General features: G+C 44.6%; 3 protein-coding genes across 3 annotated transcripts; all 3 read right to left on the bottom strand.

Moving 5' to 3' along the window:
* Positions 1-15,113: 15,113 nt before the first annotated feature.
* LOC142194317 (uncharacterized) lies at positions 15,114-16,830 on the bottom strand. The gene is made up of 2 exons (XM_075263407.1): positions 16,816-16,830; positions 15,114-16,192 (listed from the first exon to the last, which is right to left on the bottom strand). Exons 1-2 carry the CDS (start codon positions 16,828-16,830, stop codon positions 15,335-15,337), a joined length of 873 nt encoding a protein of 290 aa, XP_075119508.1. The 3' UTR covers positions 15,114-15,334.
* Positions 16,831-19,185: 2,355 nt separating this feature from the next.
* On the bottom strand, positions 19,186-20,009 carry LOC142194232 (gastrula zinc finger protein XlCGF66.1-like). Its single transcript, XM_075263284.1, has 4 exons — positions 19,870-20,009; positions 19,560-19,739; positions 19,367-19,490; positions 19,186-19,283 (listed from the first exon to the last, which is right to left on the bottom strand). The coding sequence occupies exons 1-4, from the start codon at positions 19,945-19,947 to the stop codon at positions 19,186-19,188; spliced, it is 480 nt and encodes a 159-aa protein (XP_075119385.1). The 5' UTR covers positions 19,948-20,009.
* A 20,438-nt stretch (positions 20,010-40,447) lies between these two features.
* On the bottom strand, positions 40,448-67,233 carry LOC142194127 (uncharacterized). Its single transcript, XM_075263176.1, has 5 exons — positions 66,491-67,233; positions 58,503-58,577; positions 45,390-45,539; positions 44,351-44,435; positions 40,448-42,636 (listed from the first exon to the last, which is right to left on the bottom strand). Exons 1-5 carry the CDS (start codon positions 67,144-67,146, stop codon positions 40,750-40,752), a joined length of 2,853 nt encoding a protein of 950 aa, XP_075119277.1. The 5' UTR covers positions 67,147-67,233; the 3' UTR covers positions 40,448-40,749.
* Between the last annotated feature and the right edge of the window lie 4,856 nt (positions 67,234-72,089).

Below are 72,089 nucleotides of genomic sequence, written 5' to 3'. Positions count from 1 at the left end.
CACCACTCTAAGGAAAAAGCCGGTAGCTTTCAAGAAAAATTAATATTATGTGATGTATCTCTATGTAAGTGCCACTTTCCTCTCCTTAGAGCTATGACTGGGTGTGCCCGCTTCTTTCACCCCCTACCAAAACCTCTACAGTGACCTAGACCATTGGTGGCGTCTCCTGCCTTGCTTTATTACTATTCACTATCACTGACCTCCGTCTCAGCACAGTGAATACTAATGAAGTAGGCCGCGCTGCCGTCGTTTGCTGCCTGTGCCACTGACTTCACTTCTTCACACGGTCTGAAGCGTCTCAGGCAGCGGCAGCTCAGTGGGGAATATACTTATAAGGTTATGTTATTCAATAATAGTAACATCAGTTTTCTTCTTGTCAGATGACTGTACCAGCAGCTCAGAGGGACATCTGATATCTACAGATCATAAAGCAGAGGATCATGGTATCACACAAGATCCACATAAGGAACATGTCATTACCCCAGATATACCCTCAGACCTTCAGGAGAAAGATCTTTCTTCTAATTCATCACAGTCTGTTAAGCAAAATAAAAGATGCAGAAGAGGTGTTACATATCAGAGAACTCACACAGGAGAGAAGCCATATTCATGCCCAGAATGTGGAAAATGTTTTACTTGGAAATCAGACCTTGTTAGGCATCAAATAACTCACACAGGGAAGAAACCATATTCATGCCCAGAATGTGGGAATTGCTTTTGCAGCAAATCAAATCTTGTTGAACATCAGAGAATTCACACAGGAAAGAAGCCATATTCATGTCGAGAATGTGGTGCATGTTTTACTCAGAAATCCAGTCTTTCTGCACATCAGAGAATTCACACAGGAGAAAAGCCTTTTGTATGCTCAGAATGTGGGAAATGTTTTACTCAGAAATCAAATTTTGTTGCACATCAAAGAACTCACACAGATGAGAAGCCATATTCATGCCCAGAATGTAAGAAATGTTTTACTCAGAAATCAGTTCTCGTTAAACATCAACGAACTCACACAGGGGAGAAGCCTTATTCATGCCCAGAATGTGGGAAACGTTTTACTTACAAATCAAGTCTCGTTAAACATCAAATGACTCACACAGGAAATAAGCCATATTCATGTCCAGAATGTGGGAAATGTTTTCCTCATAAATCTAGACTCGTTAAACATCAAATATCTCACACAGGAAAGAGGCCATATTCATGCCCAGAATGTTTTAGACGGTTTACTCAGGAATCAAATCTTCTTAAACATCAAAGATCTCACTCAGGGCAGAATGAATTTTCATGCCCAAAATGTGGGAAATGTTTTACTCAGAAATCACATCTTGTTGAACATCAAATAAGTCACACGCTCCAACTGTCGCCCTCCTGAATACCGATTTGAAAATTTTCACGAAACTCCTGGCTATAAATGCCTGACTTCCTCTTCTTGTCCACATGGTCCAGGTGGGTTTTGTTCTCTGTCGTCAGGGAAGCAACATCAGAAGCACAGTGGACCTGATTGGTAACCTCAATCATTACTCTACCCCTACCCTCCTCCTCATTGTAGATGCCGAGAATCCCTTTGCTTGTGCCTTTGATTGTGTCGACTGGTACTTCATATTTGCCACGCTGAAGGCCTTCGCTTTTTTGGGAGCCTTTCTCATGATGATCTGGGCCTTTTACTCTTTCCCGATGGTGGTAGCGAAAAACACCCCCACTTGTCATCCGGTTCCCTCCCCATTCATTATGTGATTCACCAAGGTTGACCACCTTTTTTCCTTTTCTGTATTGAACTGCTGGTGGCCAGGATACAGCACTCTTCTGTTATTAAGGTCTCCCATTTCACAGGCATTGTCCTCCTCACCCTGACCTCCCCTCATACTATCCTGCTGTGAGTCATAGATGATTATAGCTACCTCTCCGGCTATAAGATAAACTCCTCTAAAAATAAGGCGCTGCCTATTAATATTCCCCAGGTTCTCCTAATTGTCCTCCGATGTAACTACCCAATGGCAATTGGCTTCCCTCTGCTATTTGAGAATCCAGATCACTCGCTCCTACAGCTCTCTTTATTGTGCTAACTACCCTAGTGTTTTCCATGAGCTCCGGGCTTTCTTACATAAGTGGAGGCCTTTGCATATTTTCGTACTGGGATGCATTGCAATGGCTAAGATGACGCTCCTCCAGAAGTTGTTTTATTATTTTGCTACCCTGCTGGTAGCTTGTCCCTGCAATGAACTACACGGCTTACAGTGAGCAATTTTCCAATTCATATGGAACGCCACCGCATTCGCAGGTTGGTTATATTGGCTGGAAGGGGGCAAGGAAGTCTGGCTGTCCCTCACATAATTCACTACTAATGGGCAACCCATCTGTGGAATATTCTTTTCCAGGTGATGAAATTGAGAAATTGTGGCATTCTCCTGTGCATCCCAACTCTCTTGTGGTAGGCCTTCCCCCTCGCCCTCTTCCCCCTCTCCTCCTGGGACCCATTTGTTTCATGAAGGCATTGTGGGCTACCTGGGGAGGATGAGGTGTATTATGGCCAGCAAAAGGACTTAATAATATGAACTTCAGCCTCCGAGTGGTTACATTACCAACAGACTGTCCATTTTTTGTTTTTGCCCAATTTGGCTCCCTGAAGGTATGCTGGCTGACATCCTTTGAGAGACTCTGTCGTGCGGGCACCTCCAGGGCTGGCCTTATCTCTAGTATTTATTGCTTCCTCTCATCTTCTGGGGAGCGGAGCCCCGTTTCACATAAATATATGGAGAAGTGGTCTAGGGCATTGAATAGGCAGCTCTCGCCCTCCCAATGGCAAATCATCTGGTCTCGTGCGGCTAAGTCCTCCACCTGTGTTACATTCCGCGAGACCCAATACAAATTATTGATGCACTGGTATCATAACCCTGCCTTACTTCATTCTTTCAACCCAAGTATTTCTCCCCACTGTTGGCGATGTGGGGCGGGGTTGGCACCTGGTATCACATTTTCTCCCTTTCTGGTTGGAGGTTAAGTCCCTTACGGACGCTTTGTTTATTTGTGGGGTTCCACTAGATCCTCTTACTTACCTCCTAAATCTTCCACCTATACATCTTGGCAAACAGTCTTCTAAATTGTTTCTTTATTTATGCACTGCTTATTGCCCTCCGCTGGAAGAAGGTCTCTCCTCCTTCCTGCCTGGACCTCATTGCCTAGGTAAAAGACGTGCGCAGTTTGGAGAATCTGACGGCCTCACTTAACCACACTGTTGAGGCTTTCCAGGCTATATGGTCACCCTGGGACGTGTATTGTACTTTGACCCCCCCCCCCCTTTTTCTTCTTCCCCCCTCTTTCATATTCATGTTTTTGGTTTTTGTGCTCTGTATGCTTTGCTGTTTTGTATATTTCAAAACATTTTTCAATAAAAATTACAGTTTAAAAAAAAAAAAGTTCAGGCCTGAGGAAAGGTGTCCTCGGCCCGAAACATTGCGTATTGATCATGTACTGAAGCTCTATGATTTTGTGAAGTTACAGTGCGGCTTTTTGTCATACATGGAGTCTGATATGTTGTAATAAAATACACAAGATCAAATAAATTATTTGCAGCGCCGTCCATCCTTTTGTTGTTGATTTTCAGTTCTTTTTGAGACCTTTTCCTTGTATGCTAAATATCAGGATCATTTTAAGCTCCAGATGTGGAGGTAACAATTATATTTTAGGAGTTTGTTCTGTTAAGATATAGGAAAGTTTTAATTTTACTTTATTTTGGATTATTTAACATTAGCAGTTAGCCGCGACTTCGTCTGCGGTTTGGCGGTGGCGCCGAGCCGCTTATATTTCTTGTCCCCCTATCTCTGCCCCCAGTATCTTGTCCCCCCCATCTGTGCCTCCAGCTTCATGTCCCCTCCATCTCTGCCCCCAGTCCACTTCATCTGGCCCCAGTTTCTTCCCCCATCTCTGCCCCCAGTCTCATGTCCCCCCATCTCTGCCCCCATTATCTTGTCCCCCCCATCTCTGCCCCCAGTCTCATGTTGCCCCATCTCTGCCCCCATTATCTTGTCCCACCCATCTCTGCCCCCAGTATCTTGTCCCCCCATGTCTGCCCCCATTATCTTGTCCCCCCCATCTCTGCCTCCAGTTTCTGCCCCCCATCTCTGTCCCCAGCTTTATGTCCCCCCCCCCTACATCGGCCCCCTGTGTAGTATGACTCACCTTTGTCTATGTCCTCCGCTGCTGTCTGTGCTGGCTGAGTGCACACACTTCTCGTGCTGCTGCCTGTGGCGTATATGTAGCAGAGCAGGCCCGGCGTCATAGCAACCTGACGCCGGAGCTCGCTGTGCTTCATATAGGACACAGGCAGCAGCAGGCGGAGACCTGTGTGCACTCAGCCAGCACACACAGCAGCGGAGGACAAAGACAAAGGTGAGTCATACTACACAGGGGGCCGATGTAGGGGGGGAACTGAAGCTGGGGAGACCGACCGGGGGACACCCCCTCCCCCCAGGACACCCCCCCGCTGCACTGACCTGTATGTGTTGAGTGGGGTGCAGCAGCCTTCTCCTTAGCCTCCGCAATGTGTGTAGGCAGCCTGGTATAGCTGGCCGCCATGTTGTTCAGTGTGTCCCTGCTGAATCGGCACGCCCACATTCAGCCCCCAAACTATGGTGCCACAGCCCTGGCTTTATAACCTGCCCACAGCCTGCCATGCACCAATAGGAGGAGCGTGGACAGACCAGCGCTGGCAGAATGCCAGCTTCCATAGCCGAGCCCGCAGGGGTCTTTGAAGGGTGACGGTGGCGATTTGGGGTGAGTGACCCACATTTAAAGTAGCCTATTGCACCTTCCTGGGAAATATGAGGGTGTGTGTGAAATCCGTTCAGCCGTTTGGCTGTGATTGAGGAACAAACATCCAAACACACAAACCCACAAACTCACAAACATTCACCTTTATAATATTAATAGGATTTTTCTGTAGGGGCAGATTCAGTGATTGGTGTCACTTTATTGGTAAAAATACGAACTTTTTAATGCTTAAAAAGTTGCAACATCTTAGAATTTCTGCTGTAATAGTAGAAGTTCAGCGGCCCATTCCACTGCATACAGGGGGTTCCTGGGGATGTCATTGGTATGGGAAATCAATTTGGCCCTGAAATACTCTTAAACCCCTTGCCAACATCTGCCATAATAGTACGGAATGAGATTCAGGACCAACGTTACCAGTGTTACTCACCTCTCCTGTGCTCCGGCGTGAACCCATGCAGTCTTTGGCCTCTGTAGTGACGTCACAGACATCATGTGGGTCAGACTGGCATTGAGACACATAATGATGCCTGTGTAAACCACGTCTGTGATGTCATTGAAGAGGAGGACGGCGGAGCCCAGGAGAGTTGAGTGCCACTGGTTTTTATGTTTGTCAACTCCCCTGGGACTCTGATCTACAGTGGCATAACTACCGCCGTAGCAGTAGAGGAAGCTTCCACAGGGCCTGGGACATTAGGGGCCTGGTGACAGCCGCTACCGCTGCTAACATTATATTCAGGGGTCTTTTCGGACCCCCGAGAATAATGATCGGCGGCCCGTGAGAGGTAAGAAACATAAAACCACTGTTACTTACCTCTCCACGATCCGGGCAGGCTTCGGCCTAGTCCCAGGTCATGTGACATCTGATGTCATTGAAGAAGGACTACTTTGGATGCCAGGAAAAAGACCCCAGAGTATAATAATTGTTTATGGGTGTCCACAGTGGGACATAATACTGTGTGCAGTGGCCAATATGGGACATAATACTGTGTGCAGGGACCAATATGGGGTACAATACTGTGTGCAGGGGCCACTATGGGATATAATACTGTGTACAGGGGCCACTGAGGGACATAATACTGTGTACAGGGGCCACTATGGGGTATAATACTGTGTACAAGGGCCACTACATGGCATAATAGAGCGCGCCTCTTCGGTATCGGGGTTGGGGGGGGGATTTCAAAAGTTCGCCACGGGGCCCCGCCATTCCTAGTTATGCCACTGCTGATCTATATAATAATAGTTTGTGGATGATGTCCCCCAAAAACTTTGAGTTCTGCTGAACCGAAAATTTTTTCAATACTTATACGTACACTGTTGGGGCCACAATGGGACATGATACTGTACAGAGGCTGCTATGGAACATTATGCTGTATGTGGAGGGACCAGTATGGGACATTATAGTGTGTGTAAAGAAGGCGGTATGCCATGAGGGGGCCTCCCAAGTAAAATATTTGCTGTTAGGCCCAATCTTTGCTAGTTACACCCCTGGCAATGGCCGTTTTGTGCTAAAAAAAACACTTCTTCTGGCCTCTATCCACATAAACGCCTGAGAAGATTATATGTAAATTAGCTCCAATTCTCCATTTGGGCAGTAACTTATGTTTGTCTATGAGAAAACAAAAGGTTCCCGCCCACATAGAGAATCAGAGCTGGTTTACATATGATCTTCCGGGTGTTCTAGTCATTGAATGAGCGAATAGTATTCGAAACTCTAGTTTCGAATACTTTGCTCCATAGGAATGAATGGAAGCGGCTGAACACCAAGGGGTTAAGTTCCGACCGCGCGCCGGCTGCTTCCATTCATTCCTATGGAGCAAGGTATTCGCTCATCTCTAGTAACAACTTTGAGACGATTTAACTTACGTAAATGATTTTGAGATTGTTTTCTCGTGACACGATGTACTTCATGTTAGTGAGAAATATTGATAAATATTTTTATATTTATTTATTTAAAAAAATAGGAAATTTGGGGGGGAAAAAAATCACAATTTTCTAAATGTGAAATTCGCTGCTTTTCAAGCAGATAGTCATATCACACAAATACATGAATAAATATTATCCACCATATCTCTGATTTATATCGGATCATTTTTTAATCGTCCTTTAATGTATTTTGGACATTATATATCTTACAAGTGTAACAGCGATTTTCCAGATTTATAAGACAATTTCCCAAACTAATTTTTTAGGGACCACTTCACTTCTGAAGAAACCCCCATAAATCACCTCATTTTCAAAACTGCGCTCCTCATATAATTCAAAATAGCATTTTTTTTAACCCTTTAAGCACTTCACAGAAATAAAAACAATATGGAGGTGAAATTTAGACATTTCATATTTTTTTTTCAATAACACATTTATAACACAAAGAGTCAAAGGGCAAAACACATCTTGTAGTACAATTTCTCCCGAGCACAGAAACACCCCAAATGTGCTGTAATCTTAGGTTTGGGCACATGGCAGCGCACAGAAGGAAAGGAGCAACACTGGGGGTATGAAAAACAGATTTGCTGGAATAGTTTTTGGGTTCCATGTCTCATTTGCAGAGCCCCTAAAGTACCAGTACGAAGGAAACCCCTCAAAATTGACCCCATTTTGGAAATTTCACCCCTCACAGAATTTATCAAGACATATGGTGAGCATTTTGACCCAGCAGCCTCTTCACAGATTTTATTAACATTGGGATGTGTAAATTGAAAAAATAATAGAAAGGCACTTTAGTACCAAATTTTTCATTTTCACAAGGGGTTAACCCCCCTCCCCCCCTTCATGGTGGGGCTTGAAATGGAAAGAGCGATATTTGGATTATGGAGGGTAGATTTTGCTGGAATAGTTTTCAGGTACCATGTTGCATTTGCAGAGCCCCTAAAGTACCAGGACAATGGAAACCTTCAAAAGTGACCCCGTTTTGGAAACTACACCCCTCACAGAACATATCAAGGGATATGTTTCACAGATTTTATTAACATTGTGAAACTACTTTTTTTTCCAATAAACCGTCAATTTAGTTCCAAAAAAAATTATTTTTATAAGAGGATAAAGGAGAAAAATCTCCCCAAAGTTTGTTCCACAATTTCTCCTGAACACGGCAATACCTCATTTGTGGTTATAAACTGCTGTATGGAAACATGGTGGGGCTCAGAATGGAAAGAGCGCTATTTGGCCTTTGGAGGGCAGATTTGACTGGATTAGTGTAAGGATTGGAGTCAGGGTCAGGCAGTGCAAAGTGACAGAGCTGGGAAAGCAACACTGTGCAACTAATGACAAAAGGGGTCGTAGGCCCTGCGGCTATAACTATGCTGTAGATCTGAGATGAAACAGACCAATGCACTTCCTAATTGAAGTGCGCCTGCCACGACTCCTACGCTTCTGTCCAGGCGGCTAGGGTCAGGGAAGAGGAGGCCCTGAAAGAGCTAGGGGCTGGAGTAACGCAGGTGACACCTAAGCAGAAAGCACAGTGTAAAAATGCAATGCAAAACCAAAGACAAAATAGCATGGAACAAGGGAGGACAAGTCCCAGCAAAAACACAGAAGAGAAGGCGAGGTCGGACGAGCAAGAGGTCAAGCCAGGAGATATGAATAAAGTACAAAATCAGAAGACAAGGAATAGTCAAAGAGACGACCGAGTCGAGGAGTTGACATGATTATTTAGTGCAAATTCAGCCATGGGCAAATATTCACTCCATTTATCTTGGCAATCAGACACAAACCACCTCAAATACTGTTCCAAAGATTGATTCAATCTCTCTGTTTGACCGTTAATCTCTGGGTGGAAGGCTGAGGAGAAAGAAAGAGAGACTCCCAACCTGTTACAAAAGGCTTTCCAAAACCTGGAGACAAACTGTACGCCCCTGTCCGACACCACATTTGAAGGAATACCATGTAGACGTAAAATGTGACGGATAAACAACCAGGCCAACAATTTAGCTGAAGGCAATTTTTTCAAGGCAATAAAGTGGGACATCTTGGAAAAACGATCTACTACAACCCAAATTACCGATTTCCCTTTAGAGGACCGGAGATTGGTAATAAAATCCATGGAGATGTGTGACCAGGGTCTATTGGGTAGCGGGAGTGGATGTAAAAGACCCACTGGAAGTTGATGGGGCACCTTAGATCTGGCACAGGTCTCGCAAGAATGAACAAAAATTTTTACATCTCGTTGCCAAGATGGCCACCAATACGTACGTGATAACAGATTCCCAGTATCAGCAATGCCTGGATGACCTGCCAGAACAGAGGAGTGGATCTCCTCTAAGAGCTCCAAGCGGAGGTGGCTAGGGACAAACAATTTACCTGGTGGTAGCGCACTAGGGGCAGCATCCTGAGTGTTGAGAATACGGGTTTCAAGATCCGAGGTCAAAACTGCCACTACCACCCCAGGAGCAAGTACATTTTCAGGTTCCCCATCAGAACTACCACTAAGATCAAAACTTCTGGACAAGGCATCTGCCTTAGTATTCTTTGAGCCGGGATGGTAAGTAATTACAAAGTGGAACCTAGTGAAAAATAGAGCCCACCTGGCTTGACGGGGATTTAATCTTTTCGCCTTGTCTAAAGAGGTCAAGCCAGGAGATACGAATAAAGTACAAAATCAGAAGACAAGGAATAGTCAAATACAAGTCGGGTATACAAAAACCAATAAACAGACTGAAAGACACACAGACTGGATATCTGACAGAGCAGGAGACCAGGAAACACTAAGTGAATGGCTGGCAAGGATCCATGCCTGGGTGAGGTTTAAATAGCAGCAGAGAAAACACCTGATGGCTAATGGCATGGAGACTGAGAGCAAGGAAAAGATTTAACCCTTAATCACCTAAGCACAACCAATAGAACTCCTAACACGTCTCCCGGGGAGACGCTGCGCAGCAAGGAGACCGCGGCGACTCCGTATCCTGACAATTAGATGTTGGGTGCCATGTCGCATTAGCAGAGCCCCTAAAGTACCAATACAGTGGAAACCCCTCAAAAGTGACCCCATTTTGAAAACTATAGCTGTAACATCTCTGCCTGTTCGGGCCTCTGCGCCACCCTCTGCTCGCTTGCTGCGGTGCAGGAGGCGTGTGCAGTTTGATAATCTGCTTAAAGTTTTTAGTTGCACTGTGTGAACTCAGCTCTAGTTCTGTGATTGCATTTGCACCACACCCGTCTTCTGCCAATGGTGCCTCTGTCCATTAAGTGTTTGATTTTGTCTTGCCTGTGATTGACAGCTTTCCTTCCTATCAGGTTCAGGGCGGGTTCTTCCTCCTCTATTTAGTCTTGGCTCACAGTCACACTGGTGCCGGTTATTGCCTCTTGCTTGCTGGTATCTCTTGCTGTTTAATTACTTGTATTCTGATCCTTGACCTCTGGCTTCCCTACTGATTATTCTTTTGGACTCTGATTTGGCACTGCATCGCTCTACTGTTACCGAACCCTGGCTAGCTGACCTCCCTTTGTTGTTGTTCGTCTTGTCTGCGTTTTGTGTTTCAAGTATTCAGGGAGGGACTGTCCTCGTGGTTGTCGCCCATTACCTAGGATAGGGTCTGGCAATAGGAAGGGAAAGTGGGGGGGCTACAGCTTAGGGCTCACTGTCCCTTGTGCCCCTTCCTCCAGGGTTCACCAGCAGCTTCTGGGGAATTATCATCTGGCTATTCCCTAACAGAATAACCGGCCCGAAAAAACCTACATCCCTTGCTTCCCTACAGATAAGCATGGATCCTATTCAGTGCCTTGCAGCAAAGTTGGAGGGATTGACAGGCCTGGTAGCTGAGCTAGCAAAACAGGTTCAGACCCTAACTGAGGCTTCTGCATCATCCCCAGCTGTTTCTTCCCTTCCTAGGGTTAAGATGCTACTCCCGGATCGTTTCTCAGGGGACCGTGAAAAATTTGAGACGTTCAGGGAGTCTTGTCGCTTGTATTTTTGGATTAATCCACATGTGACTCAGGCCCAAATGGTGGGAGTGGTTATATCTCTTTTACAGGGGGACCCACAAGCTTTGGCCCTTAAACTCCCTCCTGAGGCTGAGGAGTGGGTTGATGTGGAAAAATTTTTTAAGTCCCTGGGCTCTATTTATGCTGAGCCAGACCACATTGCGCTTGCGGAATCTCAACTCCTCACCATGCGGCAGGGCAAACGCTCTGCAGAGGAGTATTGCTCTGAGTTCCGTAAGTACAGTGTAACGGCAGGTTGGTGTGAGTCAGTGCTAAAAGCTCACTTTAAACAAGGGCTATGTGATCGTGTTAAGGAGCTCTGGGTTGGTCACCCAGATCCCCCGACTCTTGAGAAGGCCATGACTTTGGCCGTAAGATCCGAGAAAATTTAAAAGAGAGAGTAGGACCTGTTGCCTCCAAGTTTTCTGTCTCTTCCTCTCTCTCTCCTGAAAAACTCACCTTTCCTCCCATCACTTCTGGTGAGGAACCCATGCAACTGGGAACTGTGGACGCCAAGACACGACGAGAACATCGTCTCAGGAATAACCTGTGTCTGTACTGTGGTTCCTCTGGTCATGTCATCCGTGACTGCTCTATCAGACCCCTGACACCAGCGAAAAAACTTCAGTGCCTGAGTGGTAATCAGAAGAACCACTCAGGCAACCAGGTATTTGGGGGGAATTACAATAGGATGTTGTTATCTGTGTCTCTGTCCTCTGGGGACAGATCTGTTTCTGGCAAGGCCCTAGTTGACTCTGGGTCTGCAGCAAATTTTATTAAATATTCAGTTGTTGAATCTTTGGGCATTGAGCTTTTGCCACTGGACTCGCCTATGTCTGTTACTGGAGCGGATTCTACTCCACTGGCCAGGGGTAAAGTCAGTTTTAAAACCCCCTTGATCTCTTTGCAAGTGGGCTCTCAACATTCAGAGGTCATAAGCCTTTTTGTTATGGAGAATCTCTCTGCTGATGTTATTTTGGGGTTCCCCTGGCTGAAGCTCCATAACCCTATTTTTGATTGGGGTAAAAAGGAGTTGGTGGAGTGGGGAGATCAGTGCTCATCCCACTGTATTGCTTTACATTCTGTAGATTGTGTCAGTGAGGAGAAGGTCTCAGCTACTAAAAGTTGGGAACGCCCCTCCGGTATTAAAACCTGGTGGTATCAGAAACGCCAGGTGAATAAAAAATGTTTGCCTGGTTCTCAAGCATCTGTGGTTCAAGCAGAACCAAAATACAAGGCAGGGAAAACTCAGAATCCCTCTAGAACTGGTTTGTCTGGTGAGGGTCCGGTGCCCCCTCATAAAAGGGGGGGGACTGTAACATCTCTGCCTGTTCGGGCCTCTGCGCCACCCTCTGCTCGCGTGCTGCGGTGCAGGAGGCGTGTGCAGTTTGATAATCTGCTGAAAGTTTTTACTTGCACTGTGTGAACACGGCTCTAGTTCTGTGATTGCATTTGCACCACACCTGTCTTCTGCCAATGTTGTCTCTGTCCATTAAGTGTATGATTTTGTCTTGCCTGTGATTGACAGCTTTGCTTCCTATCAGGTTCAGGGCGGGTTCTTCCTCCCCTATTTAGTCTTGGCTCACAGTCACACTGGTGCCGGTTATTGCCTCTTGCTTGCTGGTATCTCTTGCTGTTTAATTACTTGTATTCTGATCCTTGACCTCTGGCTTCCCTACTGATTATTCTTTTGGACTCTGATTTGGCACTGCATCGCTCTACTGTTACCGAACCCTGGCTAGCTGACCTCCCTTTGTTGTGGTTTGTCTTGTCTGCGTTTTGTGTTTCACGTATTCAGGGAGGGACTGTCTTTGTGGTTGTCACCCATTACCTAGGATAGGGTCTGGCAATAGGAAGGGAAAGAGGGGGGCTTCAGCTTAGGGCTCACTGTCCCTTGTGCCCCTTCCTCCAGGGTTCACCAGCAGCTTCTGGGGAATTATCATCTGGCTATTCCCTAACTATAGCCCTCACAGAACAAATCAAGGGATATAATGAGCAGTTTGACCCTACAGCTGTTTCACAGATTTTATTAACACTGGGACATTAAAATGAAAATTTTTTTTGTTTTTTTTTTCAATAAACCGTCAATTTAGTCCAAATTTTTTTTTATTTTTACAAGAGGATAAGGGAGAAAAAGCTCCCCAAAGTTTGTTACACAATTTCTCCTGAACGCAGCAATACCCCATATGTGGTCATAATCTGCTGTATGGGAACATGGTGGGACTTGGAATGGAAAGAGGGCAGATTTTGCAGAAATAGTTTTCAGGTGCCACGTCGCATTTGCAGAGCCCTAAAGTATCAATACAATGGAAACCCCTCAAAACTGACCCCATTTAGAAACTACACCCGTCAAGGAATGAATCAAGGGGTATTATCATTTTGAGCCTAAGAGTGTTTAATGTACAATGTAAAAATTAAAATTTTTAAAGAAATATACCATTTTTCTACCCAATATGCTGCACACGGTTTGTGTCATCAGAGACCTGCACTCTTAAAACTATTTGGTGGGCTATTCCGGGTAGATAGAAGTTATATATGTGGGTGTAAACTGCTGTTTGGGCACACAGCAGAGCTCAGAAGGGAAGGAGTTTGGCGCTTTTTAGCTTTTGGTGTACAGATTTAGAGGGGTTTCCTGACGCCATGTTGTTTTTGCAGAGCCCTAGAGAAGCCAGTAAATTGGAATTCCCCAAGAAGTGACCACATTTTGTAGGGGAAATTTTAGATTCTCTACAAATGTCCAATAACCAACAATCTAAATCAGCTGTCCAAAAGCACATACTGCTTCTTCACATCTCTGCCCTGTTGTGTGTCCAAATGGCAGTTTAGGCCCACATGTATGACACTGGTGTACCCAGGATAATGTTCTTACTATCATTTGTGGGTATAAACTGCTGTTTGGGCACAGGAGGGAAGCAGCACTAAATTTAGTTTTTGGAGCACAGTTTGGTTTCTGGACATTATGCCACTTTTGAAGAGCCCCTGAATTGACAGTAAGATAGAACCTGCACACACCTAACCCTACTTTGGACACCACACCCCTCAAGGGATGCATCAAGTGTGGTAGTGAGCATTTTTAAACTTTGAATGTGACATTAATTTCATTTCCAGAAATGAATGCACATCTGACAATAAAAAGAGAAAATTGTAAGTTTTCCAGAGATATGTCATTTCAGTGCCTGATATGTTGTACCCAGCTTATGTCAGCAGAGACACAAAATCCAAAAACTGTTAAGTGGATATCCCAGCCATTTGGAACATTCATCTCTGATACAAGCCGGGTATAACATATTACACACTGAAATGACGTATTCCTGAAAAAATTGTCATTTTCATCTTCCAACATGAGCTGCGTATTCATTTCTGGAAAATTAATTAAAGTAACACTTGGGGGTTAAATATGCTCACTGTACAGCTAAAACCCGCTTCCGATGGTGTCCGAGGCATTCAGTATCAGTAACAAACACTTAAAGGGGCTCCATCAGCAAAATCAGACTGCTAGAGCCCGATATATGTGTGCATAGCCTTTAAAAAGGCTATTCAGGCACCGTAAAAGTTATATTACACTACCCCCCAGTTTTAAAATAATAACCTAAAAAAGAATGTGTTCTACTTACCGAACGTGCACCCTGGGCGGGCATTCAGGGTGTGTCTTCATCTTCATCCCCGTCTCTTCTTCCGCCAATGTCTTCCGGTCCCGTCTTCCTCCAGCGCTCACGAACGGACAGTGAAAGCCTGGGCGCTTGCGCAGTAGCAGATGCCGCGTGCTACTACGCATGCGCCCAGGCCGTTTTTTAACATCAGTGTCCGCGAGCGAGCACTGGAAGAAGAAGGGACTGGAGGACATCGGAGGAAGAAGAGGCGGGGATGAAGATGAAGACAAACCCTGAATGCCCGCCCAGCGTGCACGATCCGTAAGTAGAGCACATTCTTTTTTAGGTTATTATTTTAAAACGGGGGGGGGGGGGGGGTAGTTTAATATAACTTTTACGGTGCCTGAATAGCCTTTTTAAAGGCTATTCACGCAAATATGGGGCTCTATCAGCATGATTTTGCTGATAGAGCCCCTTTAAGGTGCTGCGGCCACTATTGATCACGGTATCTTAAGGGTTAAACAGCGATGATCAGTGCTATCACTGTCCCTACTGTTGCAACAGGAGTCTGGTTCGCAGATACAGCTGGGCTCCCACTGTGATCGTACAAGTTCTGATTCTGAGCCCGCTCAATCACCATCACGTATGTGTATGTGGAGATGTATTAACTATTCACATTCTCACTCATACCTGTACATGAGAAGAAATGAAAGGGTTAAAGTAAAATAAATAAATCTAAAAAACAGTGAATGTAAATTCCTTCTTTATACATAGACGGATCAATGACTTCAGGTTGGCAATCCACTTAAAATCTGCTCCTCCACAGCAGTATGAATTCTCTGATGTCTAACAAGAACTGATTTCTGAGCAAAACATTTCCTACATACTGGGCATGAATATGGCTTCTCTCCAGTGTGAGTTCTTTGATGTTTAACAAGTTCTGTTTTAAAGATAAAACATTTACCACATTCTGGACATGAATACGGCTTCTCTCCTGTGTGAATTATTTGATGCCTAGCAAGGTCTGATTTATAAGTAAAACATTTTCCACATTATAGGCACGACTATGGCTTCTCCCCTGTGTGAATTATTTGATGCTTAACAAGTTCTGTTTTAGAGATAAAACATTTCCCACATTGTGGGCATGAATATGTTTTCTCTCCTGTGTGAATCTTTTGATGTTCAACAAGATGTGATTTCCGAGCAAAACATTTCCCACACTCTGAACATGAATATGGCTTCTCCCCTGTGTGAATTCTTTGATGTCTGACAAGATCTGATTTCTGACTAAAACATTTCCCACATTCTGGGCATGAATATGTCTTCTCCCCAGTGTGAGTTCTTTGATGTTTAACAAGTTCTGTTTTAGAGATAAAACATTTCCCACATTCTGGGCATAAATTTGGCTTCTCTCCTGTGTGAATTCTTTGATGATTAACAAGGTTTGATTTATAGGTAAAATTTTTCTTACATTCTGGACATGAATATGGCTTCTCTCCTGTGTGAATTATTTGATGCCTAACAAGGTCTGATTTATAAGTAAAACATTTCCCACATTGTGGGCATGAAAATGGTTTATCTCCTGTGTGAATCTTTTGATGTTCAACAAGATGTGATTTCCGAGCAAAACATTTCCCACACTCTGAGCATGAATTTCGCTTCTCTCCTGTGTGAATTCTTTGATGATTAACAAGGTTTGATTTATAGGTAAAACTTTTCATACATTCTAGACATGAATATGGCTTCTCCCCTGTGTGAATTCTTTGATGCTCAACAAGGTCTGATTTAAAAGTAAAACATTTTCCACATTCTGGGCATGAATATAGCTTCTCCCCTGTGTGAGTTCTCTGATGTATAACATCCCTTCTGAAGTTTTCATTTTGCTTAACAGGTTGTGATGAATTAGGAGAAAGATCTTTCTCCTGAGGGGATGGGAGTATATCTGGGGTAATGACATGCTCTTCATATGGATCTTGTGTGATAACATGATCCTCTGCTTTATAATCTGTAGATATCAGATGTCCCTCTGAGCTCCTGGTACAGTCATCTGACAAGAAGAAAACTGATGTTACTATTATTGTATAACATAACCTTATAAGTATATTCCCCACTGAGCTGCCGCTGCCTGAGACGCTTCAGACCTTGTGAAGAAGTGATGTCAGTGGCACAGGCAGCAAACGACGGCAGCGCAGCCTACTTCATTAGTATTCACTGTGCTGGGAAGAATATGCAAATCTGACTTCCATGATGTAATTAGGTTGCCAGTGCCTCAAGTATGCACACCTAATCCTCTCACCTCTGCAAGATCAGTCCTCACTGCGCCAAGCTGATGAGATGCAAATACATAGAAACAGCTGTCCTTGGCTGAGAAGATGTATCTGGTATAATCCCAACATCATTGCAAACAAAGGCCTCTGAGAAGGTCGGCATGATGTTAAAGGGAGCGCCATCTACAGGTTTGTTTGACTGAGACCCTGTCTTCTTAATTCATCATGGAAGATAGACTTGAACATTCTCAGTCAGCGCCCTCTATTGGTCTGCATACTTGAGACACTGGCATCCTAATTACATCATGGAAGTCAGATTTGCATATTCTTCCCATGAGACGGAGATCAGTGATAGTGAATAGTAATGAAGCGGGGCAGGAGACGCCAGCACTACTCTGGTCACTGTAGAGGTAAACACAATCCCTGGCTGCTTAAATATGGCCACTTATGTGGAATAATACTGTAAGTTGCCATAAATCTTACTGTATTACACCCCATACACACAATACAATCCAAACCACATCTGCTGGATTTCCCAGCCTAAACTCACCGCGGATTTGCTGTCCCATACAGTATGTAGTAGGGTCTGTGGAGTCACAAGGAAGCAGGGACTCCTAGCGTCTTAGATCACTAAAATACGGGGAGTCCTGGTGTGTGGACAGAGTTCAGGCTGGGAAATGTGACTGATGTACAGACCAGATCTTCTAGTCCGGATTCCATAGTGTGATTGGGGTCTAAGGTGAGGTTTACACAGTGACATTTGGAGAAGCTGCTTCAGGAATTCAGAAGAATGGAGGATTATATAGATAATCTGTTTTCCCTTAGTCCAAACAGCAGCACAACACGTGGGGTATTCCTGTCCCCGTGTGCTGTTAGGACAGGTGAAAATTTTAATTAAACTAACAGATTCCCCTATAAGAGGCCGGAGAAACCTCCCCCCCCCCTACAAGTATTGGACTAAGGGAAAACGGATTATCTACATAATCCTCCATTCCCCCTACGTCCAACAGCAGCACAAGATTGGGGAACTAGCGAGTATAATCCCCTAGGGAGGGACCTCTTGGCATGTAGATGATAAGACCGAATGGCCAAATGCAACTGCCTCTGAACTGCGTCAGTCCAATCTATAATGTCTTGCAAACGTTAAGTGGGAAATCAAGTGGCTACTGAGCAAATTTGGTGAAAGGAGAGAGAACGTCTATCGGAACGTTGATACTGCCCTAGTGGAATGGGCACGTACAAACTCAGGGACTGGTGTTAACCAACAGATTCTACGGTCTCCTGAAAGAAGAAGTTCAGTCCAGATAAATTCGGAGGGCCCTTACCAGGTCTAAAGTATATAACCTCGGGGAAACCCCACACCCCGGTGAGATGAGGGAAGACGTCCTGATTGAGGGACCACTCGCCTGATGTCATGAGGCCTCTGCTCAGCCGATCCGACAGGACATTCAGGCGTCCCTTTATATGAACTGCTGTCAAATGAGATAAGTTCCTTTCTGCCCAGGAGAAGATCTGGTTCGTTACTTGGAGAAGGGAGGGAGATCTGGGTCCCCCACCTGTCCACACACAGGGCAGAAAAAAAAAACACAGGGGGGAGGTCTCTCCAGCCTCTTATAGGGGAATCTGTTAGTTTAATTAAAATTTCCACCTGTCTTAACAGCACACAGGGGCAGGAATAACCCAATCTTGTGCTGCTGTTGGACGTAGGCGGAATAATTTTTCCGCTTTACCAAATCAGCCCCCGAATCTCCATCAGATTCCTTACTGGCCAGGACGGATTTTCCACCTCCCATTTATTTCCATAGAGCTCTGAGGTGGAATCTGCCTGAAGATCGAGCAGGAGGATTATTTTTCCGCTACCTGAAATAATCTGCTATATAATTCTGGTAAATTCTTTCCCTTCACGAGGACTGACATCCGGTGAGGAAGAAATTTGCCTCGTTCACATCGATGTCAAGTCCATATTCCTGCTGTCCGTTCTATTCTATACTACATTTATTACCCCCTATAGCGGTATCACATTTATATTCAGGTATTATTAGTATTTTACCTGAATCGGGGAACAACAAATAGTCTAAACAATGTCTGAATAGAATCAGTGACCCTTCTGTGCTTTATATAGTGGTGACTCCTCACCTGGGCGGGTCCCTGTAGGAATGTCCTCCTCACACTCCTCATCACCACTCACATAGGGCTCTTCCTTTATTATCACACGTATAACATTCATGTCGCTCACATCTTTATCCTGATGGAAAATCTGGGAAACAAATAATGTAAAAGTCACCGGACAAATGGGGAAGTCACAGAGAGTGTTCTAGATCATTAATCTGCATGAAGATGAAAGATGTCCTGACAGTAGCTGCAGGTCTGTGAGAAGCCGGATAAACATATTAGATGGCGGCTCAATGACACCGCCCATGTATATAACCATATAATACTGCTGGATACAACAAGACTGACCACAAGGACTTCACAGCCCGTCTACACATTAGAGTTGAGCAAGTACTCAGAGTTGAATGGAAGCACCTGGTGCTTCCGGTTTGACGGCAGCCGGCCACTTAACCCGTCGCGTGCCGGCTGCGTGCATTGATTTCAATGCGTGCGTGCTGTTCGTATCGGCTGATCCGAACAGTACTCGCTCAACTCTACTACACATCATAGGGAATATCTCCATCTACCTGATCATCATCCTGTGGAAGAAGAGGACTGGGACATCTCTCCGGTGTTGTCCTCTTACTGGATCTACCTGTAGGAAACACAGACAGGGACTGAATTCATTCTGTACATACAAATAATGGAAGTCCATGTGTATATAGTCATGTCTATTACCTGCTGATGTGAGGGGCTGCTGGTCCTCCATCATCACCTCCTTGTACAGATCCTTCTGTCCTTCTAAATACTCCCACTCCTCCATGGAGAAATAGACAGCGACATCCTGACACCTTATAGGAACCTGACAACACAATGATACAGTCATCACCCCGACCCCTCCAGTTACTGTATAATGTCCCAGCACTGTCACCTCTCCAGTCAGCAGCTCCAGCATCTTGTGGGTGAGTTCTAGGATCTTCTGTCCATTGATCTCCTCCTGTATCAGGGGGTGAGGTGGAGGCCCCGGGATTGGGCTTATGGTTCCTCCATATCCATCATACACAGGAGCCTGACAGCGCCCACTAGAGGGCTTCTTCACTACTGTGTAATCCTGGTTATGGGGAGACACATTAATAAATCTCACTACATACATGTCCAGAGTCCATCACCTCTCCAGTCATATCATCTGTTATTACTATAGATAAGAATGATGTCATGATGACATCATCAGAATCTCTCACCTCTCCAGTAAGCTGGTAGATGATCTCTAGGGTGAGATTTAATAGACTTTCCGCCATCTTGTTCCTGTCTCTTTCCATCCTTGATGGATCAATCAGGAATATTCTCTTATATAGAAGATACTGAGAGGATTCTATATTGTAGGAACCTGAATGGAGAGAAGATGAGACAATGTAATCACTACACGGAATCCCATGGAATAAATAGAAGAGTTGAGTCCCATTATTATCACCACCTCCTACTTCTGACGTCGGCAGCGTGTAGCTCAGGAAGGGAGTGACTTGTTGTGGGCCGGCTTGGTGGGTATATAAGGTGTGTGATAGGCTGAACAGAATCTCATTGGGAGTATTTGACCAGCCTCAAGCGTACTGGCTGAGGGGTGTTCAGTGCTGCCCGGGGTGTTGCAACACAAATTGGATCTGGAAGAACCAAAACCTGATGCCGAACAGCCCAGGAGGCTCCAGCAGCTCTAGTAGAATGAGCCGTGCTACCCACTAGGACATTATAGTGTGTGGGGGCCACTGAATGTATGAGAAGGGCTGAGAGCGAGCACTTACCTCCTTGGGTACAGCAGCCGTCTGCTCACAGGACCTGAGATGATGTCACCTGTGTGGGAGGAGTCACAGAATCACATGACCAAATATTAGAGGTCACTGCAGAGCTATCTGTGTGTGACATGTATGAAGCAAAGCTGTGTGTGTGTGACGTGTATGTAGCAGAGCTGTGTGTGTGATGTGTATGTAGCAGTGCTGTGTGTGTGATGTGTATGTAGCAGAGCTGTGTGTGTGATGTGTATGTAGCAGAGCTGTGTGTGTGTGTGTGTATGTAGCAGAGCTGAGTGTGTGATGTGTATGTAGCAGAGCTGTGTGTGTGTGTGTATGTAGCAGAGCTGTGTTTGACGTGTATGTAGCAGAGCTGTGTGTGTGTGACGTGTATGTAGCAGAGCTGTGTGTGTGATGTGTATGTAGCAGAGCTGTGTGTGTGATGTGTATGTAGCAGAGCTGTGTGTGTGATGTGTATGTAGCAGAGCTGTGTGTGTGACGTGTATGTAGCAGAGCTGTGTGTGTGATGTGTATGTATCACAGCTGTGTGTGTGTGATGTAGCAGAGCTGTGTGTGTGACGTGTATGTAGCAGAGCTGTGTGTGTGATGTGTATGTAGCAGAGCTGTGTGTGTGATGTGTATGTAGCAGAGCTGTGTGTGTGATGTGTAGGTAGCAAAGTATACAAATTATTGATGCACTGGTATCATACCCCTGCCTTACTTCATTCTCTCAACCCAAGTATTTCTCCCCACTGTTGGCGTTGTGGGGCGGGGGTTGGCACCTTGTATCACATTTTCTGGGAATGCCCGGGGATTCTCCCTTTCTGGTTGGAGGTTAAGTCCCTTACGGACGCTTTGTTTATTTGTGGGGTTCCGCTAGATCCTCTTACATACCTCCTGAATCTTCCACCTATACATCTTGGCAAACAGTCTTCTAAATTGTTTCGGTACTTATTTGTTATCCTACTACATTCTAGCCTCATCGCGGTACGGAGGCTCTGTGGTGACTATGACGACTGAGGAGGCTCTGTGGTGACTATGACGACTGATTTTCGGTCATTAGAGGTGACCATAGCGACCAATCAGCTTGCTGCTTTCACTTTCCCTCATGAGTATTATCTGTAATCTGGTTGCCTTGGGCAACAGGTGGGAATATGTGTAAGTCTTGCACTGACTCACACGCGTTCACTCCCTGCGGAGGGGGGGGGGGGGTTGGGGTACTTATTCGTGCCCAGAATGGAATGAAATGAAGATATGGGATTTACCTGGTACGGAGGAGGCCGCAGTACAGCTTTTCCAGAGGAAAGGGTCATTGTCGTTAGAGAGGAGATGCGGCAACGGTTATCAAATGAACTTGAGATTTAACACCTCCGGCGCCCGGTGGATTTGCGCGAAGACCAAGTGCCGTACAAGTTACGGGTTGAGGTCGGGTAATTGGTTCGAGGGATCCCGCCTTACTTTCGTCACGATCCTCCGTTTCACTTACTGCTGGTGTAAGGAGCTGACGTCAGTTGCCTGGTGCGAGGAACAACTACTGTTGATTGGAACAACTACGTGAGGCAGGCATGTGCGGTGGAACTAGCGAGCCGTTCCGTAAACCAGGTAGGCGGCGCAAATAAGGTAGTCGAGGTCGACGAGAGCGTCTTCACAAAGAGGAAAAACAACGATGGCAGAGTACTACCTCAGCAATGGGTGTTTGGTGGAATATGCAGGGAGACGAAAGAGTGTTTCCTGGAATTGGTGCCGGACAGAAGTGCCTCTACCCTGACATCAGTCATTAGGAAACACGTGGCCCCGGACTCCATACTACATTCCGACTGCTGGAAGGGATACGACACCGAGGCCCTCCGGCAAGCCGGCTACCGACATACCACTCTCAACCATTTGCGGAATTTCGTCGATCCTGAGACGGGTACGCACACGCAGACCGTCTAAAGGATGTGGTGTTTGGCGAAGTGGAGAAATAAGAGGCACCGGGGCACAGCCAGGCACCACCTACAATCATACCTGGTGGAATTCATGTGGCGACAGGTCCACGCCGGAGAAGACATGCTGAACTGTTTACTGGTGACAATCGCTACGCACTGGCCGCCGCAGCTAACACCCGTCACGCACGGATAACGAATAAACACAACGAAGTATTGGAATGTAGTAGGATAACGAATAAAATGTAGTAGGATAACAAATAAAATGTAGTAGGATAACGAATAAAATGTAGTAGGATAACGAATAAATACCATTGTTTCTTTATTTATGCACTGCAGCTAAGGCGCTTATTGCGTATCTCTCCTCCTTCCTGCCTAGACCTCATTGCCTAGGTAAAAGACGTGCGCAGTTTGGAGAATCTGACGGCCTCACTTAACCACACCATTGAGGCTTTCCAGGCTATATGGTCACCCTGGGACGTGTATTGTACATTGACCCCCCCCCCCCCCCCTTTTTCAGCTTCCCCCCTCTTTCATATTCATGTTTTTGGTTTTTGTGCTCTGTATGCTTTGCTGTTTTGTATATTTCAAAACATTTTTCAATAAAAATTACAGTTTAAAAAAAAATATGAACTTCAGGCCTGAGGAAAGGTGTCCTCGGCCCGAAACATTGCTTATTGATCATGTACTGAAGCTCTATGATTTTGTGAAGTTACAGTGCGGCTTCTTGTCATACATGGAGCCTGATATGTTGTAATAAAATACACAAGATCAAAGAAATCATTTGCAGCGCTGTCCATCCTTTTCCTAAGAACATGACAGATATGAATGACACAACCTGAGACCAACCCTCTGGAAGATCACATGGCAAAGTCATGTGTCCTACTTGCCTGATATGGAAAAGCTTATAAAAGATAAGAAATAAAAAAACACACAAATCACAAAAAACAAGTTAAACAAGGTATCAACAATAACTGGTGCCTGTGGGGCGAGAACAAAAGATGGCAGGTGGGTGGTAGCGATGAACATACGGGAGACACGTAAACCATAGCAGAGTCAAATACTCAATTCAGGAACAAGAACAAAGACAAACAAACAGCATGTCAATACAGAAAAGAAAGAAACAAAATGGGGGGAAATAGAAAATCAAATTACACAGAGGGGAAGACAGTCTGGAATTCAGTAGAATATTAAGAGCCGCGTCTGCTGGTGGGCTCTACAGCGTTGTTTCAATTCTGTGAGCAAATTTTCTATGCTCGGGGCGTTGGGGATTGCCACAATCTAAGGATAACGGTTCTCGCCGCTACTAATAGGAAACCCAGTAGCTTGTGGTTATAAAGGCCCCTTCACACGAGGTAAACGCGCGTGTATTTTGACGTGTATTTTGACGTGTTTTTTTACACGTGTAAAAGAAAATGCCATTGAAGTCAATGGGAGTCGGATTTTTACACGTGTATTTTGCCAAAATACACGCGCGTTTACTCCGTGTGAAGGGGCCCTAATTCTTAAACTTACAGGGGAAGATAGAGAGGAGCAGGGTCATCTTCCAAAACAATGCCAGTGACCATCTGAATAATATGAGAGGCGTCCGACCAAAAGGTGGCTTAGGAGTGTAGATCCCCTCCAGATGTGCACCATTGTGTCCCAGGCGGTGTTACAGCGGAAGGGTAAACCTCATGAAGGACAGAAGGGAACCTGTACCATCGGGAGAGGATCTTATAGTTTGTTTCCTGTGCCTTGCAAGATATAGAGAACTTATGGCACGCCTGGAGAGCCAAAGTTCATGTGTCTGCCAAGAACAAGACCCCAATTCCCTTTCCTACCCGTGAAATCTGGTAGTCGGAATCCTCCATGAGCATGCCATAGCTAATCGAGATAGTATGATTTGGAGCATTAGGTGAAAAGCACAGACGCTCAAAAGGCAGTAATGCCCTGTGAAGATTATGTGACGTCCTAAAAGTAATATAAAAATGGGAAAGCTGGGTATTCTGCAAGTGAGAGGCAATGGAGTCAGGGTCTAGGCCCGTAGCGAGTAACTCACAGTGGGGAAGGAGACCAATATAACCCGATGGAATTTTAGGGTAGGTTGACCCACAGTGGAAATTCCGGGTTGCCCAAGACTAGGGTCATAGGACCATCATTAAGGAGTCAAGAATTCGAGCTGTGACTGCGGCCATGAAGTAACTAGAGCAACCAGGGACCACCAAACTCTCCCCCTTTCCCGTGTGGGCCTAACAATAGTACTTCTCACGATTTGCAGACCGGCCGTATTTGAGCCTTTATCGAGACCAAACCAAAACCCCCGTCCCCTCTACTAAACCCCTTGTGTGTGATCTTCACATAAATACGGACCAAGTTACCTTTGAATGGGTGGGGTCGGCCACAGCTTTATTAAATATATATTATATGACATAAGCAGTAACCCCTGTTCCCCTCCTCCTCAGCGAACGTTGTGGTGTGTGCCCCCCGGTGGGGCACGTCGCTGGTACTCTACATCTCTGAGAAAGAGGGCCAAGGTCCTGCTACTATGCCACCGGATCTCGGTATAAGCCTACAACGAGGTCCGACCCCCCCTAGCAGGAACAGCGCCCTTTCTATGCCACTTTGAATCCCCGAAAGAAAAAAGTCCAACCCAGCTCTGGCCGGGATTCAAAAGGCAGTTCCCCGCCCAGCGCTGCCCTGGATAATCCTGTGGGCGGCCACGCCCCCCTCCCCGGGCCACCAATGAATGGGAAAATGCCCCCTTGAGGGGAAGAGCATAGGTCACACGGCCGCTCAATATCCGGCTGGCTTATACAGCCAGCCGGCTTACAGGAGCTTTGATGTCCAGATAAACCTAGTGAAAATTTTCGGGAATGTGGCTAGGAAATGCTTAGGTAATATTATGGGGACAGATTGAAAGAGGTAGAGAAGGCGGGGGAGTACATTCATCTTCAGTAGGTTGGTGCGACCTAGCCAGGAAAAACCTTTGGTATCCCAGTGAGCAAGATCTGTCTGGAGAGTGCGCAGAATCCGGAGGAAGTTCAGCGAGTACGTACCAGATAAGATAGTAGGAAGCTGCACACCCAGGTCCCAGGTATTTGATCACATTTGAGGACCATGTAAAGGGAAAGGCGGATCGGAGATTACTGAGTACAGACATAGGTAATGAAACCCTGGGGGCGGGGCTTTTGGAAGATTAATTTTATAATTACTACAGGACATCATCTGCACATGCTCAGATTATTAAATGCAGATCATGGACACGGAGACCGTGGATATCTGGGTTATCCCTAATTGTCACAGCATGTAGCATTGGGGATAGGGGACAGCCTTGCCGGGTACTGCTATGAATAGTGAAAGGGGAAGAGAGTATACCATCAACTCAGAGCGAATATGGGTGAGCATTGTGGGGCAATACTTATCTGTATAAGGGTGTCCTCCAGGAACCTCCAGTCAACTCTATCAAAAGTTTTCACCGCATCCAGAGAAAGCAGCATCATAAGAGTCCGAGAACACTGAGTGTGATGGATCGCGGAGAAGGCCATTACTGTATTATCTCGGGCTTCCATATAAGGGACAATTCCCACCTGATCAAGATTTATAGGATCCTCCATGTGTTGACTCAATCGGTTGGCTATCAATTTGGCATAGAGCTTCGCATCAGGTGTTGATTAGGGAAATCGGCCATTAACTAGGGCAGAGCAGGTGATCCTTACCCGCCTTGGGAATAACCGTGATGTGTGGATAGAGGAAGGACGGGGGAGGGGAGGAAGGAGTGGGATGACTTGGAGTTTTCATCGGTTGCCTTTTCGGGTACACAAAAGTGTCTGATGGCCTTTTATTCCCATTTTGTTGTTGATTTTCAGTTCTTTTTGAGATCTTTTCCTTGTATGCTAAATATCAGGATCATTTTAAGCTCCAGATGTGGAGGTAACAATTATATTTTAGGAGTTTGTTCTGTTAAGATATAGGAAAGTTTTTAATTTTACTTTATTTTGGATTATTTAACATTTTTCTGTAGGGGCAGATTCAGTGATTGGTGAGACTTTATTGGTAAAAATACGTACTTTTTATGCTTAAAAAGTTGCAACATCTTAGAATTTCTGCTGTAATAGTAGAAGTTCAGCGGCCCATTCCACTGCATACAGGGGATTCCTGGGGATGTCATTGGTATGGGAAATCAATTTGGCCCTGAAATACTCTTAAACCCCTTGCCAACATCTGCCGTAATAGTACGGAATGAGATTCAGGACCGCCGTAGCAGTAGAGGAAGCTGCCACAGGGCCCGGGACATTAGGGGCCTGGTGACAGCCGCTACCGCTGCTAACATTATATTCGGGGGTCTTTTCGGACCCCCGAGAATAATGATCGGCGGCCCGTGAGAGGTAAGAAACATAAAACCACTGTTACTTACCTCTCCACGATCCGGGCAGGCTTCGGCCTAGTCGTCTGACGTCTCATGACCCCGGCCTGCGTCCCAGGTCATGTGATATCTGATGTCATTGAAGAAGGACTACTTTGGATGCCGGGAAAAAGACCCCAGAGTATAATAATTGTTTATGAGTGTCCACAGTGGGACATAATACTGTGTGCAGTGGCCAATATGGGACATAATACTGTGTGCAGGGGTCACTATGGGGGATAATACTGTGTGCAGGGGCCACTATGGGACATAATACTGTGTGCAGGGGTCACTATGGGGGATAATACTGTGTGCAGGGGCCACTATGGGACATAATACTGTGTGCAGGGGCCACTGAAGGACATAATACTGTGTGCAGGGGCCACTATGGGGTATAATACTGTGTACAGGGGCCACGATGGGATATAATACTGTGTGCAAAGGGCCACTACGTGGCATAATAGAGCGCGCCTCTTCGGTGTCGGGGGGAGGGGGTATTTCAAAAGTTCGCCACGGGGCCCCGCCATTCCTAGTTATGCCACTGCTGATCTATATAATAATAGTTTGTGGATGATGTCTCCCAAAAACTTTGAGTTCTGCTGAACCGAAATTTTTTTCAATACTTATACGAACACTGTTGGGGCCACAATGGGACATGATACTGTACAGAGGCTGCTATGGAACATTATGCTGTATGTGGAGAGACCAGTATGGGACATTATAGTGTGTGTAAAGAAGGCGGTATGCCATGAGGGGGCCTCCCAAGTAAAATATTTGCTGTTAGGCCCAGTCTTTGCTAGTTACACCCCTGGCAATGGCCGTTTTGTGCTAAAAAAAAACACTTCTTCTGGCCTCTATCCACATAAACGCCTGAGAAGATTATATGTAAATTAGCTCCAATTCTCCATTTGGGCAGTAATTTATGTTTGTCTATGAGAAAACAAAAGGTTCCCGCCCACATAGAGAATCAGAGCTGGTTTACACATGATCTTCCGGGTGTTCTAGTCATTGAATGAGCGAATAGTATTCGAAACTCTAGTTGCTCCATAGGAATGAATGGAAGCGGCCGAACACCAAGGGGTTAAGTGCCGACCGCGCGCCGGCCACTTCCATTCATTCCTATGGAGCAAGGTATTCGCTCATCTCTAGTAATAACTTTGAGACGATTTAACTTACATAAATGATTTTGAGATTGTTTTCTCGTGACACGATGTACTTCATGTTAGTGAGAAATATTGATAAATATTTTTATATTTATTTGGAAAAAAAAAAATCACAATTTATAAGAAAATTTCCCAAACTAATATTTAGGGACCACTTCACTTCTGAAGAAACCCCCATAAATCACCTCATTTTCAAAATTGCGCTCCTCATATAATTCAAAGCAGCATTTTGGAAGTTTTTTTTAACCCTTTAAGCACTTCACAGAAATAAAAACAATATGGAGGTGAAATTTAGACATTTCATTTTTTTTTTCAATAACACATTTATTTAGCCCTAAAATTAACACAAACACAAAGTGTCAAAGGGCAAAACGCATCTTGTAGTACAATTTCTCCCGAGCACAGAAACACCCCACATGTGCTGTAATCTTAGGTTTGGGCACATGGCAGCGCACGGAAGGAGCAACTCTGGGGGTATGAAAAACAGATTTGCTGGAATAGTTTTTGGGTTCCATGTCTCATTTGCAGAGCCCATAAAGTACCAGTACAAAGGAAACCCCTCAAAATTGACCCCATTTTGGAAATTTCACCCCTCACAGAATTTATCAAGACATGGTGAGCATTTTGACCCAGCAGCCTTTTCACAGATTTTATTAACATTGGGATGTGTAAATTGAAAAATTAATATAAAGTCACTTTATTAAAAAGCCCCCCCCCCCCGTTTGTTACACAATCTCTCTTGATCACGGCAAAACCCCTTCCCCATATGTCCAACACAGCAGCACAACAGATGGGGTATTCCTGCCCCTGAGTGCAATCAGGACAGATGGAAGTTTTGCTCAATCAAAGAACCTCCCCTATGAGAGGTCACCAGATCTCCCCCCCTCATGTTTTTTTCTGTCCTGTGTGACCGGACAGGTGGTGAGGAGGCCTGTGACCTCCTGTAGGGGTAGGAAGAAGGTGTCTGTTAACCCCTTCTTCTTTCCCTTTCTTTCCTTCTGAGAGAAAGATTTAGGTTTTGTCTTCCCTGCTCTGCAGGGTGTCTGATGGTTCAGCTGTGCACAGCTCATTCACTGCCCAGTAAGATAAGCTGAGTCCTAGCTTTACTCTGTGTTTAGTGCAAACTAAAAGCACTGATACTTTTTGCTAGGGGCACTCTGTTATGTCTTTGCAATGGCCTGTATGTGCCTGGCTGTGTTACAGTCAGGCATGGAATTTGTGTGGGAGCCTTTGCTTCCCTTCATGCTTAGTGCATAGTGTGAGCACTCATTTCTATTACTGTGGCCTGTATGTGCCTGTCGGTGTTACAGTCACAGGCATGGAAATGGTGTGGGAGCTTCCAGCTTTTCCTTCATGCTTAGTGCATAGTCTGAGCACTTATGTCTATTGCTGTGGCCAGTATGTGCCTGTCGGGGTTGCAGTCAGGCATGGAATTTGTGTGTCAGCTTCTGCTCCCTTTATGCTTAGTGCATAGTCTGTGCATGTCTATTGCGATGGCCTGTGCGACTGCTATGGCTTTACCGCACCTATCTGGCCGGGCTTCCCGCTGCCCTAAAGCGCAGCTAATGGGAACTGCAGCCTATGAAATGGCAGTAAGTTTTCCAGCAACTCCCACAGCTCTGGTGAGGTAAGCTAAGGTGCACCAAGACTACTTTTGTGAGTGAACAAGTCCCTTTTACAAAAAAAAAAAAGGGGGAGTTTTTTTCGTGTTGCTGTCTGTAAGGAAACAGACTTTTATGTTACGTGCATCGGGTCTAGAGTTCTATACTGTTTGTACTCTACCCGAAGGCTAGATCTGACTTGTGCCATCTGCCTGTGGGCTGCCTGACTAACGCCTACTGTGTCGGTTTGACTATGTTAGAGTCAAATCCTCCATCTTTGTATTTTGTCAGTCATCTTGTAACCTTTCACACATAAACTGTGTAAGTAAGTCGCAGCTGGCTATTTGTATATCTTATCTTCATGGTATATGGAGGTCACTGAGACTCATTTAGCACCAACATGACATCTTATCTCTGTTTCCATGATATATGCATATAGACATAGTGTAAGCTGTTAGTTCACACATAAGTGTTTTTGAAACTTTCTTTGTTTAAGGACAAAGTACAAAGTCCATTAAGCTGTAATGAGATGCAAAATACATGAGGCCTCAGCCAATAGTCATGTGCCAGGTTTATCTTATAACCAATCATTTTATGCCAACCATGTTAGAATAGTCCAACCTGCTCTTGTCTGTATTGTATTTAAACCACCTTTGTGCACCATTAAATTAGAATCCACCTTGATACACCAAACACCATGTGTCTTCGTGATTCTCCAGGTCAAAGATCGGCTGTAGCCAATCTTGGCCTGTTAATTAATTTTCCTTTACAGACAGCATATCTCTGGGGTATTATGATTCCCCCGACAGAACCTGACGCCCATCGTGGGGCATCGATAATCGTTTAATGTGCAGCCGATAGTGTACTGATCCACTCACCAACCGATTTGGAGACGGGCCCGGAGGACCTCAGATGAATAAAACGGCGCTGTAACGGTAAGTCCTTTTCTTGCCAAATAACTAATCTGAGTCCCTACGTGTCCCGGATCCTGTGTGTCGGTGAGTGAAGATTAGTGCTGCATATGTTATAACAATCGATGCCATATTATATAGTGTGCAAGAACCTGAATAGTATGTTGTCTGTAGTGGGGTGGGAAATGTTATACCTCATTCTTTGTCTACTGTCCATGCTGTCATTTGGTTGCTACATCTGTTATAGAGTGTAAAAAGCGGTGCAGAAGAGAGAGTTATTCTTCATCCTTAATCCCTAGAGTTGCGAGAGTGGCAGTACTGAGTGATTGAAAAGTCCTTGTTTTGGACACTAAGGACTGAGTAGAATCTGAGTAAGTACATGCAATGATTCAGGGGTGTTCGATAGAGGGACACAGACAAAGTGGAGTCTGTGGAAACCAAATGAGGGTTTTGCCCTGAGCACTACGCCAGAACATGCACATTAGAGATTAGTTCAATGAAAACAGAGTGACTGTTTGGGAGGTCCCACTAGGTGAGTCAAAAGTGACCCTCTATTGTCTTAATTGCCCTAGAGGAGTGGGATGCTCACGGCTGAGTGGCCATCAGCTATTATGGGGGAGGGACCCTCTGAGGTAGGGTATACCCCCATATGAAATAATAGGAATGGGAGAGAGAGAAGAAGATGCCGCTCAAGAAAAAAAACAAAAAAAAAAAACAGCAGGAGTTACCAATGGAGAATAGGCAGGACAGATACAGGGATAGAGGGTAACCAGGAAGTGTTTTAATTGTGGAAACCAGGGACACTTGGCTAGAGATTGCTGGTGTCCTAACCGAAGGACAAAGGCTTTGAGTGTAAGGAAATGTATAGTGAGCATCCATTGACAGTCCAGCTAAAGGGTTAATGTGCTTGGCACTTAGCATTGTGTTGTTAGTTTGTTGGTTAGTGGAAAGTGGAAACATGATATGTTTTGTAGTGAGGATACTGCAGGTTAAGTGTAGGTATGTGTATACACATATGTGTGTATATAGGCTTGGGGGTGGACATTAAGTTATTTCTAGAATGTCTATAGTGTCCTTTTATTCAGGAAAGGTTTCCCATTTTGAGAATGCTCCTCTCATGGTAATGTTTTTAAAATTGGATAAATGGCATAAATATGAGATCAACATTATTATGTTTATTTTATAGTAATATGCAAATTGGTAAGAAGATGAAGGCAACTATTTACATGTTTTGGTTTGTTTTCTCCTCAATATTTAGCTGTGCGGGAATTATAACTAACTCTGTGCCTATTTGTAGGAATAAGATTTGGCCGTCCCAAGAGAATAAGTGATATCACGGTACAAAATATATGAAAATTTTTATTTTAGTTCAGACAAGTTCTTTTTGATTTAATTGACATTTGTTTTGTTCTGTCTGGAGCTCCAGAGTGACGTTGCATGTTTGTATGGAAGGTTCAGAGAAGTGAATGGGCCCACATATGTGTGTCAGTTATATGTACATGTTACATGTGTCTGCTATGTGTACATGTTCTGTTTGTTCATGTCTGTATTGTTACATTTTCAGTCTCCACAGCAAGCAGATATTGACTGCTGATAACACAGAGGGTGGTGACAAGTAGATATGAAAGGGAGGCATAAAAGTTCTTTCCATTGTTGAATATATATGTGTGTTCTGGTGTAAATGAGATGTACTTGATATACCATGTACATGTATTATGTACTCAGTGTGTATTGGTGCGTATGTGTATCAAATGTATCACATGGGCTTTACACTTGTAACATAAATATTTGTTATGGGTTTATACTATAAATCCATGAATGTTAACAATCGGGATTTATTGTGTGAAAAAGTTATTCAGATGTTCTTTCTGATATGGGATTAGGCCCCATAGGGGTAGGCAATACATGTGAACTATCTTGCCACAAGGGGCACAGAACGCCCCTAATATGTACACGCAGGTAAAGATAAATTGCAGTTCTACAAAGTTAAAGTGGTGTTTTTGGGTCATTGTTTGCTACAAGGTGTTAGATAGCTGTGTAAGTAGATCAGAAGTCACTCACATATCTGCTCTGTAATTTAAGGCTTCCGCCTTCTCTGCTGATATATGTTGAGTATTTACTTACCTTAATGAATTTTTGGAGTGTTTAGAAGTTTTAGAGAACTGAATTTACTTGGGATTGTATAAATAAGTCTGCTGGGATATGTAGTACTACAGCTATGACAAGTGTGGGGAGAGTCAGCGCAGCTGCTTCCATGATAAGACACGGTTTACAAGGGGTGATAAATCTTGCATTGGAAACAAAGATGACAATGGCTGGATATCTCAGGCTGCAGTGTGTCTTATCTATGTCTTCTAATGTAAGCTTTGCATTCTGTGCTGCACTACAAGTCCCTTCTAACCTGTTAACAATAGTTTCAGGGGAGGAGTAAGGAGAGTCAGATAACTTAAAATTAATTTTACTTTTGCTGATTTGGTTAATAAATGATGAATCTATTGTTAACACTGATGAGAGTTCTTTTATTTTAGATGATTCTCGATTTGGGAATGATGGTGGATTCTGCACCAGATATGTCATGGTCACTGAATGTGAGGTAAAAAAAGGGTAAAACCAAGCACAAGTAGAACCATTATAGAACTGTATGGGTCTCAGCTCATGAAGTTGAACTAGAAGCCATCACTGAGACAGGGTACAATGTCTGAGGGTAGGTGTTTGATATAGTGGGACTATGGTCCAATCTGGAAAGCGAGAGCTTTCTGTAGGGTCAATGTTAAGCTTAAAAGGATTTCCATGCTGTTCAGGTAGTGATAGACCCTGCTGCCCCCACATAGGTGGGTATAGTCAAAAGTCAGGACACACACTAAGGCTGATACGAAGGAAAGTAGAGGTAACTTGTGGGCAGACACTGCCACTAACCCAGTTGCAGAGGCCTAGGGGATATGCCTTACTGATAATTGGTCACTATACTCGACCCAAACCCCCCTTTTAGCTCTCTTTTCAGGTTTTACAACACTGAGGCACCAAAAATGGTCCAGGACTACAGTAAAAGAGGATGTACAAGTCCTGATCTCCGGTGGTAAGAGAATATATTTACTGAGTGCATTGTCCCCACTGATGGCATAAAGCAGTGTTTAGAAGTAGCCATGTGTGACCTGGTGAGCAGAGGATGGGCGGCTGCAGGATTTAACATCACTACAGACACTGCATGGCATGTGTTAAATACAAAGTAGGCCAAAAAGTGAAAAGTTTCTCAGAGCCAGGCCCAGAGCCCTTGTACCCGTTCCAGAGATTGCAGGTTAACTATATGCAGTTACTAAAGGTGAGATGGTATAAGTACGTGCTTGTGTGTATAGTTATCTATCTTCAGAAAAGTCTGAGGCATATCTGGTGAAGAAAGCCATCACAAACGGGGCTGCAGATAGACGGCTACTGAAGAAGTAGTGTGTCACTTGTATTGGTATTTTCTGTAAGGTACCCTCCTGACAGAAGAATTGGCTTTAGCCCATGTCAAACTTTCTTTGGGGGTTGTATTCTTGGCAACTCCTACAGATGTGGTATGGTGTACTGACTGACTATGTGATGTATTGGCAAAAACATTTGACTAATGTATAGTTTTGAGTTTTCTCTCCTTCTCAGATTTTAAGTTAGTGGGCGGGACCTATTCATTTGAACCAAGAGATTGATGGTGATAAAGAGACACGTGAGAAAAACCTTGGAGCCAAGATTTGATGGTCCATTCCAAATGCTGATGATAACCAGTACTTCTGTGAAATTTGAAGGAGAGCCTAATTGTATCCATGCTTCATATTGCAAGAAAGTCTCTACACACAAAGCGATGAAGATTCTCCTGATAATGCTGTTACAGATGGTCCTGACGATAAGCCTGCATAGAACATTTAACAATGAAGTGGGACAATAAGTTTCTTAAACATGATATGATTTTGATCAAAGATCTGAATGTGTCAGATTGTAGGATATGTACTCATAACCCCATATTAGCCTAAGTCATGTCATATATAGCTGTTTCTTTGACGCAACAGGAAATGTTTGAAGTATATAGTTAAGAAGATACCACCTCATATTTTAGGAACAATACATAGTATAAACAAGTAAATATCAGCAAGTTGTAGTAAAAATCTTATCTTCATTTTGTTTGTTTAATACAAAACATATACAAAAGGATGAGCAGACCAAGATATAAAAGGCCAGAACTATGATTGAGATTAGGTTAGAATACAGGAACATATGAGGGGAATCTGGTAAAGTCCGGCAGTAGACATTAGGTCACTGAAGTACCTAAATATGAATTCCTGTATTCAACCATCTCAAAATGGGGGAATGTTAGAGTCAAATCCTCCATCTTTGTATTTTGTCAGTCATCTTGTAACCTTTCACACATAAACTGTGTAAGTAAGTCGCAGCTGGCTATTTGTATATCTTATCTTCATGGTATATGGAGGTCACTGAGACTCATTTAGCACCAACATGACATCTTATCTCTGTTTCCATGATATATGCATATAGACATAGTGTAAGCTGTTAGTTCACACATAAGTGTTTTTGAAACTTTCTTTGTTTAAGGACAAAGTACAAAGTCCATTAAGCTGTAATGAGATGCAAAATACATGAGGCCTCAGCCAATAGTCATGTGCCAGGTTTATCTTATAACCAATCATTTTATGCCAACCATGTTAGAATAGTCCAACCTGCTCTTGTCTGTATTGTATTTAAACCACCTTTGTGCACCATTAAATTAGAATCCACCTTGATACACCAAACACCATGTGTCTTCGTGATTCTCCAGGTCAAAGATCGGCTGTAGCCAATCTTGGCCTGTTAATTAATTTTCCTTTACAGACAGCATATCTCTGGGGTATTATGATTCCCCCGACAACTACAAAATTGATCATTGGGGCCCTCCCCCAAGAGTCGATATGGCCGTCTCTAAATTATCGAGGCGCACGGTAGTGCCATCAGAATATGGCTCAAATCTCCAGGATGCGATATACAGGCGCACAGAGGGTTCCCTGCGCCGAATTTATACTGCGGCATCTGCGCAGGCCTCCTTGGGAGTTCAACAGGAGAAGTCGTTCAGTTCCTGCGAGGTAATATATCTACTCTGCGTAGAGATATCGATGCAGGCGTTCCCTGTGATGATCTTCTGGCGTTCCTATCCTCCACCTCCGTAGAAGTGGATTATTTGGCAGAAGCAGGTTTTTATCAAGTGAAGATTGCGGCGAATGCTATCTCATTAGCCACGGCCGCAAGACGCCCCCTGTGGCTGAAGCCCTGGAGGGCAGATAATACTACCAAATACTACTTATGCGCACTTCCGTTTGAGCCGGGCAGGCTCTTTGGGAAACAGCTGGATACCATTATGGAGGAATAAATTGACGGACCATCCTGGGGCCTGAGAAGGAGAAAACTACCTTCTGACGTCTACTCCCCCCTACCCCCTCCCCTTGTATCCTTCCCTCCTCAAGCTAACATCAGATTTTTTTCCTGGGCAGAGGAAAATCTAAGCCACCTCAGTGCGGTGCACATAAGGGGACATCTGAACGTGCTGGCAGACCAGCTCAGCAGGGGAGAAGCAGTGTCGGGCAAGTGGTCCCTCAACCAGGAGGTCTTTTGTCAGTTGACTCGGATGAGGGGTCTCCCCGAGGTGGATCTGATGGCCACCCAGTACAATGCCAAGGTGGAGAGGGTCTGTTCCCTCTACCAGGAGGACAACCCCTTGGCAGTAATACCCTATCAATACCTTGGAGGTTCAGGCTGTCATACATCTTCCCTCCACTTCCCATGGTTTTGAAGGTATTGGCCAAGATCAGACAAGACCAGGTATGGGTGATTGCCATCATACCGTTCTGGCTGAAAAGGGCATGATTTACCCACCTCATACAGATGAGTCGAGGGAATTACTGGAGGCTTCCACTTCTTCACAACCTGGTAACCCAAAATAAGTGGCTATGCCAGGACCTGAAGAGGTTCTACCTAACAGCCTGGAGGTTGACCGCACCCTATACGGACATGGGGGATTGTCACAGGTCATGCGGACAACACTGGCCTGCTCAAGGGCAGATTCTATGAATAGAAACTACATGAGGATTGGCAGAATTTACCAGCAATGGTGCACGGAGAATCAACGTGCAATACCAGTTATTGAGTCGGTATTGGAGTTTCGGTAAAGCGGGCTGGAGAAAGGCCTCACCCCGGTGACATTAAAAGTGCATGTAGCTGCCCTGTCAGCTGTATTAGGGATAAGATTGTCTCAATATCCATTGGTAAGTCAATCCTTAAGAGGGGCCGGTGGCTCCGACCCACCATCCAAGTCCTAATCCCCCAATGGGATTTAGCTATGGTACTGCAGGGGCTCTATGGGCCCCCCTTTGAACCATTACAAGAGGTAGGACTAAAGTTCCTCTTCTGCAAAGTGGAATTCCTCTCAGCCGTCACATCAGCTAAGCGTACTGGAGAACTGCAGGCTTTAGCAGCCTCTGAGCCGTATTTACTATTCTTTCCAGACAGGGTACAATTAAGATATCTACTGGGATTTATTCCAAAAGTCCCGTCGACCTAGAAAACCTTCTGGTAAGTTTTTTCAGAAAATACAAGGGGTGTAGAGCCTCTAAGGCAACATTGGCGAGATGGATCAAGGAGGCCATCTCGCAAGCATTCAGTACTCAGGGCCTACTTCCGCCTGGGTTTTTAAGGGCACATTCTACTTGTGCAGTTGCCACGACATGTGGGGAGAGATATTCCATCTCCCTGGACTAGATTTGTGCGGCAGCAACCTGGAGTTCTCACTTAACTTTTGTGAGACATGATAGGTTGGACGATTTTAGCGCGGAGGCGGCTGCCTTTGGTCGCTCGGTATTGGCATCAGTTTGTTAGGAAGTCCCACCCTAGGGGGGGTTTCTTGCTACCTCCCCATCTGTTGTGCTGCTGTGTTGGACGTATGGGGAATGGAGGATTATGTAGATAATCTGTTTTCCCATAGTCCAAACAGCAGCACAAACTTCCCTCCCTGTATGTTTGGCTTGTTCATTTTCTGAAGGGTTTCGGAAATCTCTACTTTATAACTAACACGAGGGGGGGGGACTGGTGACCTCTTATAAGGGAGGTTCTTTGATTGAGCAAAAGTTCCATCTGTCCTGATTGCACGCAGGGGCAGGAATATCCCATCTGTTGTGCTGCTGTTTGGACTATGGGAAAACAGATTATCTACATAATCCTCCAATATGCGGTTACAATGTACTCTATGGGTACATGGTGGGGCTTGGAATGGAAAGAGCAATATTTAGATTATGGAGGGCAGATTTTGCTGGAATAGTTTTCAGGTAACATGTTGCATTTGCAGAGCCCCTAAAGTACCAGGACAATGAAAACCTTCAAAAGTGACCCCGTTTTGGAAACTACACCCCTCACAGAACATATCAAGGGATATGTTTCACAGATTTTATTAACATTGAGATGTGAAAATGAGAAATTACTTTTTTTTCCAATAAACCGTCAATTTAGTCCCAAAAAAATTATTTTTATAAGAGGATAAAGGAGAAAAAGCCCCCCAAAGTTTGTTCCACAATTTCTCCTGAACACAGCAATACCTTATTTGTGGTTATAAACTGCTGAATGGGAACATGGTGGGGCTCAGAATGGAAAGAGCGCTATTTGGCCTTTGGAGGGCAGATTTGATTGGATTAGATTTTGGGTGCCATGTCGCATTAGCAGAGCCCCTAAAGTACCAATACAATGGAAACCCCTCAAAAGTGACCCCATTTTGGAAACTATAACCCTCACAGAACAAATCAAGGGATATAATGAGCAGTTTGACCCTACAGCTGTTTCACAGATTTTATTAACACTGGGACATGAAAATGAAAAATTTGGGGGGTTTTTCAATAAACCGTCAATTTAGTCCAAATTTTTTTTTATTTTTACAAGAGGATAAAGGAGAAAAAGCTCCCCAAAGTTTGTTACACAATTTCTCCTGAACGCAGCAAAACCCCATATGTGGTCATAATCTGCTGTATGGGTACATGGTGGGACTTGGAATGGAAAGAGGGCAGATTTTACAGAAATAGTTTTCAGGTGCCACGTCGCATTTGCAGAGCCCTAAAGTATCAACACAATGGAAACCCCTCAAAAGTGACCACATTTAGAAACTACACCCGTCAAGGAATGAATCAAGAGGTATTATCGTTTTGAGCCTAAGGGTGCATTCAGACTACGTAACGCCGGGCGTGTATGAGAGCCGTACACGCCGGCATTACGGCAGACTGCCGAACACTTCCCATTCACTTCAATGGGAGCGCTCGTAAACGCCGCTGTTACGAGCGCTCCCATTGAAGTGAATGGGAAGTGTTCGGCAGTCTGCCGTAATGCCGGCGTGTACGGCTCTCATACACGCCCGGCGTTACGTAGTCTGAATGCACCCTAAGAGTGTTTAATGTACAATGTAAAAATTACAATTTTTAAAGAAATATACCATTTTTCTACCCAATATGCTGCACTCGGTTTGTGTCATCAGAGACCTGCACTCTTAAAACTATTTGGTGGGCTATTCTGGGTAGATAGAAGTTATATATGTGGGTGTAAACTGCTGTTTGGGCACACAGCAGAGCTCAGAAGGGAAGGAGTTCGGCGCTTTTTAGCTATTGGTGTACAGATTTAGAGGGGTTTCCTGACGCCATGTTGTTTTTGCAGAGCCCTACAGAAGCCAGTAAATTGGAATTCCCCAAGAAGTGACCACATTTTGTAGGGGAAATTTTAGATTCTCTACAAATGTGACATGGCGTTCAATAACCAACAATCTAAATTAGCTGTCCAAAAGCACATACTGCTTCTTCACATCTGTGCCCTGTTGTGAGCCCAAATAGCAGTTTAGGCCCACATGTATGACACTGGTGTACCCAGGATAATGTACTTACTATCATTTGTTGTACTATCAACTGCTGTTTGGGCAAAGGAGGGAAGCAGCACTAAATTTAGTTTTTGGAGCACAGTTTGGTTTCTGGACATTATGCCACTTTTGAAGAGCCCCTGAATTGACCGTAAGATAGAACCTGCACACACCTAACCCTACTTTGGACACCACACCCCTCAAGGGATGCATCAAGTGTGGTAGTGAGCATTTTTAAACTTTGAATGTGACATTAATTTCATTTCCAGAAATGAATGCACATCTGACAATAAAAAGAGAAAATTGCAAGTTTTCCAGAGATATGTCATTTCAGTGCCTGATATGTTGTACCCAGCTTATGTCAGCAGAGACACAAAATCCAAAAACTGTTAAGTGGATATCCCGGCCATTTGGAGCATTCATCTCTGATACAAGCCGGGTATAACATATTACACACTGAAATGACGTATTCCTGAAAAAATTGTCATTTTCATCTTCCAACATGAGCTGCGTATTCATTTCTGGAAAATTAATTAAAGTAACACTTGGGGGTTAAATATGCTCACTGTACAGCTAAAACCTGCTTCTGATGGTGTCCGAGGCATCCAGTGTCAGTAACAAACACTTAAAGAGGACCTTTCATCAGATTGGGCACGGGCAGTTTTATATACTGCTGGAAAGCTGACAGTGCGCTGAATTCCCCGATCTGTGCCCGATGTAAAGCGCTATCGGTCCCGGTACCGTAGCGCTTTAGTGTCAGAAGGGCGTTTCTGACAGTTAGCCAGGGACGCCCTTCTGCCCAGCAGCGCCTATCGTGCTGTACAGTGTGAGCGGGGAGGAACTCCCCCCTCCCGCTCCTGATAACATTCGTCTATGGACGAGCTGTGTGAGCAGAGGGAGGGGGCGATCCTCCCCGCTCACACAGTACAGCGTGATAGGCGCTGCTGGGCAGAAGGGCGTCCCTGGCTAAGTGTCAGAAACGCCCTTCTGACACTAAAGCGCTACAGTACCGGGACCGATAGCGCTTTACACCGAGCACAGATCGGGAAAGCCGACATTGCGCTGAATTCAGCGCACTGTCAGCTTTCCAGCAGTATATAGAACTGCCTGTGCCCGATCTGATGAAAGGTCCTCTTTAAGGTGCTGCGGCCACTATTGATCACGGTATCTTAAGGGTTAAACAGAGAGGATCAGTGCTATCACTGTCCCTACTGTTGCAACTGGAGTCTGGTTCGCAGATACAGCTGAGCTCCCACTGTGATCGTACGAGTTCTGATTCTGAGCCCGCTTAATCACCATCACGTATGTGTATGTGGAGATGTGGTAACTATTCACATTCTCACTCATACCTGTACGTGAGAATAAATGAAAGGGTTAAAGTAAAATAAATAAATAAATCTAAAAAAACAGTGAATGTAAATTCCTTCTTATACATATTCCTTCTTTATACGATGACTTCAGGTTGAAAATCCACTTAAAATCTGCTCCTCCACAGCGTGAATTCTCTGATGTCTAACAAGAACTGATTTCTGAGCAAAACATTTCCCACATTCTGGGCATGAATATGTCTTCTCCCCAGTGTGAGTTCTTTGATGTTTAACAAGTTCTGTTTTAGAGATAAAACATTTCCCACATTGTGGGCATGAATTTGGCTTCTCTCGTGTGTGAATCTTTTGATGTTTAACAAGATGTGATTTCCGAGTAAAACATTTCCCACACTCTGAGCATGAATATGGCTTCTCCCCTGTGTGAAATCTTTGATGTTTAACAAGTTCTGTTTTAGAGATAAAACATTTCCCACATTGTGGGCATGAATATGGTTTCTCTCCTGTGTGAATCTTTTGATGCTTAACAAGATGTGATTTCCGAGTAAAATATTTCCCACACTCTGAGCATGAATATGGCTTCTCCCCTGTGTGAATTCTCTGATGTCTGACAAGATCTGATTTCCGAATAAAACATTTCCCACATTCTGGGCATGAATATGTCTTATCCCCAGTGTGAGTTCTTTGATGTTTAACAAGTTCTGTTTTAGAGATAAAACATTTCCCACATTGTGGGCATGAATTTGGCTTCTCTCGTGTGTGAATCTTTTGATGTTTAACAAGATGTGATTTCCGAGTAAAACATTTCCCACACTCTGAGCATGAATATGGCTTCTCCCCTGTGTGAAATCTTTGATGTTTAACAAGTTCTGTTTTAGAGATAAAACATTTCCCACATTGTGGGCATGAATATGGTTTCTCTCCTGTGTGAATCTTTTGATGCTTAACAAGATGTGATTTCCGAGTAAAATATTTCCCACACTCTGAGCATGAATATGGCTTCTCCCCTGTGTGAATTCTCTGATGTCTGACAAGATCTGATTTCCGAATAAAACATTTCCCACATTCTGGGCATGAATATGTCTTCTCCCCAGTGTGAGTTCTTTGATGTTTAACAAGTTCTGTTTTAGAGATAAAACATTTCCCACATTCTGGGCATGAATTTGGCTTCTCTCCTGTGTGAATTCTTTGATGATTAACAAGGTTTGATTTATAGGTAAAACTTTTCTTACATTCTGGGCATGAATATGTCTTCTCCCCAGTGTGAGTTCTTTGATGTTTAACAAGTTCTGTTTTAGAGATAAAACATTTCCCACATTCTGGGCATGAATATGGCTTCTCCCCTGTGTGAATTCTTTGATGCTTAACAAGGTCTGTTTTAGAGATAAAACATTTCCCACATTGTGGGCATGAATATGGCTTCTCCCCTGTGTGAATTCTTTGATGCTTAACAAGGTCTGATTTAAAAGTAAAACATTTTCCACATTGTGGGCATGAATATGGTTTCTCTCCTGTGTGAATCTTTTGATGTTCAACAAGATGTGATTTCCGAGCAAAACATTTCCCACACTCTGAGCATGAATATGGCTTCTCCCCTGTGTGAATTCTCTGATGTCTGACAAGATCTGATTTCCGAATAAAACATTTCCCACATTCTGGGCATGAATTTGGCTTCTCTCCTGTGTGAATTCTTTGATGCTTAAAAAGGTCTGATTTATAAGTAAAACATTTTCCACATTCTGGGCATGAATATAGCTTCTCCCCTGTGTGAGTTCTCTGATGTATAACATCCCTTCTGAAGTTTTCATTTTGCTTAACAGGTTGTGATGAATTAGGAGAAAGATCTTTCTCCTGAGGGATTGGGAATATATCTGGGATAATGACATGCTCTTCATATGGATCTTGTGTGATACCATGATCCTCTGCTTTATAATCTGTAGATATCAGATGTCCCTCTGAGCTCCTGGTACAGTCATCTGACAAGAAGAAAACTGATGTTACTATTATTGAATAACATAACCTTATAAGTATATTCCCCACTGAGCTGCCACTGCCTGAGATGCTTCAGACCTTGTGAAGAAGTGATGTCAGCGGCACAGGCAGCAAACGACGGCAGCGCGGCCTACTTCATTAGTATTCACTGTGCTGAGACGGAGATCGTCACTCCATAAGGAGAGAACCACCATTTAGGTGTGTGGAGTCTTATTAAGCCATGAGCGCTCCACTGTGCAAAGGAACATGGGAAGAATATGCAAATCTGACTTCCATGATGTAATTAGGTTGCCAGTGCCTCAAGTATGCACACCTAAGCCTCTCACCTCTGCAAGATCAGTCCTCACTGCGCCAAGTTGATGAGATGCAAATACATAGAAACAGCTGTCCTTGGCTGAGAAGAAGTATCTGGTATAATCCCAACATCATTGCAAACAAAGGCCTCTGAGAAGGTCGGCATAATGTTAAAGGGAGCACCCTCTATAGGTTTGTTTGAATGAGACCCTGTCTTTCTAATTCATCATGGAAGATAGACTTGCACATTCTAAGTCAACGCCCTGACACACCTATTGGTGTTTCTTACTTGAGACACTGGCATCCTAATTACATCATGGAAGTCAGATTTGCATATTGTTCCTATGAGACGGAGGTCAGTGATAGTGACTAGTAATGAAGCGGGGCAGGAGACACCACTACTACTCTGGTCACTGTAGAGGTGAACACAATCCATGGCTGCTTAAATATGGCCACTTATGTGGAATAATACTGTAGGATGCCATAAATCTTACTGTATTACACCCCATACACACAATAGAACCCAAACCACATCTGCTGGATTTCCCAACCTGAACTCACCGCGGATCTGCTGTCCCATACAGTATGTAGTAGGGTCTGTGGAGTCACAAGGAAGCAGGGACTCCTAGCGTCATAGATCACTAAGATACGGGGAGTCCTGGTGTGTGGACAGAGTTCAGGCTGGGAAATGTGACTGATGTACAGACCAGATTTTCTAGTCCGGATTCCATAGTGTGATTGGGGTCTAAGGTGAGGTTTACACAGTGAGATTTGTAGAACCTGCTTCAGGAATTCAGAAGAATGGAGGATTATATAGATAATCTGTTTTCCCTTAGTCCAAACAGCAGCACAACACGTGGGGTATTCCTGTCCCTGTGTGCTGTTAGGACAGGTGAAAGTTTTAATTAAACTAACAGATTCCCCTATAAGAGGCCGGAGAGACCTCCCCCCTTCCCCCCCGTGTTAGTTATAACGTATAATAACAATATATACAAGTAAACAATAAAGTATAACGGCAAACAAATATATATAATCATACAAAGAATAGATGGGAGGGAGCCTTGTGCTGCTGTTTGGACTAAGGGAAAACAGATTATCTACATAATCCTCCATTCCCCCTACGTCCAACAGCAGCACAAGATTGGGGAACTAGCGAGTATAATCCCCTAGGGAGGGACCTCTTGGCATGTAGATGATAAGACCGAATGGCCAAATGCAACTGCCTCTGAACTGCGTCAGTCCAATCTATAATGTCTTGCAAACGTTAAGTGGGAAATCCAAGTGGCTGCTGAGCAAATTTGGTCAAAGGAGAGAGAACGTCTATCGGAACGTTGATACTGCCCTAGTGGAATGGGCACGTACAAACTCAGGGACTGGTGTTAACCAACAGATTCTACGATCTCCTGAAAGAAGAAGTTCAGTCCAGATAAATTCGGAGGGCCCTTACCAGGTCTAAAGAATATAACCTCTCCTCCTCCTCAGAAGTGGGGGAGGGGGAAAAAAGATGGTACAAATATGACCTGAATAATGTTCTGAAAGGAAGGAAGCTTTGACAAGAACCCCCGAACAAATCTAAGTTGGACTCTATCAGGAAAGAAGGATAGGTATTGCTCTTAGGTGGCCAAGGCCTGGAGCTCACTAATTCTTTTGGCTGAGGTTATAGCCAGCAAGTAGGATACCTTATAGGAAAGGTACTTCAAATCCACTTCCCGTAGAGGTTCAAATGGAGGATCGCATAATCCCTGAAGGACCGAAGTCAAGTCCCATTGTGGAATAGGGGTGTGCGCCTGAGGGCCGAGCATAGAGGCCCCTTTTAGAAACTGCATAACCAGAGGATTCTGTGATAATCGTGTCCCCAGTAGAGTGGAGAGAGCAGAGACATGTATTTTTAAGGCTGCTGTCCAGACGATTCTGTAAAAACTCCAAGACTGACTCTATAGCAGAGATCTTAAACTGCTTGACCACTTTGAAAGATACATCCAATCCTGTGGTAGCTCCAGTTGGTGGACTCCACTCTTGAACAGGCTAGTGTCCTCTGGACAGCCTGGGATAATCCTTTGTTTCCGCATATGGAGTAGTCAACCTCCAGGCAGTGAGGCTGAAATTGTTCAAGTCCTGGCAGAACTGATTGTTTAGTGTTACCAGGTTCTGAATCGGTGGAAGCCTCCAGTATGTCCCTTGACTCATTTAGAATTAGGTAAACCATGCCCTTTTTGGCCAGAACGGCATGATCACAATTGCCGAGGTCTGGTCCTGACTGACTTTTGCCAATACCTTCAGTATCATGAGGATTGGAGGGAAGATGTAGGCCAGTCTGAACCTCCAAGGTATTGACAGGGAATCTACCGCCAAGAAGTTGTCCTCCTGGTAGAGGGAACAAAACCTCTTCAGCTTGGTGTTGTATTCGGTGGCCATCAGATCTACCTCGGGGAAACCCCACATCCCGGTGAGATGAAGGAAGACGTCCTGATTGAGGGACCACTCACCTGATGTCATGAGGCTTCTGCTCAGCCGATCCGACAGAACATTCAGGCGTCCCTTTACATGAACCGCTGTCAAATGTGATAAGTTCCTTTCCGCCCAGGAGAAGATCTGGTTCGTTACTTGGAGAAGGGAGGGAGATCTGGGTCCCCCACCTGTCCACACACAGGACAGAAAAAAAACACAGGGGGGAGGTCTCTCCAGCTTCTTATAAGATAAGATAAGATAATCCTTTAATAGTCCCACATTGGGGAAATTTCAGCGTGTTACAGCAGCATAGTAATACAGATACAGGATAATACAGAGTAATATATTACAGACGCAGACACAGATAAGCTGAGAAGAGAAGATATACTAGGAGTCCATAGCAGCTAAGGAAAAACGGAAGAGAAAGAGGAAGACCTCACGGTCATCATCTTAATCATTAGTTCTCTGTGCGGAGTGATCTTCGTTTGGTCTGATGTAGATTATACAGCCTGGTCGCGGTTGGAAGGAAGGACCTGCGATAGCGCTCCTTCTCACACTTGGGGTGAAGCAGGCGGTCGCTTACAGTGCTGCCAAGTCCCATCAGGGTCCCATACATGGGGTGGGATTTGTTCTCCCGCATGGAGGTCACCACAGACAGTATCCTTCTGTCACCCACCACCTGTACTGGGTCCAAGGGGCTCCCCAGGACAGAGCTGGCCCTCCTGATCAGCCTGTCAAGTCTATTTCTGTCCCTGGTTGATATACTGCTTCCCCAGCAGGCCACACCGAAAAAGATGGCTGAGGCAACCACAGACTTGAAGAAGGCCCTAAGAAGTGTCCTCCGGACTCCAAAGGCCCTCAGCCTCCTGAGCAGGTAGAGTCTGCTGTGGCCCTTTCTGTGCAGCGCCTCCAGGTGATCAGCCCAGTCTAGTTTATTGTTGAGGAGCACGCCCAGGTACTTATAGGTCCTGACTATCTCAATACATGTTCCTTGGATCTCCACCGGGGTCGGAGCACCTCTCCGTTTACTAAAGTCCACCACCATCTCCTTGGTCTTCCCAGCATTAATCCTGAGCTGGTTCTGCTGGCACCATTCAACAAAATCCCGGTTTAAGTCTCTGTATTCCCTATCGTCGCCATCAGTGATAAGGCCGACTACAGCAGAGTCATCGGAGTACTTCTGTAAGTAACAGCTGGATGAGTTGTGCCTGAAGTCAGCAGTGTACAGTGTGAAGAGGAATGGGGCAAGAACTGTACCTTGTGGTGCCCCCGTACTACAGATCACAGTGTCAGACACACAGTCCTGGGCTCTCACATACTGGGGGCGGTTTGTCAGGTAGTCTAGGATCCAGTTGGACAGGTGATGGTCCACACCACCAAGGTTCAGCTTCTCCCTAAGTAGCCCTGGCTGAATGGTGTTGAAAGCACTAGAGAAATCAAAGAACATTATTCTCACAGTGTTCCCGGGTTTCTCCAGGTGAGAGAGAGCTCTATGAAGAAGGTGGATGATAGTGTCATCTACCCCAATGCCCGGCCAATAGGCAAACTGGAGGGGGTCCAGAGCGGAGCTCACTAGGGGGCGTAGGTGTGTCAGGACCAATCTCTCTAGGACCTTCATCACGTGTGATGTCAGTGCTACTGGTCGGTAGTCATTGTAGCCCATCGGGTTGGGTTTCTTTGGGACTGGTACCACGCAAGATGTTTTCCACAGTTGAGGTACTACTCCCAGCTTCAGGCTCATATTGTACATGTGCGTAATAATGCCACCCAGCTGGTCACTGCACATTTTAAGAACTCTTGCGCTTATACCATCAGGTCCCCCCGCTTTGTTTGCTCTAATATTCTTCATTTCCTTACACACCTGAGACTCCTGCAGGATCAGATAGTCAGATTGCAGTTGACCGCAGTTCGGTGGGGGTTGGGTCTTGGTGTGTGAGGAGAGGGGGGTAGGCTGACATGCTGGTGGAGGGAGCATTTGCTTGGAGTCGAATCTATTGAAGAATAGATTAAGCTCGTTAAGCCACTTCCTGTCCCCTACTGTTCGGTGCCCTGTCTTTTCCTTGTGTCCTGAAATTGCCTGAAGGCTGTCCCACACCTCAGAGATTCTACCCTCCCCCATCTGTAGCTCCATCTTCCGCCTGTAGTTGGCTTTTCCTTCTCTGATCAGTTGTCTTAGTTGTTTCTGCACCGCCCCCAGGCCATTTTTGTCCCCAGACCTAAAAATTCTCTTTTTTTCCTTGAGGAGAGTTTTAATCTCAGAGTTGATCCATGGTTTGTTATTGGAGAAACACCTCACCTTTCTAGTTGGTACCGTGCTGTCCACACAGAAATTAATGTAGTCCGTTATGCAATGTGTGAGTCCCTCAATGTCCTCTGGAAATGAGTCTTGAAACACTTCCCATAAAGTTATATCAAAGCAGTCCCTTAGAGACTCGGCGCTTACCTCTGACCAAATCTTCACTGTACGGGTAACTGCCGGTTCTCTGCGCACCAGTGGAGTGTATGTGGGTCGAAGATGTACCAGGTTGTGGTCTGATCTGCCTAGGGGTGGTAGGGCAGATGAGTTATATGCATCCCTCACATTAGCAAAGAGCAAGTCCAGTGTTTTGTTGTCTCTTGTATGGCAGGTTACATACTGTGTGAAGCCTGGTAGAGTGGATGCTGAGACATGGTTGAAGTCTCCAGACACTAGGAGCAGGGCATGGGGGTGAGATGATTGCAGCTCACTCACAACAGCATGGAGGACTTCACAGGCAGCGTCAGCTTTAGCAGAGGGGGGGACATATGCAGCTAGTACGATAACATGTGATAGTTCCCTTGGCAGGTAAAAAGGTCTCATGCTCACGGCTAGCAGTTCAATATCCTTTCCACACAATTGTTTCTTAACTACAATATGTCCTGGATTACACCATCTCTTATTGACAAATATTGCAATCCCTCCGCCTATTCGCTTACCGCTCTCCAGTGTTCTGTCCGCCCGAAGAAGTTTGAAGCCCTCCACGGAGGCAAGTATGTCCGGAGTGATTTCAGTAAGCCAAGTCTCTGTAAACAGCATCATACTGCACTCACGAAACTCCTGTTGATGTCTGGTCAGTGCTGTCAGTTCATCCATCTTATTCACAATTGATCTCACATTCCCCATAATGATGGACGGGATCACGTGCTTTTTGCATTTTTTTCCTTCGCGTCTCAGTATGCCGGCTCGTTTTCCGCGTTTTCTAAGTTTCCTTATTAGTTCGTGGGGGATGGTAAGAGCATGCTTGTCCTTTAGCTTGTCCTGCAGCATGCTTCTAAGGTGTAATAGTGTCTCCTTAGTGTAAACCAGTCTTCCTTGTCTGTGTGGAGGCATGCTTCAGACAAAAAGGCTCAAAAAGGATTTCTTTATAAGAGTTTCTGCATCAAATTCCAGCCCATGGTAAGTTCTTATACTAATACTACTTATAGTAATAGAAAAAAGTGAAGAAAAAAGGACGGGATAGAGAAAGATCAGTTTAGTTTTCAGCAGCTGTAAACACATGCAGCCACACACTAGGCAGGCGCAAGAAAAAAAATCTGTTAGATTAATTAAAATTTCCACCTGTCTTAACAGCACACAGGGGCAGGAATAACCCAATTGTGTGCTGCTGTTGGACGTAGGCGAAATAATTTTTCCACTTTACCAAATCAGCCCCCGAATCTCCATCAGATTCCTTACTGGCCAGGCCGGATTTTCCACCTCCCATTTATTTCCATAGAGCTCTGAGGTGGAATCTGCCTGAAGATCGAGCAGGAGGATTATTTTTCCGCTACCTGAAATAATCTGCTATATAATTCTGGTAAATTCTTTCCCTTCACGAGGACTGACAGCCGGTGAGGAAGAAATTTGCCTCATTCACATCGATGTCCAGTTCATATTCCTGCTGTCCGTTCTATTCTATACTACATTTATTACCCCCTATAGCGGTATCACATTTATATTCAGGTATTATTAGTATTTTACCTGAATCGGGGAACAACAAATAGTCTAAACAATGTCTGAATAGAATCAGTGACCCTTCTGTGCTTTATATAGTGGTGACTCCTCACCTGGGCGGGTCCCTGTAGGAATGTCCTCCTCACACTCCTCATCACCACTCACATAGGGCTCTTCCTTTATTCTCATAGATATAGCATTCATGTCGCTCACATCTTTATCCTGATGGAAAATCTGGGAAACAAATAATGTAAAAGTCACCGGACAAATGGGGAAGTCACAGAGAATGTTCTAGATCATTAATCCGCATGAAGATGAAAGATGTCCTGACAGTAGCTGCAGGTCTGTGAGAAGCCGGATAAACATATTAGATGGCGGCTCAATGACACCGCCCATGTATATAACCATATAATACTGCTGGATACAACAAGACTGACCACAAGGACTTCACAGCCCGTCTACACATCATAGGGAATATCTCCATCTACCTGATCATCATCCTGTGGAAGAAGAGGACTGGGACATCTCTCCGGTGTTGTCCTCTTACTGGATCTACCTGTAGGAAACACAGACAGGGACTGAATTCATTCTGTACATACAAATAATGGAAGTCCATGTGTATATAGTCATGTCTATTACCTGCTGATGTGAGGGGCTGCTGGTCCTCCATCATCACCTCCTTGTACAGATCCTTGTGTCCTTCTAAATACTCCCACTCCTCCATGGAGAAATAGACAGCGACATCCTGACACCTTATAGGAACCTGACAACACAATGATACAGTCATCACCCCGACCCCTCCAGTTACTGTATAATGTCCCAGCATTCCCAGCACTGTCACCTCTCCAGTCAGCAGCTCCAGCATCTTGTTGGTGAGTTCTAGGATCTTCTGTCCATTGATCTCCTCCTGTATCAGGGGATGAGGTGGAGGCTCCAGGATTGGGCTCAGGGTTCCTCCATATCCATCATACACAGGAGCCTGACAGCGCCCACTAGAGGGCTTCTTCACTACTGTGTAATCCTGGTTATGGGGAGACACATTAATAAATCTCACTACATACATGTCCAGAGTCCATCACCTCTCCAGTCATATCATCTGTTATTACTATAGATAAGAATGATGTCATGATGACATCATCAGAATCTCTCACCTCTCCAGTAAGCTGGTAGATGATCTCTAGGGTGAGATTTAATAGACTTTCCGCCATCTTGTTCCTGTCTCTTTCCATCCTTGATGGATCAATCAGGAATATTCTCTTATATAGAAGATACAGAGAGGATTCTATATTGTAGGAACCTGAATGGAGAGAAGATGAGACAATGTAATCACTACACGAATCCCATGGAATAAATAGAAGAGTTGAGTCCCATTATTATCACCACCTCCTACTTCTGATGTCGGCAGCGTGTAGCTCAGGAAGGAAGTGACTTGTTGTGGGCCGGCTTGGTGGGTATATAAGGTGTGTGATAGGCTGAACAGAATCTCATTGGGAGTATTTGACCAGCCTCAAGCGTACTGGCTGAGGGGTGTTCAGTGCTGCCCGGGGTGTTGCAACACAAATTGGATCTGGAAGAACCAAAACCTGATGCCGAACAGCCCAGGAGGCTCCAGCAGCTCTAGTAGAATGAGCCGTGCTACCCACTAGGACATTATAGTGTGTGGGGGTCATTGAATGTATGAGAAGGGCTGAGAGCGAGCACTTACCTCCTTGGGTACAGCAGCCGTCTGCTCACAGGACCTGAGATGATGTCACCTGTGTGGGAGGAGTCAAAGAATCACATGACCAGATATTAGAAGTCACTGCAGAGCCATCCATGTGTGACATATATGTAGCAGAGCTGTGTGTGAAGTGTATGTAGCAGAGCTGTGTGTGCGACGTGTATGTAGCAGAGCTGTGTGTGTGACGTGTATGTAGCAGAGCTGTGTGTGTGTGTGACGTGTATGTAGCAGAGCTGTGTGTGTGACGTGTATGTAGCAGAGCTGTGTGTGTGATGTGTATGTAGCAGAGCTGTGTGTGTGTGATGTGTATGTAGCAGAGCTGTGTGTGTGATGTGTATGTAGCAGAGCTGTGTGTGTGTGACGTGTATGTAGCAGAGCTGTGTGTGTGATGTGTATGTAGCAGAGCTGTGTGTGTGATGTGTATGTATCACAGCTGTGTGTGTGTGATGTAGCAGAGCTGTGTGTGTGATGTGTAAGTAGCAGAGCTGTGTGTGTGATGTGTATGTAGCAGAGCTGTGTGTGTGACGTGTATGTAGCAGAGCTGTGTGTGTGATGTGTATGTAGCACAGCTGTGTGTGTGATGTGTATGTAGCAGAGCTGTGTGTGTGACGTGTATGTAGCAGAGCTGTGTGTGTGATGTGTATGTAGCAGAGCTGTGTGTGTGATGTGTATGTAGCAGAGCTGTGTGTGTGTGACGTGTATGTAGCAGAGCTGTGTGTGTGATGTGTATGTAGCAGAGCTGTGTGTGTGATGTGTATGTAGCACAGCTGTGTGTGTGATGTGTATTTAGCAGAGCTGTGTGTGTGACGTGTATGTAGCAGAGCTGTGTGTGCGATGTATCACAGCTGTGTGTGTGTGATGTAGCAGAGCTGTGTGTGTGATGTGTAAGTAGCAGAGCTGTGTGTGTGACGTGTATGTAGCAGAGCTGTGTGTGTGATGTGTATGTAGCACAGCTGTGTGTGTGATGTGTATTTAGCAGAGCTGTGTGTGTGACGTGTATGTAGCAGAGCTGTGTGTGTGATGTAGCAGAGCTGTGTGTGTGTGATGTGTATGTAGCAGAGCTGTGTGTGACGTGTATGTAGCAGAGCTGTGTGTGTGACGTGTATGTAGCAGAGCTGTGTGTGTGATGTGTATGTAGCACAGCTGTGTGTGATGTGTAGGTAGCAAAGTATACAAATTATTGATGCACTGGTATCATACCCCTGCCTTACTTCATTCTCTCAACCCAAGTATTTCTCCCCACTGTTGGCGTTGTGGGGTGGGGGTTGGCACCTTGTATCACATTTTCTGGGAATGCCCGGGGATTCTCCCTTTCTGGTTGGAGGTTAAGTCCCTTACGGACGCTTTGTTTATTTGTGGGGTTCCGCTAGATCCTCTTACATACCTCCTGAATCTTCCACCTATACATCTTGGCAAACAGTCTTCTAAATTGTTTCGGTACTTATTTGTTATCCTACTACATTCTAGCCTCATCGCGGTACGGAGGCTCTGTGGTGACTATGACGACTGAGGAGGCTCTGTGGTGACTATGACGACTGATTTTCGGTTATTAGAGGTGACCATAGCGACCAATCAGCTTGCTGCTTTCACTTTCCCTCATGAGTATTATCTGTAATCTGGTTGCCTTGGGCAACAGGTGGGAATATGTGTAAGTCTTGCACTGACTCACACGCGTTCACTCCCTGCGGAGGGGGGGGGGGTTGGGGTACTTATTCGTGCCCAGAATGGAATGAAATGAAGATATGGGATTTACCTGGTACGGAGGAGGCCGCCGTACAGCTTTTCCAGAGGAAAGGGTCATTGCCGTTAGAGAGGAGATGCGGCAACGGTTATCAAATGAACTTGAGATTTAACACCTCCGGCGCCCGGTGGATTTGTGCTGAGACCAAGTGCCGTACAAGTTACAGGTTGAGGTCGGGTAATTGGTTCGAGGGATCCCGCCTTACTTTCGTCACGATCCTCCGTTTCATCTACTGCTGGTGTAAGGAGCTGACGTCAGTTGCCTTGTGCGAGGAACAACTACTGTTGATTGGAACAACTACATGAGGCAGGCATGTGCGGTGGAACTAGCGAGCCGTTCCGTAAACCAGGTAGGCGGCGCAAATAAGGTAGTCGAGGTCGACGAGAGCGTCTTCACAAAGAGGAAAAACAACGATGGCAGAGTACTACCTCAGCAATGGGTGTTTGGTGGAATATGCAGGGAGACGAAAGAGTGTTTCCTGGAATTGGTGCCGGACAGAAGTGCCTCTACCCTGACACTGTTTACTGGTGACAATCGCTACGCACTGGCCGCCACAGCTAACACCCATCACGCACGGATAACGAATAAACATAACGAAGTATTGGAATGTAGTAGGATAACGAATAAATACCATTGTTTCTTTGTTTATGCACTGCAGCTAAGGCGCTTATTGCGTATCTCTCCTCCATCCTGCCTAGACCTCATTGCCTAGGTAAAAGACGTGCGCAGTTTGGAGAATCTGACGGCCTCACTTAACCACACCATTGAGGCTTTCCAGGCTATATGGTCACCCTGGGACGTGTATTGTACTTTGACCACCCCCTTTTTCTTCTTCCCCCCTCTTTCATATTCATGGTTTTGGTTTTTGTGCTCTGTATGCTTTGCTGTTTTGTATATTTCAAAACATTTTTCAATAAAAATTACAGTTTAAAAAAGAAAAATGAACTTCAGGTCTGAGGAAAGGTGTCCTCGGCCCGAAACATTGCTTATTGATCATGTACTGAAGCTCTATGATTTTGTGAAGTTACAGTGCGGCTTCTTGTCATACATGGAGTCTGATATCCTACTAATATTATAAGTGTGAAAGTTTGTGTGTTTGGATGTTTGTGAGTTTGGATGTTTGTGAGTTTGGATGTTTGTTCCTCAATCACGCTAAAACGCCTGGACGGATTTGCGTGCAATTTTCCACAAACATAGTTTTCCCTTAGGATTGAGTCACAGGCTACTTTTGGTGCCACTAAACAACATGGCTTCCTTGCAGGAGACTCACAAAAGCAGGACTCCTAGCCCCAGCTATAGACACTGCCTGGCATTTCCTGCCTCAACCTGCCTGCACACTCCTTACTGTCACCTCAGGAGTAGCCCTCACTCTACTCACTCACATTTACATATAGCTTTCCACTATATAACACATCACATTGTCTGTATCACGACATACACAATATAACACATCACATTGTCTGTATCACGACATACACAATACAACACATCACATTGTCTGACACAATACAACACATCACATTGTCTGACACAATACAACACATCACATTGTCTGTATCACGACATACACAATACAACACATCACATTGTCTGACACAATACAACACATCACATTGTCTGACACAATACAACACATCACATTGTCTGTATCACGACATACACAATACAACACATCACATTGCCTGTATCACGACATACACAATACAACACATCCCATTGTCTGTATCACGACATACACAATACAACACATCACATTGTCTGTATCACAACATACACAATACAACACATCACATTGTCTGTAGCACTACATACACAATACAACACATCACATTGTCTGTATCACGACATACACACTACAACACATCACATTGTCTGTATCACGACATACACACTACAACACATCACATTGTCTGTATCACGACATACACAATACAACACATCACATTGTCTGTATCACGACATACACAATACAACACATCACATTGTCTGTATCACGACATACACAATACAACACATCACATTGTCTGTATCACGACATACACAATACAACACATCACATTGTCTGTATCACGACATACACAATACAACACATCACATTGTCTGTATCATGACATACACAATACAACACATCACATTGTCTGTATCAAGACATACACAATACAACACATCACATTGTCTGTATCACTACATACACAATACAACACATCACATTGTCTGTATCACGACATACACAATACACACATCACATTGTCTGTATCACGACATACACAATACACCACATCACATTGTCTGTATCACGACATCCTACTAATATTATAAGTGTGAAAGTTTGTGTGTTTGGATGTTTGTGAGTTTGGATGTTTGTTCCTCAATCACGCTAAAACGCCTGGACGAATTTGCGTGCAATTTTCCACAAACATAGTTTTCCCTTAGGATTGAGTCACAGGCTACTTTTGGTGCCACTAAACAACATGGCTTCCTAGCAGGAGACTCACAAAAGCAGAACTCCTAGCCCCAGCTATAGACTCACACACACTGCCTGGCATTTCCTACCTCAACCTGCCTGCACACTCCTTACTGTCACCTCAGGAGTAGCCCTCACTCTACTCACTCACATTTACATATAGCTTTCCAATAACACATCACATTGTCTGTATCACTACATACACAATACAACACATCACATTGTCTGTATCACTACATACACAATACAACACATCACATTGTATCACTACATACACAATATAACACATCACATCTCATTTGCTAGCCCACCAAACTTTTTAAAGCACTTTTACAGTTTCACACGTCTGTGTCTGCCCAATTCTCAAATCACCGCAGACGAAGTCGCGGGTAAAAGCTAGTGTTGTAATAAAATACACAAGATCAAAGAAATCATTTGCAGTGCCGTCCATCCTTTTCCTAAGAACATGACAGATATGAATGACACAACCTGAGACCAACCGTCTGGAAGATCACATGGTAAAGTCATGTGTCCTACTTGCCTGATATGGAAAAGCTTATAATAGATAAGAAATTAAAAAAAAACACACAAATCACAAAAAACAAGTCAAACAAGGTATCAACAATAACTGGTGCCTGTGGGGGGAGAACAAAAGATGGCAGGTGGGTGGTAGCGATGAACATCCGGGAGACACGGAAACCATAGCAGAGTCAAATACTCAATTCAGGAACAAGAACAAAGACAAACAAACAGCATGTCAATACAGAAAAGAAAGAAACAAAATGGGGGGAAATAGAAAATCAAATTACACAGAGGGGAAGACAGTCTGGAATTCAGCAGAATATTAAGAGCCGCGTCTGCTGGTGGGCTCTACAGCGTTGTTTCAATTCTGTGAGCAAATTTTCCATGCTCGGGGCGTTGGGGATTGCCACAATCTAGGGATAACGGTTCTCGCCGCTACTAATAGGAAACCCAGTAGCTTGTGGTTATAAAGGCCCCTTCACACGAGGTAAACGCGCGTGTATTTTGACGTGTATTTTGACGTGTTTTTTTACACGTGTAAAAGAAAATGCCATTGAAGTCAATGGGAGTCGGATTTTTACACGTGTATTTTGCCAAAATACACGCGCGTTTACTCCGTGTGAAGGGGCCCTAATTCTTAAACTTACAGGGGAAGATAGAGAGGAGCAGGGTCATCTTCCAAAACAATGCCAGTGACCATCTGAATAATATGAGAGGCCAAAAGGTGGCTTAGGAGTGTAGATCCCCTCCAGATGTGCACCATTGTGTCCCAGGCGGTGTTACAGCGGAAGGGTAAACCTCATGAAGGACAGAAGGGAACCTGTACCATCGGGAGAGGATCTTATAGTTTGTTTCCTGTGCCTTGCAAGATATAGAGAACTTATGGCACGCCTGGAGAGCCAAAGTTCATGTGTCTGCCAAGAACAAGACCCCAATTCCCTTTCCTACCCGTGAAATCTTGTAGTCGGAAAAAAAGTAATATAAAAATGGGAAAGCTGGGTATTCTGCAAGTGAGAGGCAATGGAGTCAGGGTCTAGGCTCGTAGCGAGTAACTCACAGTGGGGAAAGAGACCAATATAACCCGATGGAATCTTAGGGTAGGTTGACCCACAGTGTGAGAGAGGAAAGAGGAGTGAAATGCAGCAGGAAAGTCCGGGTTGCCCAAGACTAGGGTCATAGGACCATCATTAAGGAGTCAAGAATTGGAGCTGTGACTGCGGCCATGAAGTAACTAGAGCAACCAGGGACCACCAAACTCTCCCCCTTTCCCGTGTGGGCCTAACAATAGTACTTCTCACGATTTGCAGGAGCTTTGATGTCCAGATAAACCTAGTGAAAATGTTCAGGAATGTGGCTAGGAAATGCTTAGGTAATATTATGGGGACAGATTGAAAGAGGTAGAGAAGGCGGGGGAGTACATTCATCTTCAGTAGGTTGGTGCGACCTAGCCAGGAAAAACCTTTGGTATCCCAGTGAGCAAGATCTGTCTGGAGAGTGCGCAGAATCCGGAGGAAGTTCAGCGAGTACGTACCAGATAAGATAGTAGGAAGCTGCACACCCAGGTCCCAGGTATTTGATCACATTTGAGGACCATGTAAAGGGAAAGGCGGATCGGAGATTACTGAGTACAGACATAGGTAATGAAACCCTGGGGGCGGGGCTTTTGGAAGATTAATTTTATAATTACTACAGGACATCATCTGCACATGCTCAGATTATTAAATGCAGATCATGGACACGGAGACCGTGGATATCTGGGTTATCCCTAATTGTCACAGCATGTAGCATTGGGGATAGGGGACAGCCTTGCCGGGTACTGCTATGAATAGTGAAAGGGGAAGAGAGTATACCATCAACTCAGAGCGAATATGGGTGAGCATTGTGGGGCAATACTTATCTGTATAAGGGTGTCCTCCAGGAACCTCCAGTCAACTCTATCAAAAGTTTTCACCGCATCCAGAGAAAGCAGCATCATAAGAGTCCGAGAACACTGAGTGTGATGGATCGCGGAGAAGGCCATTACTGTATTATCTCGGGCTTCCATATAAGGGACAATTCCCACCTGATCAAGATTTATAGGATCCTCCATGTGTTGACTCAATCGGTTGGCTATCAATTTGGCATAGAGCTTCGCATCAGGTGTTGATTAGGGAAATCGGCCATTAACTAGGGCAGAGCAGGTGATCCTTACCCGCCTTGGGGAATAACTGTGATGTGTGGATAGAGGAAGGACGGGGGAGGGGAGGAAGGAGTCGGATGACTTGGAGTCTTCATCGGTTGCCTTTTCGGGTACACAAAAGTGTCTGATGGCCTTTTATTCCCATTTTGTTGTTGATTTTCAGTTCTTTTTGAGACCTTTTCCTTGTATGCTAAATATCAGGATCATTTTAAGCTCCAGATGTGGAGGTAACAATTATATTTTAGGAGTTTGTTCTGTTAAGATATAGTAAAGTTTTTAATTTTACTTTATTTGGGATTATTTAACATTTTTCTGTAGGGGCAGATTCAGTGATTGGTGAGACTTTATTGGTAAAAATACGTACTTTTTTATGCTTAAAAAGTTGCAACATCTTAGAATTTCTGCTGTAATAGTAGAAGTTCAGCGGCCCATTCCACTGCATACAGGGGATTCCTGGGGATGTCATTGGTATGGGAAATCAATTTGGCCCTGAAATACTCTTAAACCCCTTGCCAACATCTGCCGTAATAGTACGGAATGAGATTCAGGACCAACGTTACCAGTGTTACTCACCTCTCCTGTGCTCCGGCGTGAACCCATGCAGTCTTTGGCCTCTGTAGTGACGTCACAGACATCATGTGGGTCAGACTGGCATTGAGACACATAAAGATGCCTGTGTAAACCACGTCTGTGATGTCATTGAAGAGGAGGACAGCGGAGCTCAGGAGAGTTCAGTGCCACTGGTTTTTATGTTTGTCAACTCCTCTGGGACTCTGATCTACAGTGGCGTAAAAACCGCCGTAGCAGTAGAGGAAGCTGCCACAGGGCCCGGGACATTAGGGGCCTGGTGACAGCCGCTACTATCATTATATTCAGGAGTCTTTTCAGACCCCCGAGAATAATGATCGGCGGCCCGTGAGAGGTAAGAAACATAAAACCACTGTTACTTACCTCTCCACGATCCGGGCAGGCTTCGGCCTAGTCGTCTGACATCTCATGACCCCGGCCTGCGTCCCAGGTCATGTGACATCTGATGTCATTGAAGAAGGACTACTTTGGATGCCGGGAAAAAGACCCCAGGGTAAAATTGTTTATGAGTGTCCACAGTGGGACATAATACTGTGTGCAGTGGCCAATATGGGACATAATACTGTGTGCAGGAGCCACTGAGGGACATAATACTGTGTGCAGGGGCCACTATGGGGTATAATACTGTGTTGCAGGGGCCACTGAGGGACATAATACTGTGTACAGGGGCCACTATGGGGTATAATACTGTGTGCAGGGGCCACTGAGGGACATAATACTGTGTACAGGGGCCACTATGGGGTATAATACTGTGTGCAAAGGGCCACTACGTGGCATAATAGAGCGCGCCTCTTCGGCGTTGGGGAGGGGAGTATTTCAAAAGTTCGCCACGGGGCCCCGCCATTCCTAGTTATGCCACTGCTGATCTATATAATAATAGTTTGTGGGTGATGTCCCCCAAAAACTTTGAGTTCTGCTGAACCGAAATTTTTTTTAATACTTATACGAACACTGTTGGGGCCACAATGGGACATGATACTGTACAGAGGCTGCTATGGAACATTATGCTGTATGTGGAGGGACCAGTATGGGACATTATAGTGTGTGTAAAGAAGGCGGTATGCCATGTGGGGGCCTCCCAAGTAAAATATTTGCTGTTAGGCCCAGTCTTTGCTAGTTACACCCCTGGCAATGGCCGTTTTGTGCTAAAAAAAACACTTCTTCTGGCCTCTATCCACATAAACGCCTGAGAAGATTATATTTAAATTAGCTCCAATTCTCCATTTGGGCAGTAACTTATGTTTGTCTATGAGAAAACAAAAGGTTCCCGCCCACATAGAGAATCAGAGCTGTTTTACATATGATCTTCCGGGTGTTCTAGTCATTGAATGAGCGAATAGTATTCGAAACTCTAGTTTCGAATACCTTGCTCCATAGGAATGAATGGAAGCGGCTGAACACCAAGGGGTTAAGTTCCGACCGCGCGCCGGCTGCTTCCATTCATTCCTATGGAGCAAGGTATTCGCTCATCTCTAGTAATAACTTTGAGACGATTTAACTTACATAAATGATTTTGAGATTGTTTTCTCGTGACACGATGTACTTCATGTTAGTGAGAAATATTGATAAATATTTTTATATTTATTTATTTAAAAAAAATAGGAAATTTTGGGGGGGAAAAAAATCACAATTTTCAAAATGTGAAATTCGCTGCTTTTCAAGCAAGTAGTCATATCACACAAATACATGAATAAATATTATCCACCATATCTCTGATTTATATCGGATCATTTTTTAATCGTCCTTTAATGTATTTTGGACATTATATATCTTACAAGTGTAACAGCGATTTTCCAGATTTATAAGAAAATTTCCCAAACTAATTTTTTAGGGACCACTTCACTTCTGAAGAAACCCCCATAAATCACCTCATTTTCAAAACTGCGCTCCTCATATAATTCAAAATAGCATTTTTTTTTAACCCTTTAAGCATTTCACAGTAATAAAAACAATATAGAGGTGAAATTTAGACATTTCATTTTTTTTTTTTTTTTCAATAACACATTTATAACACAAAGAGTCAAAGGGCAAACCACATCTTGTAGTACAATTTCTCCCGAGCACAGAAACACCCCAAATGTGCTGTAATCTTAGGTTTGGGCACATGGCAGCGCACAGAAGGAAAGGAGCAACACTGGGGGTATGAAAAACAGATTTGCTGGAATAGTTTTTGGGTTCCATGTCTCATTTGCAGAGCCCCTAAAGTACCAGTACGAAGGAAACCCCTCAAAATTGACCCCATTTTGGAAATTTCACCCCTCACAGAATTTATCAAGACATATGGTGAGCATTTTGACCCAGCAGCCTCTTCACAGATTTTATTAACATTGGGATGTGTATATTGAAAAATTAATAGAAAGGCACTTTAGTACCAAATTTTTCATTTTCACAAGGGGTTAACCCCCCCCCCCCCCCTTCATGGTGGGGCTTGAAATGGAAAGAGCGATATTTGGATTATGGAGGGCAAATTTTGCTGGAATAGTTTTCAGGTACCATGTTGCATTTGCAGAGCCCCTAAAGTACCAGGACAATGGAAACCTTCAAAAGTGACCCCGTTTTGGAAACTACACCCCTCACAGAACATATCAAGGGATATGTTTCACAGATTTTATTAACATTGTGAAACTACTTTTTTTTCCAATAAACCGTCAATTTAGTCCAAAAAAATTTATTTTTATAAGAGGATAAAGGAGAAAATTCTCCCCAAAGTTTGTTCCACAATTTCTCCTGAACACGGCAATACCTCATTTGTGGTTATAAACTGCTGTATGGGAACATGGTGGGGCTCAGAATGGAAAGAGCGCTATTTGGCCTTTGGAGGGCAGATTTGACTGGATTAGTGTAAGGATTGGAGTCAGGGTCAGGCAGTGCAAAGTGACACAGCTGGGAAAGCAACACTGTGCAACTAATGACAAAAGGGGTCGTAGGCCCTGCAGCTATAACTATGCTGTAGATCTGAGATTAAACAGACCAATGCACTTCCTAATTGAAGTGCACCTGCCACGACTCCTACGCTACTGTCCAGGCGGCTAGGGTCAGGGAAGAGGAGGCCCTGAAAGAGCTAGGGGCTGGAGTAACGAGGGTGACCCCTAAGCAGAAAGCACAGTGTAAAAATGCAATGCAAAACCAAAGACAAAATAGCATGGAACAAGGGAGGACAAGTCCCAGCAAAAACACAGAAGAGAAGGCGAGGTCGGACGAGCAAGAGGTCAAGCCAGGAGATACGAATAAAGTACAAAATCAGAAGACAAGGAATAGTCAAAGAGACGACCGAGTCGAGGAGTTGACATGATTATTTAGTGCAAATTCAGCCATGGGCAAATATTCACTCCATTTATCTTGGCAATCAGACACAAACCACCTCAAATACTGTTCCAAAGATTGATTCAATCTCTCTGTTTGACCGTTAGTCTCTGGGTGGAAGGCTGAGGAGAAAGAAAGAGAGACTCCCAACCTGTTACAAAAGGCTTTCCAAAACCTGGAGACAAACTGTACGCCCCTGTCCGACACCACATTTGAAGGAATACCATGCAGACGTAAAATGTGACGGATAAACAACCAGGCCAACAATTTAGCTGAAGGCAATTTTTTCAAGGCAATAAAGTGGGACATCTTGGAAAAACGATCTACTACAACCCAAATTACGGATTTCCCTTTAGAGGACGGGAGATCGGTAATAAAATCCATGGAGATGTGTGACCAGGGTCTATTGGGTAGCGGGAGTGGATGTAAAAGACCCGCTGGAAGTTGATGGGGCACCTTAGATCTGGCACAGGTCTCGCAAGAATGAACAAAATTTTTTACATCTCGTTGCCAAGATGGCCACCAATACGTACGTGATAATAGATTCCCAGTATCAGCAATGCCTGGATGACCTGCCAGAACAGAGGAGTGGATCTCCTCTAAGAGCTCCAAGCGGAGGTGGCTAGGAACAAACAATTTACCTGGTGGTAGCGCACTAGGGGCAGCATCCTGAGTGTTGAGAATACGGGTTTCAAGATCCGAGGTCAAAACTGCCACTACCACCCCAGGAGCAAGTATATTTTCAGGTTCCCCATCAGAACTACCACTAAGACCAAAACTTCTGGACAAGGCATCTGCCTTAGTATTCTTTGAGCCGGGATGGTAAGTAATTACAAAGTGGAACCTAGTGAAAAATAGAGCCCACCTGGCTTGACGGGGATTTAATCTTTTTGCCTTGTCTAAAGAGGTCAAGCCAGGAGATACGAATAAAGTACAAAATCAGAAGACAAGGAATAGTCAAATACAAGTCGGGTATACAAAAACCAATAAACAGACTGAAAGACACACAGACTGGATATCTGACAGAGCAGGAGACCAGGAAACACTAAGTGAATGGCTGGCAAGGATCCATGCCTGGGTGGGGTTTAAATAGCAGCAGAGAAAACACCTGATGGCTAATGGCATGGAGACTGAGAGCAAGGAAAAGATTTAACCCTTAATCACCTAAGCACAACCAATAGAACTCCTAACACGTCTCCCGGGGGGGGGCGCCGCGCAGCAAGGAGACCGCGGCGACTCCGTATCCTGACAATTAGATGTTGGGTGCCATGTCGCATTAGCAGAGCCCCTAAAGTACCAATACAGTGGAAACCCCTCAACAGTGACCCCATTTTGAAAACTATAGCTGTAACATCTCTGCCTGTTCGGGCCTCTGCGCCACCCTCTGCTCGCGTGCTGCAGTTTGATAATCTGCTTAAAGTTTTTAGTTGCACTGTGTGAACTCAGCTCTAGTTCTGTGATTGCATTTGCACCACACCCGTCTTCTGCCAATGGTGCCTCTGTCCATTAAGTGTTTGATTTTGTCTTGCCTGTGATTGACAGCTTTCCTTCCTATCAGGTTCAGGGCGGGTTCTTCCTCCCCTATTTAGTCTTGGCTCACAGTCACACTGGTGTCAGTTATTGCCTCTTGCATGCTGGTATCTCTTGCTGTTTAATTACTTGTATTCTGATCCTTGACCTCTGGCTTCCCTACTGATTATTCTTTTGGACTCTGATTTGGCACTGCATCGCTCTACTGTTACCGAACCCTGGCTAGCTGACCTCCCTTTGTTGTTGTTCGTCTTGTCTGCGTTTTGTGTTTCAAGTATTCAGGGAGGGACTGTCTTCGTGGTTGTCACCCATTACCTAGGATAGGGTCTGGCAATAGGAAGGGAAAGAGGGGGGGCTACAGCTTAGGGCTCACTGTCCCTTGTGCCCCTTCCTCCAGGGTTCACCAGCAGCTTCTGGGGAATTATCATCTGGCTATTCCCTAACTATAGCCCTCACAGAACAAATCAAGGGATATAATGAGCAGTTTGACCCTACAGCTGTTTCACAAATTTTATTAACACTGGGACATTAAAATGAAAAATTTGTTGTTGTTTTTTTTCAATAAACCGTCAATTTAGTCCAAATTTTTTTTTATTTTTACAAGAGGATAAGGGAGAAAAAGCTCCCCAAAGTTTGTTACACAATTTCTCCTGAACGCAGCAATACCCCATATGTGGTCATAATCTGCTGTATGGGAACATGGTGGGACTTGGAATGGAAAGAGGGCAGATTTTGCAGAAATAGTTTTCAGGTGCCACGTCGCATTTGCAGAGCCCTAAAGTATCAATACAATGGAAACCCCTCAAAACTGACCCCATTTAGAAACTACACCCGTCAAGGAATGAATCAAGGGGTATTATCATTTTGAGCCTAAGAGTGTTTAATGTACAATGTAAAAATTAAAATTTTTAAAGAAATATACCATTTTTCTACCCAATATGCTGCACACGGTTTGTGTCATCAGAGACCTGCACTCTTAAAACTATTTGGTGGGCTATTCCGGGTAGATAGAAGTTATATATGTGGGTGTAAACTGCTGTTTGGGCACACAGCAGAGCTCAGAAGGGAAGGAGTTTGGCGCTTTTTAGCTTTTGGTGTACAGATTTAGAGGGGTTTCCTGACGCCATGTTGTTTTTGCAGAGCCCTAGAGAAGCCAGTAAATTGGAATTCCCCAAGAAGTGACCACATTTTGTAGGGGAAATTTTAGATTCTCTACAAATGTCCAATAACCAACAATCTAAATCAGCTGTCCAAAAGCACATACTGCTTCTTCACATCTCTGCCCTGTTGTGTGTCCAAATGGCAGTTTAGGCCCACATGTATGACACTGGTGTACCCAGGATAATGTTCTTACTATCATTTGTGGGTATAAACTGCTGTTTGGGCACAGGAGGGAAGCAGCACTAAATTTAGTTTTTGGAGCACAGTTTGGTTTCTGGACATTATGCCACTTTTGAAGAGCCCCTGAATTGACAGTAAGATAGAACCTGCACACACCTAACCCTACTTTGGACACCACACCCCTCAAGGGATGCATCAAGTGTGGTAGTGAGCATTTTTAAACTTTGAATGTGACATTAATTTCATTTCCAGAAATGAATGCACATCTGACAATAAAAAGAGAAAATTGTAAGTTTTCCAGAGATATGTCATTTCAGTGCCTGATATGTTGTACCCAGCTTATGTCAGCAGAGACACAAAATCCAAAAACTGTTAAGTGGATATCCCAGCCATTTGGAACATTCATCTCTGATACAAGCCGGGTATAACATATTACACACTGAAATGACGTATTCCTGAAAAAATTGTCATTTTCATCTTCCAACATGAGCTGCGTATTCATTTCTGGAAAATTAATTAAAGTAACACTTGGGGGTTAAATATGCTCACTGTACAGCTAAAACCCGCTTCCGATGGTGTCCGAGGCATTCAGTATCAGTAACAAACACTTAAAGGGGCTCCATCAGCAAAATCAGACTGCTAGAGCCCGATATATGCGTGCATAGCCTTAAAAAAGGCTATTCAGGCACCGTAAAAGTTATATTACACTACCCCCCAGTTTTAAAATAATAACCTAAAAAAGAATGTGTTCTACTTACCGAACGTGCACCCTGGGCGGGCATTCAGGGTGTGTCTTCATCTTCATCCCCGTCTCTTCTTCCGCCAATGTCTTCCGGTCCCGTCTTCCTCCAGCGCTCACGAACGGACAGTGAAAGCCTGGGCGCTTGCGCAGTAGCAGATGCCGCGTGCTACTACGCATGCGCCCAGGCCGTTTTTTAACATCAGTGTCCGCGAGCGAGCACTGGAAGAAGAAGGGACTGGAGGACATCGGAGGAAGAAGAGGCGGGGATGAAGATGAAGACAAACCCTGAATGCCCGCCCAGCGTGCACGATCCGTAAGTAGAGCACATTCTTTTTTAGGTTATTATTTTAAAACGGGGGGGGGGGGGGGGTAGTTTAATATAACTTTTACGGTGCCTGAATAGCCTTTTTAAAGGCTATTCACGCAAATATGGGGCTCTATCAGCATGATTTTGCTGATAGAGCCCCTTTAAGGTGCTGCGGCCACTATTGATCACGGTATCTTAAGGGTTAAACAGCGATGATCAGTGCTATCACTGTCCCTACTGTTGCAACAGGAGTCTGGTTCGCAGATACAGCTGGGCTCCCACTGTGATCGTACAAGTTCTGATTCTGAGCCCGCTCAATCACCATCACGTATGTGTATGTGGAGATGTATTAACTATTCACATTCTCACTCATACCTGTACATGAGAAGAAATGAAAGGGTTAAAGTAAAATAAATAAATCTAAAAAACAGTGAATGTAAATTCCTTCTTTATACATAGACGGATCAATGACTTCAGGTTGGCAATCCACTTAAAATCTGCTCCTCCACAGCAGTATGAATTCTCTGATGTCTAACAAGAACTGATTTCTGAGCAAAACATTTCCTACATACTGGGCATGAATATGGCTTCTCTCCAGTGTGAGTTCTTTGATGTTTAACAAGTTCTGTTTTAAAGATAAAACATTTACCACATTCTGGACATGAATACGGCTTCTCTCCTGTGTGAATTATTTGATGCCTAGCAAGGTCTGATTTATAAGTAAAACATTTTCCACATTATAGGCACGACTATGGCTTCTCCCCTGTGTGAATTATTTGATGCTTAACAAGTTCTGTTTTAGAGATAAAACATTTCCCACATTGTGGGCATGAATATGTTTTCTCTCCTGTGTGAATCTTTTGATGTTCAACAAGATGTGATTTCCGAGCAAAACATTTCCCACACTCTGAACATGAATATGGCTTCTCCCCTGTGTGAATTCTTTGATGTCTGACAAGATCTGATTTCTGACTAAAACATTTCCCACATTCTGGGCATGAATATGTCTTCTCCCCAGTGTGAGTTCTTTGATGTTTAACAAGTTCTGTTTTAGAGATAAAACATTTCCCACATTCTGGGCATAAATTTGGCTTCTCTCCTGTGTGAATTCTTTGATGATTAACAAGGTTTGATTTATAGGTAAAATTTTTCTTACATTCTGGACATGAATATGGCTTCTCTCCTGTGTGAATTATTTGATGCCTAACAAGGTCTGATTTATAAGTAAAACATTTCCCACATTGTGGGCATGAAAATGGTTTATCTCCTGTGTGAATCTTTTGATGTTCAACAAGATGTGATTTCCGAGCAAAACATTTCCCACACTCTGAGCATGAATTTCGCTTCTCTCCTGTGTGAATTCTTTGATGATTAACAAGGTTTGATTTATAGGTAAAACTTTTCATACATTCTAGACATGAATATGGCTTCTCCCCTGTGTGAATTCTTTGATGCTCAACAAGGTCTGATTTAAAAGTAAAACATTTTCCACATTCTGGGCATGAATATGGCTTCTCCCCTGTGTGAGTTCTCTGATGTATAACATCCCTTCTGAAGTTTTCATTTTGCTTAACAGGTTGTGATGAATTAGGAGAAAGATCTTTCTCCTGAGGGGATGGGAGTATATCTGGGGTAATGACATGCTCTTCATATGGATCTTGTGTGATACCATGATCCTCTGCTTTATAATCTGTAGATATCAGATGTCCCTCTGAGCTCCTGGTACAGTCATCTGACAAGAAGAAAACTGATGTTACTATTATTGTATAACATAACCTTATAAGTATATTCCCCACTGAGCTGCCGCTGCCTGAGACGCTTCAGACCTTGTGAAGAAGTGATGTCAGTGGCACAGGCAGCAAACGACGGCAGCGCAGCCTACTTCATTAGTATTCACTGTGCTGGGAAGAATATGCAAATCTGACTTCCATGATGTAATTAGGTTGCCAGTGCCTCAAGTATGCACACCTAATCCTCTCACCTCTGCAAGATCAGTCCTCACTGCGCCAAGCTGATGAGATGCAAATACATAGAAACAGCTGTCCTTGGCTGAGAAGATGTATCTGGTATAATCCCAACATCATTGCAAACAAAGGCCTCTGAGAAGGTCGGCATGATGTTAAAGGTAGCGCCCTCTACAGGTTTGTTTGACTGAGACCCTGTCTTCTTAATTCATCATGGAAGATAGACTTGAACATTCTCAGTCAGCGCCCTCTATTGGTCTGCATACTTGAGACACTGGCATCCTAATTACATCATGGAAGTCAGATTTGCATATTCTTCCCATGAGACGGAGATCAGTGATAGTGAATAGTAATGAAGCGGGGCAGGAGACGCCAGCACTACTCTGGTCACTGTAGAGGTGAACACAATCCCTGGCTGCTTAAATATGGCCACTTATGTGGAATAATACTGTAAGTTGCCATAAATCTTACTGTATTACACCCCATACACACAATACAATCCAAACCACATCTGCTGGATTTCCCAGCCTAAACTCACCGCGGATTTGCTGTCCCATACAGTATGTAGTAGGGTCTGTGGAGTCACAAGGAAGCAGGGACTCCTAGCGTCTTAGATCACTAAAATACGGGGAGTCCTGGTGTGTGGACAGAGTTCAGGCTGGGAAATGTGACTGATGTACAGACCAGATCTTCTAGTCCGGATTCCATAGTGTGATTGGGGTCTAAGGTGAGGTTTACACAGTGACATTTGGAGAAGCTGCTTCAGGAATTCAGAAGAATGGAGGATTATATAGATAATCTGTTTTCCCTTAGTCCAAACAGCAGCACAACACGTGGGGTATTCCTGTCCCCGTGTGCTGTTAGGACAGGTGAAAATTTTAATTAAACTAACAGATTCCCCTATAAGAGGCCGGAGAAACCTCCCCCCCCCCCCCCCCGTGTCAGTTATAACGTATAATAACAATATATACAAGTATTGGACTAAGGGAAAACGGATTATCTACATAATCCTCCATTCCCCCTACGTCCAACAGCAGCACAAGATTGGGGAACTAGCGAGTATAATCCCCTAGGGAGGGACCTCTTGGCATGTAGATGATAAGACCGAATGGCCAAATGCAACTGCCTCTGAACTGCGTCAGTCCAATCTATAATGTCTTGCAAACGTTAAGTGGGAAATCAAGTGGCTACTGAGCAAATTTGGTGAAAGGAGAGAGAACGTCTATCGGAACGTTGATACTGCCCTAGTGGAATGGGCACGTACAAACTCAGGGACTGGTGTTAACCAACAGATTCTACGGTCTCCTGAAAGAAGAAGTTCAGTCCAGATAAATTCGGAGGGCCCTTACCAGGTCTAAAGTATATAACCTCGGGGAAACCCCACACCCCGGTGAGATGAGGGAAGACGTCCTGATTGAGGGACCACTCGCCTGATGTCATGAGGCCTCTGCTCAGCCGATCCGACAGGACATTCAGGCGTCCCTTTATATGAACTGCTGTCAAATGAGATAAGTTCCTTTCTGCCCAGGAGAAGATCTGGTTCGTTACTTGGAGAAGGGAGGGAGATCTGGGTCCCCCACCTGTCCACACACAGGGCAGAAAAAAAAAACACAGGGGGGAGGTCTCTCCAGCCTCTTATAGGGGAATCTGTTAGTTTAATTAAAATTTCCACCTGTCTTAACAGCACACAGGGGCAGGAATAACCCAATCTTGTGCTGCTGTTGGACGTAGGCGGAATAATTTTTCCGCTTTACCAAATCAGCCCCCGAATCTCCATCAGATTCCTTACTGGCCAGGCCGGATTTTCCACCTCCCATTTATTTCCATAGAGCTCTGAGGTGGAATCTGCCTGAAGATCGAGCAGGAGGATTATTTTTCTGCTACCTGAAATAATCTGCTATATAATTCTGGTAAATTCTTTCCCTTCACGAGGACTGACAGCCGGTGAGGAAGAAATTTGCCTCGTTCACATCGATGTCAAGTCCATATTCCTGCTGTCCGTTCTATTCTATACTACATTTATTACCCCCTATAGCGGTATCACATTTATATTCAGGTATTATTAGTATTTTACCTGAATCGGGGAACAACAAATAGTCTAAACAATGTCTGAATAGAATCAGTGACCCTTCTGTGCTTTATATAGTGGTGACTCCTCACCTGGGCGGGTCCCTGTAGGAATGTCCTCCTCACACTCCTCATCACCACTCACATAGGGCTCTTCCTTTATTATCACACGTATAACATTCATGTCGCTCACATCTTTATCCTGATGGAAAATCTGGGAAACAAATAATGTAAAAGTCACCGGACAAATGGGGAAGTCACAGAGAATGTTCTAGATCATTAATCCGCATGAAGATGAAAGATGTCCTGACAGTAGCTGCAGGTCTGTGAGAAGCCGGAGAAACATATTAGATGGCGGCTCAATGACACCGCCCATGTATATAACCATATAATACTGCTGGATACAACAAGACTGACCACAAGGACTTCACAGCCCGTCTACACATTAGAGTTGAGCAAGTACTCAGAGTTGAATGGAAGCACCTGGTGCTTCCGGTTTGACGGCAGCCGGCCACTTAACCCGTCGCGTGCCGGCTGCGTGCATTGATTTCAATGCGTGCGTGCTGTTCGTATCGGCTGATCCGAACAGTACTCGCTCAACTCTACTACACATCATAGGGAATATCTCCATCTACCTGATCATCATCCTGTGGTAGAAGAGGACTGGGACATCTCTCCGGTGTTGTCCTCTTACTGGATCTACCTGTAGGAAACACAGACAGGGACTGAATTCATTCTGTACATACAAATAATGGAAGTCCATGTGTATATAGTCATGTCTATTACCTGCTGATGTGAGGGGCTGCTGGTCCTCCATCATCACCTCCTTGTACAGATCCTTGTGTCCTTCTAAATACTCCCACTCCTCCATGGAGAAATAGACAGCGACATCCTGACACCTTATAGGAACCTGACAACACAATGATACAGTCATCACCCCGACCCCTCCAGTTACTGTATAATGTCCCAGCATTCCCAGCACTGTCACCTCTCCAGTCAGCAGCTCCAGCATCTTGTGGGTGAGTTCTAGGATCTTCTGTCCATTGATCTCCTCCTGTATCAGGGGGTGAGGTGGAGGCCCCGGGATTGGGCTCAGGGTTCCTCCATATCCATCATACACAGGAGTCTGACAGCGCCCACTAGAGGGCTTCTTCACTACTGTGTAATCCTGGTTATGGGGAGACACATTAATAAATCTCACTACATACATGTCCAGAGTCCATCACCTCTCCAGTCATATCATCTGTTATTACTATAGATAAGAATGATGTCATGATGACATCATCAGAATCTCTCACCTCTCCAGTAAGCTGGTAGATGATCTCTAGGGTGAGATTTAATAGACTTTCCGCCATCTTGTTCCTGTCTCTTTCCATCCTTGATGGATCAATCAGGAATATTCTCTTATATAGAAGATACTGAGAGGATTCTATATTGTAGGAACCTGAATGGAGAGAAGATGAGACAATGTAATCACTACACGGAATCCCATGGAATAAATAGAAGAGTTGAGTCCCATTATTATCACCACCTCCTACTTCTGACGTCGGCAGCGTGTAGCTCAGGAAGGGAGTGACTTGTTGTGGGCCGGCTTGGTGGGTATATAAGGTGTGTGATAGGCTGAACAGAATCTCATTGGGAGTATTTGACCCGTACTGGCTGAGGGGTGTTCAGTGCTCCCCGGGGTGTTGCAACACAAATTGGATGTGGAAGAACCAAAACCTGATGCGGAACAGCCCAGGAGGCTCCAGCAGCTCTAGTAGAATGAGCCGTGCTACCCACTAGGACATTATAGTGTGTGGGGGCCACTGAATGTATGAGAAGGGCTGAGAGCGAGCACTTACCTCCTTGGGTACAGCAGCCGTCTGCTCACAGGACCTGAGATGATGTCACCTGTGTGGGAGGAGTCACAGAATCACATGACCAGATATTAGAAGTCACTGCAGAGCTATCTGTGTGTGACATGTATGAAGCAAAGCTGTGTGTGTGTGACGTGTATGTAGCAGAGCTGTGTGTGTGATGTGTATGTAACAGAGCTGAGTGTGTGACGTGTATGTAGCAGAGCTGTGTGTGTGTGATGTGTATGTAGCAGAGCTGTGTTTGACGTGTATGTAGCAGAGCTGTGTGTGTGTGTGTGTATGTAACAGAGCTGAGTGTGTGACGTGTATGTAGCAGAGCTGTGTGTGTGTATGTAGCAGAGCTGAGTGTGTGACGTGTATGTAGCAGAGCTGTGTGTGTGATGTGTATGTAGCAGAGCTGTGTGTGTATGTAGCAGAGCTGAGTGTGTGACGTGTATGTAACAGAGCTGTGTGTGTGAT

This window comes from Leptodactylus fuscus, chromosome 1, assembly GCF_031893055.1.
Source record: "Leptodactylus fuscus isolate aLepFus1 chromosome 1, aLepFus1.hap2, whole genome shotgun sequence".
Classification (NCBI taxonomy): Eukaryota; Metazoa; Chordata; class Amphibia; order Anura; family Leptodactylidae; genus Leptodactylus; species Leptodactylus fuscus.
Note: the sequence above shows the minus strand (reverse complement) of the source record. Positions and strands in the feature narration are given on the sequence as shown.

What these genes read in the sequence shown, in the direction of transcription:
- LOC142194232 (XM_075263284.1), bottom strand. Translation starts at nt 19,947, where the DNA reads ATGGAAAGAGACAGGAACAAGATGGCGGAAAGTCTATTAAATCTCACC. An exon ending in TGGAGCTGCTGACTGGAGAG is followed by an intron (nt 19,491 to 19,559) that starts GTGACAGTGCTG and finishes TTGTGTTGTCAG; the next exon opens with GTTCCTATAAGGTGTCAGGA. An exon ending in GCAGCCCCTCACATCAGCAG is followed by an intron (nt 19,284 to 19,366) that starts GTAATAGACATG and finishes TGTTTCCTACAG; the next exon opens with GTAGATCCAGTAAGAGGACA.
- LOC142194127 (XM_075263176.1), bottom strand. Translation starts at nt 67,146, where the DNA reads ATGAAAAGTTTTACCTATAAATCAAACCTTGTTAATCATCAAAGAATT. An exon ending in CACGCCGGAGCACAGGAGAG is followed by an intron (nt 45,540 to 58,502) that starts GTGAGTAACACT and finishes GTGTGTGGACAG; the next exon opens with GTGGGGGACCCAGATCTCCC. An exon ending in GGTTATATTCTTTAGACCTG is followed by an intron (nt 42,637 to 44,350) that starts GTAAGGGCCCTC and finishes ATACTTATAAGG; the next exon opens with TTATGTTATTCAATAATAGT.